The sequence below is a fragment of the Esox lucius genome, chromosome 3 (assembly GCF_011004845.1).
Source record: "Esox lucius isolate fEsoLuc1 chromosome 3, fEsoLuc1.pri, whole genome shotgun sequence".
Lineage (NCBI taxonomy): Eukaryota > Metazoa > Chordata > Actinopteri > Esociformes > Esocidae > Esox > Esox lucius.
In genome coordinates, this window is record NC_047571.1 from 9,228,576 (window position 1) to 9,300,664 (window position 72,089).

At 41.7% G+C, this 72,089-nt stretch overlaps 1 protein-coding gene, 1 long non-coding RNA gene and 1 gene segment (V, D, J or C); 2 read left to right on the top strand and 1 right to left on the bottom strand.

Annotated features, from left to right (window-relative positions):
* Positions 1-26,794: 26,794 nt before the first annotated feature.
* Positions 26,795-28,122, bottom strand: LOC106023851. Its single transcript, XR_001197963.2, has 3 exons — positions 28,085-28,122; positions 27,312-27,456; positions 26,795-26,880 (listed from the first exon to the last, which is right to left on the bottom strand). It is a non-coding gene; the product is annotated as an uncharacterized LOC106023851 (long non-coding RNA).
* Positions 28,123-29,247: 1,125 nt separating this feature from the next.
* Positions 29,248-36,515, top strand: LOC114830551. Its single transcript, XM_034291262.1, has 3 exons — positions 29,248-29,511; positions 35,980-36,049; positions 36,166-36,515. The coding sequence occupies exons 1-3, from the start codon at positions 29,248-29,250 to the stop codon at positions 36,513-36,515; spliced, it is 684 nt and encodes a 227-aa protein (XP_034147153.1).
* Positions 36,516-49,510: 12,995 nt separating this feature from the next.
* On the top strand, positions 49,511-50,155 carry LOC105008672. The segment is given in 2 exon segments: positions 49,511-49,556; positions 49,783-50,155. Coding segments are annotated over 2 exon segments (396 nt in total).
* The last annotated feature ends 21,934 nt before the right edge of the window (positions 50,156-72,089 follow it).

Here is a 72,089-nt window from a genome sequence, read left to right on the forward strand (position 1 = left end):
GAACAGAAATGGAAGGGTTCTAGCAGGCGACAGGTGGTGAGCATACGGAACGATTGTTTGGCTATGTGCGCATTCAGATTGCACAAATCCAAGATCGGCCTCACTCCTCCCGTTTTTTTGGGAACCAGGAAGTAACGGGAGTAAAAGCCGTCCTGTTTGAGATCCTCCGGGACCTTGGAAATCGCTCCTTTGATAAAAAATTCCGTCACCTCTGACTATAGAGCGGACGCTCTGTCGGGTGATGACATCACCGTCTCCACTATCCCTTAAAAGGGGGGTGGAGCTGAGCGAAACTGAACCAGATAACCCAGTCTGATCAACGGAGCAGACATAGAGACAGAGAGAGCGCTCACTGAGTCTCTAATAGACAGCCATGGAGGCAAACCAGGGCATGTAAAAGGTACAAGTGACTTAACAGGCTCAGACACTGCCTGAGTCTGCACAAAAGCACAACTTACGCCTGAGTAACGATTAGCCTGTTTATTAAAATGAAAAGATAGTCCGGCCGAATCTGTGACGCCGTCAGACTCTGCCCTTACTCTGTTAATGGAGGAAGAGGCGGGGGCCGTGAGGGAAATGTTGCCACTTGCAGCCCGCTCCACGCCAGTCAGGACAGTCTGGGTTTCTTAGACGGCCATGGAACATCCAATCTGGGAGCTGGTTGTCTGCATCAGGAGCAGAAGCCGCGGCAGTAGGAGGAGGAGGCGCTGAGGCAGTAAAAGAGGTGGCAGCAGAGACTTTGCGGCGCTGGTCGCACTTAGCAGAGGAGCCCGGGCGATGAGTAAAGGATCGTGAGGACGAGTGGGTAGATTGGCTAGATATGGGGAAGGTGATGAGATAATTCCTTTTGTCCCTTGTCTGCCTTCTTGAAAGAAGCTATGGCAGTGTGAACAGCGTCGCCGAATAAGCCCTCCTGGGATAGAGGTGCGTTCAGTAGGGGTGAGAGATCGGCGTCGCTTAGGGAGGTCAAAGACAGCCACAGATGACGGATTCCGACCACGGAAGAAGCCACTGTGCATCCGGCGCAGACCGTCTGGGCCTGGTTAAGGTGGAGGATGGCCTTTAGATTACCCGCTACCTCTTCGACGTCACGTGACGACGGAGTATGAGAACTGTCTAAAATAAGGGAGGCCGCTGACGCGAGGAGAGCAACGTTGTTCGCCGCGGCCAGGGCCTGTGATGCCAGGACGTAAACTTTATCCCATAGCTGCTCCATGTAGCGGTACTTGGTGGATGGCAAGGCAGGCTTCTTCCCTGACCAGCCCAAGGAAGGCAGGAAATGCGCGGCCAGCTCGGGCTCTAAAGGAGGGATGGCCGAGCTGATGTGAGTCTGCCTACCGTAGACGCTGGTGAGGGTGGCACAGGACTTAACGGGAGCTCTGGCGGAAGCTGGAGCGGACCAGGAACCCTCAGCGAAGCCTTTAAAATCAGGGACCTCAGGCGCAGGGGAGTCCACCGGTTTGACACACTCCGCCCAGGAGCCGAAGGACATGTCGTAAGGTTCCTTCGGCGTCAGCAGGGGAGGCAGGGGCAGCTGGATGCGTAGAGCTGCCCTCCCAATCATGCCCGCAAACTCGGAGAGGGGCCAGGCGGAGAGAAACAGCAGAAGAGAGGTCGTCATCCAGTTCTCCCCGGAGAGAGGGAGAAGCACAAGATCCGCCACCACAACCCACGTGGGAAGGGAGCGGGTCTGTCTGCATCAGAGGAGTCGGGGTCGTGCATAGGAGCGTCCTCCTCAGACATCTTGTCATCGTCGCTGGAATCCAACATGGCGGTGACGTCCACCTCCTGTTCGAAAAAGTTTGCCCTCTCAACATGTGTGGAGAGGGACAAAGCAGCACTGGAGGAGCAGGCCAGAGCGTGGGCTGGTCCCAGGCAGGCAACACACGAACGGTGAGGATCCGGAGACAGGTCGGCACTACGGTAAGCGGCGGTGAAAAAACTTCTTCATATTGAGACGTCGAAACTGAAGAATGTCGACGGCAAAAATTCTCAGGCTGAAGCAAAAAACAATCAGTAGAGTAATCAGTAGAAATTCACCAGGCATTTGGTGGACAAAAAGGGACTGCGTTCTCTGGGCTCACAGGTCCTGTATAGGGGCAGGCGTGCCCTGATTGGCTGTCGCATCTTGCATAATGAGTTTTCAGTACGACCGCGGACGCTGCCAGGGTAAATCACTAGGAGCGGTGCTCCATGACATATAACTGGATAATTTGAACCCTCTGATTAGCACACCTGGCTTATGTCTTTGAAACGCTGGTTCAATGCTGAAAGGAAGTTATAAACATGATGCAAAAGTTTGGGCATCAAAGATCACCCCAAGCAACAGAGAAGAACCAGGAAAGTAACACGGCTTGTGACACACGATCTTCTTGAGTTGATTCCTATCAGCATGAATACACTTAAAACAGAGTCAGTAAATATACATTCATCCAGGCTTTTGGAGAATTGTTATCGTTCATGTTTGTCTCTGTCTAAGGACATAATATCTGTTTCTATTATTGAGAACAATTTCAAATTTTTATAAAAATAATCAGCATCTCTACATGTATGGCATTCCATTCCAGTGTCTGTTAAATTCTAACACAGACACACTTTACTTAATGAGGTACTGATTAGGTGATTACCGGAACCAAATCTAATTTAATGAGGAAAAGTATAAAAACCATTGCTGTGATCATCACTATCCTCTTGCAATAGGACCAGAAGACAAAATAGTTGAAAAGAAAAGCTTAAAGTGAGGAAAGAAGGGTTTAATTCTGACTTTACTGGCGTCAGGTTGCTTCCATCCATAAAATTTTAAAGATGGTGGTTCATAAGAACAAGGTCAAGCAACAGACATTGGGGACAACAAAGCTACAGACAGGCAGAGGGCAAAAACTAATTTGAATGTCACTCAACAACCCGTAGGATGACATCAAGTGACCAAAAAAGGAATTTGCAAACAGCAGCTGGGGTGAAGTGAACGGCAAGAACGGTTTAAAACTGGCTCCTAGGGGCAGGGCTGAAGTCGTGCAAAGCTAGAAAAAAGCCCTTCATCAATGAGGAGGAATGAAGAGCCAGGCTGAAGTTTGCAAAAGACCAAAAGGATTTGACCGTAGAGGAAAGGAATAAGGTCATCTCTGACTAGTCAAGTTTTCTGCTTTGCCCAACACCTTGTCGTCTAATGGTTAGACAGAGACCTGGAGAGGCCTACAAGCCACAGTATCTCATTCCCACTGTGAAATTTGGTAGAGGTTCGGTGATGATCTGGGGATGCTTCAGCAAGGGTGGAAACGGGCAGATTTGTCTTTGTGAAGGACGCACGAATCAAGCCAAGTACACGGTTATCCTGGAAGAACACCTGCTTCCTTCTGCTCTGAGAATGTTCCCCAACTCTAAGAATAGTTTTTTCCAGCAAGACACTGCTCCATGCCGCACAGCCAGTTCAATAAAAGTGTGGATGGAGGACCACCAGATCAAGACCCTGTCATGGCCAGCCCAATCTCCAGACCTGAACCCCATTGAAAACCTCTGGAATTCAAGAGGAAGATGGATGGTCACAAGCCATCAAACAAAGCTGAGCTACTTACATTTTTGTGCCAGGAGTGGCGTAAAGTTACCCAACAGTAATGTGAAAGACTGGTAGAGAGCATGCCAAAACGTATGAAAACTGATTAAAAATCAGGGTTTTTCCACAAAATATTGATTTCTGAACAGCCTTCACAAGAAGAGGACCCAGTGTGGTTAAAGCGGAGGGGTTCGAGCTGTGCAGTGCCAGAGTCATTGCGCATATTTTGTTTTCAATATGGCGTATCCGCCAAACCAGACAAACACATTGACCTTTGTACAGCGTGGCATTCTGACAACATCAGAAAAAGGGGATAAGCCACTCCCGCTCACTGTCACTAGAATGATTAACCAGTTTATTAATGCCTTGCCTACAGTATTAATACCTCACCTACATTTATGTCCCAAGTGTTCTCGAAGAACATTCACATTAATGAAATTAGTACAGAATGTTAGATTTAGTACAGCATGTACAGCATGTTGGAGTCCAGTTTTAACATAACCTGCTGGTTGAATGATTGTCAGTCTGCCTTTTCAAAATACGAGTATTTCGTAAGACACATGTACAGAAAACATAAGCATTCTGTTTTGCCCTATGATGATGAAGAATGTGGTTTAAATGAGCTCCCATTGGACGTTGAAAATGGAGATGCCACAACAGACAATGATCCCTCCATGAATGTTGTGAATGCCGCTGCTGAAATGCCTCCCTCCTTGAATTAATCTTTTAGAGAGAAACTTATTAGTTTTATTCTTAAATGTAGAGGGAAGAAAATCATCTTCCACTGTTGGTACAGGAGGAAATCCTTGTTGATGTAAATTTTTACTTTTCTTTTTCTGAAGAGAACTATATGCATTCATATCCTATCACCTTTAACACGTCAGAAAACCCTGAGAAGTTTTACAATCTAAAGATTTTTTTTCAAGAAGATTCAAATGTAATTATATCTAAATTCAAGCTCTAAGAGCATTGCAAGTCAAAGCTTGTTATGACTGAACCAGTTCAATACACATTAAGAGGTTCTTCTGGAACTAGGCAGCTATTCCTATGTTTCTCATAGTCATGTGCTGAAAAATATTGTTCCCATGAGGATGTATGGGAAGAAATAGAGTCTTACAATAACCAACAAAAATATGAAGATGTTTTAAAAGACTACTCCGATGGTGTCTACTTTGCAGAGCATTCATTCGTTATGCATCATCCAAATTCCTTATGACTACATTTTTACGAGGCTGAGTTTGAAGAAGTGAACCCTTTAGGCTTTAAAAGAAACAAACACAAGTTTTGTGACTTTTATTATACAATCGGTAATATGGCTGTGCGGTATCGGTCTCAACTGAAGAAAATTAATTTAGCTTTACTTGTGTATTATTCCCATGTATAACAATGTGGTTGGGATGTCATATTGAAACCAATGCTTGATCATCTCAAAGATCTCGCTACTAATGGGTTCACTGTATGTGTTAGTGAGAGCGAGTATAAATTTAATGCAGCACTAGCAAAACAATTTACAGCAATAATCTGTCTGCTCATATGCTTGGTGGATACATGCCTGTCATTCAACTCTGGAAGGATTTGTATGTATTGCATGGCAACTTATAATGGAATGAAGGAAGGACACCAGGTGTTTACCAATATCACCTTGAATGTATAGAACAAAATCCAGACAGTAAAGAAATATGTACAGAGCAAATGTCCATTTGATGAACTGTCCTATTTTGACACAACTTCTTTTCCCACCAGACATAATGCATAATCTACTTGAGGGAGTAATTCCTTTAGTTCTGAATTTTTTTTTTAACTCAAGCTCATATAGAGAAGCATATCACGATAACAGAAGGAAATGAAGAGTTACAGCAAATCTCAATAGGTCAAAATGACAAAGCAAACTGACCAGTACTGCTGTCTGAAAAGTTGGATCTGCATCACAGAAGTGGTGTCTTTTTAGGTTGCTCCCTTTTTTAGTAGCAAATTGTGTTCCACTAGATTGTAAATATTGGAATGTGTTCCTCCTATGTTGTGAGATTTCAGATATTGTCATGGAATCTACAGTAAAAAAGCTTCTTCCCATGTAAGATTTACTTGTACAGGAGTTGTATGATATATTTGGGATTATACCTGAATGCCATTACATGATACATTACAATCTTCGTTCTCTTAGGTGCATGCGATTTGAAGGGAAGCATCAGAATTTTAAAAATGTTGCCATCAATTGTAGAAACTTCATCCAAATAACTATAACACTAAGTAGCCATCATCAATACAAACAGTGCTGGGAGATTTCCTCCAGAAAACGTTTAAGAACCCCTGCACTAGATGACGTCCATGTACTCTCTTTACCGACCACAGGTTTTCTCATCCGAATCAGTCGCTCCAGTCAAGGCTAAACACGGGAAAATAGACCAGTAACGGGAATCACAGCCCCCTGGGATTTAACCAGGATGTGATATAATTTAAAAGGAAGTCTAAATACAGGAGAGGACTTGCACCAGCTGGCCAGGTGTCATGTGTTGTCTCTTGGTTGACCTTCCTTCGCTTGCTCTGCATACTCATTGTTTCTCTGTTTTTCGTCTCATCTCTCTTGCTGTTAGGGTCGCCAGATTTGTTTGACAGTATAAAACCAATAAAGTCTAAATCTCGCCAACACCATAAAAAAATGATCAAACGCAATTTTTCCTATACAACCGCACCTGGAAATCAACCCAACATATCCCAGATAACTGGAAAACCACCACATCTGGCAACACTGCTCATCGTCCTACCTATGGCAATACAAGCCTATGGCCCGCCCCCACTCTGTTCTTAAAAGTCCATTAGGGTAGAGCCCAGAGTGGTAGGCCACTGTCCAATGAGGAGAGACCAATGAAAGGTAACACTGGCATGTCGCTGGAAGTTAAGTTATCTACATTTCTACACATGCAACTACAAAAACAAAATACATTAAATTGTATTATCAAATGCATAAATACAGTATATTGTCTTTTTAGTGAATGAATTAGACTGACGCAACAAAAACAGTTTCACTCAGAAAAACAATATTTGTGTTTCCACTGTAAAAGCTATGCTATAATAAAATATTGCATATTTGAGAAATTAATGAGTTGGATTAAAATAACAACAAAAGACAGATTGCACTCGGGATTATGCTCTGGATTACACATTATGCTCTGAAAAATTAACACAGCCAACATTTCAGGGGTAAACAGCGGCAACTGTAATAACGTAACAAAATGATGACTATTTAATTTTTCTAATTTGATTTGGGGGGTAGAGTCCGGTGGCCTGTTTTACTTTTCGCAAAGGGCAATCTTTCTCGCTTGTCTTTAATGGGTTTGTCATTAGAAAGCAGTGCACTTTAAACCAAAATGTACTCAAACAAATAACATTGCATTCATGGTTGTTGCGGCGAGTTGGGATTTTGCATATTCAGGTGCTTGGGGTTGGCAAATTGCAAGAACTAAAATGTGATTGCAACATAGTTAGACTGTAGAAATAAGGAACTTTAAGACTGACAGGCATGGCAAATCATGATAACCTGTCACATTTGAATGGGTAGTAGGTTAGGAACAATAAAAAAAAAACAGTACCAGGTTAAAATACAGGACAAAACATGAATTATTCTAAATATATAGGGACACCTGAAAACGGACTGAAATACAGTCCCAGGAAAAACAGGACGTCTGGTCACCCTATGCCTGAAACTGCATCCTAACCTCATTCCTTGACACTTTCAAATGTGTACATGTAACAGCTTTGTATGATTCAACATTGTCAGCAGGGGGAGCCACAGTATGAACTCTGAATTGATTCTGGATCCTCATGGTATGACATGATAATACCAGGAAGGAAACAATCAGTTGATGCTGAGTTTTTGTGAGCAGCTGGTGTTCATTCTTCACATCAAGTCATTTAAAATGTTGGTATTTATACTTTTACCCTTCTTTCAGTTCATTGGTAAGTAATGATATTTTCAATAAATCTAGATAACATTATGTTTAAGTGTATTTATTTTACAAATAAAATATTATAAAGCCAACACAGGATATGTGCATATGTGTTATTCATTGTAAAGTTATTGTTTTGTCAGCATTTGAAACTAAATGTAACTTATTTCAGTTAAATGGTGTTATGTTTTTCAGGTCTCAGTTCTGAACAGGTAATTACACCCTACACTGATGTACAACTGGCTACAGAAAAGGACAGAGTTAAACTTTCTTGCAATTATACCTCTGGAACCACTCCTCAATGGTATCGACAATATCCAAAATCATCACCGGATTTACTGATTAAGGAACATATGCCTGCAAAAACACCAGGGATCACAATAGAACATGATAAGAATGCCAAACGTGTGGATCTGGTTATCTCCTCTGTTGAAGTGACAGACTCTGCTCTGTACTACTGCGCTCTGGAGTCCACAGTGACAGGAAATCCAGAAACACTGCACAAAATCCTGTCAACATACATTTCATGCCAGTTTCAAGAGGGGCTATATGATCACGTTTCATGTGCACTTGAAGCCTAGGTGATATTAATCTTTAGGAAGTATGTAATCTCTGGAAACAACAATAAAAACACATACAGGTTGGAAACAGGTGGTCATAAGAACGGCCTCATCATGGAGGCACATTCCAACATGTTATCGCATGCCAGGTACCCATGGGAAATGATGCCCCATCCCATAGCACCCAAATCTATATATTATTTACCTCTATCACAGGTACCACTTCTCCCCAGATAAAAAAAACAACAAAAAAAACCTGTAACTATACTGATACGCTGGGAGACAAGGGAAGGACTGATCAACTTGCTTGTAAATAGAATGGCACTTTCTACATACAGTGGTACATGCAATATCCCAGATCCAGGCATGACTTTCTACTGGACGTCAGACTAGAGGGGACTACACTGTAATCAAGACTAATTACTCACATCATAACAAATTGAACAAACATTTGGATCTGGAGATTTACTCTGCTATAGTAATATACTCTGCTGTTTACTTCTGTGCCATGGGCCCCACAGTGGCAGAAACTCCAGAGAATGGCCAGTAAAATAAAGGCTAAACACCTCATACTGTTTAACACCTCAACACTCACACAGGACACCCACACTCCTTCACTCCCCACTTTAATATAAACATGGTAGGCACCCCAAGAAGACCCTCTTTCAAAACCGGTCCTGATCCCCTCTGTTAAAACATATACACCCAGAAATTAATGGAGCACCTGAACAATTCCGCAATACTTTAGTTCTGGGTTAATCAAGATTATGCTGTAGTGCTTGTTCCTGAATATTTACAGCTGATCATAAACAGCTACAGACTGATAATATGTTACACGAATGTCCAATGATCTCTTGTATTGAAGATCTCTAATGAAGTGAAAAAAAACTCTGCACATCAGCGGCATGGGCCCCACAGTGGCAGGAACTCCAGACACCTGTCAAGAACCATGCGAAGAAACAGACATCCTGCATGTCTTACATACGTAACCAATCTAAAGTTTGTTAAGGAGGGACTTATGGTAGAGGGTCTGAAAAACTGAGAATTACAAAAAGAGGCACAAAAAAGACTTTCTGTCAGTTTGGCTCAAATCATCAAACATGTTGTTTCTGTATTTAGTGCTGTTCCAAAACCAAATCATGGGTATGTATAAAATACAGACAGGTCATATTTTGATTTAAATCAAATGTCATGTATGTGTCTTGGCATAAAATACTGTTAACTTTGTAATTATAGGAGAACATGTAAGAACTATGGAAGATCAACATCTTGGACTCATGCTCAATAAAGATTCTCCCCTGTGTTAGATAATGTCCATTTTTGATCCATGAACAAAATTAATGCAACCGGAAGTCAGGGGAGAGCCATCTTTATTCAGCATGAGTCTATGATGTTGACCTTCAGGGTGTTGTTACAAGGTTAACACAGTCTTTTATCCTCCAGCACATTCCCTCCAATACCTGGCTGTCTTCCAATCACATATGTGTATACTATAAGCTAATTTGCATCTCAGGCGGCTTTCCACCAGTGGCCCGACTGCGCTACGCTGGCGGCTAGCCACCGAAAAGAGGGCGTGCGCTTTAGTCTGCTGTATCTGCTTGTGTTGCCATTTTCTTCCAGCAGAGATGCTATTGTACCCCTTTTATTCTTGTACTGATTATTTGATTTATTTTAATATTGTTAAATCTTAGTGTACAGAATTTTGGTCAACATTGGTAGTCTATAAATAAAATAGACTGTGACTATTGCACTATTGCTTGTGTAAATGACCTTTGTGTAGACATGTACAGTAAACACATCTCGCCATTGCTTACCATAATTTTTTCCAGAACGAATGGCCATTTTCCACTGCATGGTATCGGCTCAACTACTCATCTATAACTTCGACTTTAATGGTTCATGGGGGACAGTTCTTTACTGTGTTTAAACATTGCCGTGTCCGTAGATGGCGCTATAGCGAATTGCACATGTGTAGTACCGTGAAAACTAGAAGGAACATTCATTTTAGCAACTTGGTTCTCTTGTCAACTCTTGTTCAAAGTGTGAAAGGTATAAGCTATATGCTCTGAATCGCACAATACAACATGTGGATTATCACATTGTTTTACCACAATTTAATGAACTCCTGAAACAAACGAAGATCAAGGATCTATTCTCGGGCTGGACATCAGACTGAAAATTGTTGAATGCGGAGTCACCTACATAGCTATGGTGAGTTCTGTTCTATTATAAATAACTAGCGTTAAGTGTTGTTAGGATATTGAGTAAGAACGTAATGACCGTTTTGTATTAAACAATGACTGTTTGCAATATTCTATTAACATTCAAATTATTTAGTCAAGTCACTGGTAGCTGAACGCAAGTTCTAAACCATTGGCGGGAAAACAAGTTACAGAAACTGAGCTTGAAAAAAACTGCGTTGGCCTGAGATTAAATACCTACAGTAAACCTTGTTTCTTCGTGTGTCCACAAGTTTGGTTGCTTACTATTTTTTGTTTCTTAGTTTATCATCAAGTTCGGATGTTTTGATCTTCTTCACATATCAATAGTTGAACAAGTATGGTAACATTGTTAGCTAACTTGTCTAAATCGTGTTTCTTAGGGTATTAGCAAGTTAGAATGTTATAATATGTGCTTACTCCTTTGTGTAACGTTATCCACATCATGTGGATAACGTTACTCTTGGCAGTAAATTTAGATAGACTAGCTAAACCTGGACTTGTTGCAATTCCGTTATTGAGGTGTCTTTGTGTATCCACATTGTTCTTAGCTAGCCTGTGTGTGTCTTATGCTGCCGGGTTTTAAAAATCTTTTCTAAACATTGCTTTCAGGTGATGACGTTTTCTATAGTTTTGTTCCCGGAGAAGGATGACTGTGTGGCAGTAGTTCCACGCCTGTGGCTCAAAGGAGCATCACCAGCAGGAAGTCCTTCAGCCACGACAAGTTTGCCAGAACTTGTTCACCACCTGAAGACACCTGGGAGGCTGTCCCTTATAAGCTAATCAGGTATGCAGGTGCATTTGAAAATGTAATAACAATTTGAATCTTGGAATGAAAATATGTTTTGCAGGGTAAATGCTTACAAAACCTTAACTTTTCCTAGACACGTGAGAGACCGGACGTGTGTATCGCCAGAGGAGTGAAATTCGTTCCAGTGTGGGCCCCTACCACCCCAAGGACGTACATCTACACCACAACACCCTGTGCATTGCAGCCCTGGCGGTATGTGAATTACATGTTGATCTCGCAATTGCTGCAATGTTTACGTGGTTTCACCATATTTACCTGTTCACCAACTTTTATTTTTAGGATGGAGCAAGCACAGTACTCCAAGGCACCAGAGAGGTACTCCACGCCACCATGTAGAGGATGGTTACATAGGTAAGTGTGGGTTCATTAACTTGTTATTAAAGCATGTTGCTTCCAAATTTATTCATAAATTTATTTTTAAGGGCAAGCAGGCAGAGGTAGGAGGAAGTTTTAGCTCTGCACATGAAGGTAAGAATTAACATTTTGATGGACACTGCTATTTTATTTCTGATTGTAAAATAATCAGATATTTCGGACTGAATAATTAACTGTCTGTCTTTACTTTTAGAACATTTGGTGAAGATCAAGTGGCTGACTGAAGTGAAGGTTGAGCTGAGGGTACAGTTGGCTCTAGAATCAGGTAAAAACAAGACTATAGTTACGCTAGCATTTTGTTTTAATGAAACTGCATTTGTCTGAACTTGTGCCCTTTGCTAAAATGCAATACTGTACAGCCTTTCTGAAATGACATGTATATGGCAGTTTTGTTTATTTCACTATTAATAACCTGTCAGGGAGAGGGCAAAATTTTCCCAATTTCTCAATTTCCGCCTAAAATGATGTACCCAAATCTAAATGCTTGTAGCTCATGACCTGAATATAATAGAAATACAATATCGGTACCATTTCAAAGGAGACACTCTGTAGTTTGCAGGAATTATAAATTAATGCAGGATAGTATAACACAATGGCTCTAAACAAACCAAAAACATCTCATGTCCTCATCTTCATCATGTTTGAGTTGCAGTGGGGAAGGCCAAACATGGATTAGTAACCTGGAGGAACTTTCCACTTGATCTACTAGATGTCAGCAGGATCTGGGTAAAGTTTCATGGCCATTTGATATAAAATTCAATGATCTACTTAGTCATTTGTAAAGCAAGCCCAAAGTGTCCTTTCCAGATTGGCCACTTTGTGCCAAATTGGACACTTTGGACACATTATGAATATTCAAGTTCATACGTACACAGAACATACAACAGTGAAAAAGTGATTCATATAAGGGTTACACACTCCCAGGAATGTTAAACATGATTGCTTTCCTTCATAAAGGTACTAACAGGAGGCGCTACAAGGAGGCAGGTCCAATGATCTAACATGTGTGGTGTTTGCATCATGTGGTGATCTAACATATGTGGTTTTTGCATCATATTTGATCTACCATCATATGTGGTGTTTGTATCATATGTTAGATCACCACATATGATGTAAGATCATATCTGGTATCTATGCCTCCTTACACACATAGATAGTAAGCAAACAGTTGACAGGAGTATAAAGGAAAAGAGTAGAAGGGAATAGGAGAAAGAAGGGGGAGACTTATCGACTTCTGGGAAATCTCTGAAATGGCCAGTCAGATGATGGCGTCACAGTGGGGGTCAAGAGCCAGAGGGACATCCTGAATCACTGTTGGGGATTCAGGGAGAAATATGGGGATGAATAGGCCATAAGAAACAGTCAAAACATGTTATAGCCAGATCACATAGACAATCGGTTACATATAAGGACATTATGAACTGAAATCTACTATGATTTCGTGACCCAATTGGCAGTAAATGCTCAGAAACGATATGACATAGCCTAACATAGCATAACATAGCCTAACATAGCCTAATATGCTAATGGTTATACACTGTATGTCTTGGGTAATCTATCTTATTATGCTCACCAAGTTGCTTGACAAAAATCTGGTCGAAATTGGTATCCTATGTTGCTTACTTAGGAGTAGCCATTTAAACTTTAAATGCCGGGTCGTGAGCAGCGACAGCTGTGCGTCTTGTGCAATAGTCAAGTTTGGTTGAAGATTTGTGGGAGTGGTGCGCACTGTTGGTGTGTCCTGTGTGTGCATCTGACGATGATCATTCGAAATTTGCCGTGAAGTGTGGCTCGTGTGCTCCAATTCTAGCGAGTTTCAAATCCATTGGTCGTCATTTGAGGGAGTTACATGCTACCAAAGACATGCGCTCGTGCGTAACCGGTCCCAGACTGCATGTCTGTGCTTACGTGGTACGAAGCATATAGGCAACGCAGAAGGGTAAATTATGACTTGTTAAATGCTAGAGACTCCGTTCTTTTCAGGAATATCAATTACTTCTGTGTTGAAATCTAGGAAGGTTTGAATATCATGAATAGTTTTGCTCCCCCGAGTTGGATTTTGTTGTACAACGCTGTGGAGAACATGAATCGTTTTGGATTATAAAAACAGAATTTATAAAACAAAACAATGCTTGGTTATATCTCTGGGACCATCAAGATAAGAAATCAGTAGAAGACGGCTCATTGTAAGTACACAATTTACCAACTAGCTACCCTGGTGCCATTTTTGTGAATGTTGATTATACTCAAACACTTGCATAGGAGTTTGTCGCCGTAATAGCTACTTTAAAATGTGTACTGCAGTTAGATTAACAAGATTCTAAGCTTTCTGCACATATATAATATGCCTATAAAAATATATATATATATTTACAACACTTTGCACACTTTGTGGCATAAACGTTTGGTGTCCCGGCGCCGGGACGGTTGCAGCTCAGTGGAGGCAACAGCTATTGACATTTCATTGTGCTTTTTAGCTTCTGATAAACGTCTGACTGAAAAGAATGTCAAGCCAAGGGCACAGCTGGTTCTACAATCAGGTAAAAACATAGACTATAGTTGCACTAGCATGTTGTCTTCATGAAACATTTAATTTGTCTTGAATGTCATGCAATTCTCAAAATCATATCAGAACATTTAAGTACAATATCTGATTACCGTATTACAGGAGCCATAAGGAAGAATCCTTCCAACCGGGACACCACTCATGAGGCTGTCCAGAACCAGGTCCGCAGGTACCAGAAAGGGGCAGCCGACCGTGCAGGTGGTAGAAGATCCCGCGGCGGTACAAGGGGCCTGCCGTGAATATGACTGACATCTCTAGCACAACCAATATTGCTGCTAAGCTGCAGCTCTGTGTGAATGTTCTTAATTCTGACTGTAGTTGTAATGTTATGCCACCATTTATTGCACTGATGTATCTATAATATTCAATAACTATTGATTGCTGCTAGGTCATACTTATGTATATTACTGCCATTCTAGCCCTTGTTTATTTTGTATTGTATTATGTTTATTTTGTACTTTCACATTCAAAAACAAGTAGCTAACTATGAGACTATTTATTTGTAGATCATAACTTTTGGTGGTTTGGCATTATAAGTGTGAAAATATATTTAGAAAAGTTCATGGATAACATTTGCATAATGTTTTCTGTTAGAGAGAGGAGAGGAATGAGAGGAAGACTGGACAGGAATAAGATTGGAAATGGAGGAGGGATGGTAAACATATGATTACAGAGCCTGACAATTTATTATTCCAAACAATGTTTTGAGATAAAATGCAAGAATTAGGCAAGCGATGGGATCTGTTAACCAAAGTATTTTATCTAATAGTGTGCTATTTATTATTAAAGATTTGAGAGGAAGGAGAAGAGAGTGAATAAATAATGTGGAAAGGTAAAGAGAAGAAAATAATAAATAATGGAGGGGAAAAAGTTAAGAGAGTAAGAAGGGTGACAAGCAATCCTGAAGAAAATACCTTGTTCTGAGAATTACACAGATTTGGTTAGTATATGTATATTATGTAGTTACCAATCTCATCGTCTTTTTTGTATGTTATCTGTAGTGTTTCTGTAACATAGTTGTTTTCTATCTCTTTCACAGTGTGCCTGTTAGACTAAATACATTTAGTATTTCATAGGTAATGACATTGGAAGTGGCAACCATGGCATCCATGACAGAGACAATGAAAGATGCACAGATTCTTGAAGTTTTGAACACTTATGTGATCTGTAGTGAAAAGACGGTGTTGTCAATAGACTGAATGCAAACAACAAAACTCTACTATTTGCTTGCTAGCTACAAATAATTCTTATGTCTCTTTTCAGAAAGTTGTCAGAAAGTGGTTTGCATTGATAGTTACAGTAGCTAGCTATAGGTTCTGCTGTTATTTGTTGACGTTAGCTTGCTAGGTAACGTTAACTTCCCTGTTTGTGAACATTTCCTGGTTTCTAGCTAGATTGCTTGTTCTGTTTGATTCCTAGATCCTTTCAAATTGAGATGAATCGTCTTTGTATGATTCAACATTGTCAGCAGGTGGAGCCAGAGTATAACACTTTAAATCAATTCTGAATCCTCATGATATGACATGATACTACCAAGACGTAAATAATCAGTTGATGTCGAGCAGCTGGTGGTCATGCTACACATACTGTCATCTACAATGTTGTTCTGTTCACTTTTACTCTATTTTGAGTTCATAGGTAAGTAATGACATTGTCACTGAAAAAAATAAGATGTGTTAAGAAGTGTTTGCCTTTTGAAAATATTAAAATACAATATTCTAAAAGTAATGCAAGACATGAGGATTTGTGTCATTCATTGAAAACATATTGTCTCATCTGCCTTTGAAATTAATTCAGTTTTGGTGTTTTATTTTACAGGTCTCAGTTCAGAACAGGATATTACACCCTACACTGATGTACAACTGGCTACAGAAAAGGACAGTGTTAAACTTTCTTGCAATTATACCTCTGGAACCACTTTTCAATGGTATCGACAATATCCTAAATCGTCACCAGATTTATTGGTTATGGAACATATGCCTGCAACAACATCAGGGATCTCCATAGAACTTGATAAAAATGCCAAACGTGTGGATCTGTATATTTCCTCTGTTGAAGTGACAGACTCTGCTCTGTACTACTGTGCTTTGGAGCCCACAGTGACAGGAAACCCAGAAACACTGAACAAAAACCTGTCAACATACATATCATGTCAGTTTCAAGAGGGGCTGTACAATCAAGTTCCAAGTTCCAAATCTATAAAAATGATTTAATTTCTTATGGCCAAAAAGTGAACAGTCTACATACATTTAAATGGTGGATCTGTCTTGAACCAATTGCTTATATGAGACACGGAACAGCATCATTTCTGGTACCTTGGCTTGTTTTGATTTTTGGAAAGTGAGGGGAGATTTGGTCAATAAACATTGTGATAATTTTTAGCACCTTGTTCTGTTGCCTGGACCAAACTGAAAACAAATCTGGACCATGTTATATCATCCACAGCATAAATGGAGATTTAATTACATAATTACAAAAAACATATACCGGTTGGAGAAAGGTGGCCGTGGGAAAGGCTTCACCATGGAGACACCAATTCCAACATGGAACACAGGAGACTTCTGCACAGCACCCAAATATAAACCTTTCCCCTCTATTACAGGTTCAGCTTCTCACCTGTATACAGGACAGAGGGAGGAGACATATGGAACAAAACAATGACACAATTAAATCGTATTCTCCCATTCATATAAATACTCAAGCAAAATAGATCAGGGAATGAGGAATAAAACTTTTAAGTTAAAGAAATATAAATCATGATACTGGGCAGTAAAATTAAGGCTAAACACCTCATACTGTTTAACACCTCAACACTCACACTGGACACCCACACTCCTTCACTCCCCACTTTAATATAAACACGGTAGGCACCCCAAGAAGACCCTCTTTCAAAACCGGTCCTGATCCCCTCTGTTAAAACATATCCAACCCAGAAATTAAAGGAGCACCTGAACAATTGCGCAATACTTTAGTTCTGGGTTCATCAAGATTATGCAGCAGTGCTTGTTCCTGAATATTTACAGCTGACCATTAGCTGACCATTAACAGCTACAGACTGACGGTTACTAATAATATGTTACACGAATGTCCAATGATCTCTTGTATTGAAGATCTCTAATGAAGTGAAAAAAAACTCTGCACATCAGCGGCATGGGCCCCACAGTGGCAGGAATTCCAGACACCTGTCAAGAACCATGCGAAGAAACAGACATCCTGCATGTCTTACATACGTAACCAATCTAAAGTTTGTTAAGGAGGGACTTATGGTAGAGGGTCTGAAAAACTGAGAATTACAAAAAGAGGCACAAAAAAGACTTTCTGTCAGTTTGGCTCAGATCATCAAACATGTTGTTTCTGTATTTAGTGCTGTTCCAAAACCAAATCATGGGTATGTATAAATTACAGACAGGTCATATTTTGATTTAAATCAAATGTCATGTATGTGTCTTGGCATAAAATACTGTTAACTTTGTAATTATTGGAGAACATGTAAGAACTATGGAAGATCAACATCTTGGACTCATGCTCAATAAAGATTCTCCCCTGTGTTAGATTCTGTCCATTTTTTATCCATGAACAAAATTAATGCAACCGGAAGTCAGGGGAGAGCCATCTTTATTCAGCATGAGTCTATGATGTTGACCTTCAGGGTGTTGTTACAAGGTTAACACAGTCTTTTATCCTCCAGCACATTCCCTCCAATACCTGGCTGTCTTCCAATCACATATGTGTATACTATATCCTAACCTTACATGGCCTGGTAGTGTCCCCCATTGAGTTTCTTGGCTCCACAGATTATCAGGTAGTGTGGGGCCCCTCAGTAGCAGATACCAACTGCTTGCGATACAGTACCTCATATAGCACAAGATAACGAACCACTCTTCTAACAAGAGAATATAACTAAAAGACATGCGTATGCATGCATCAGGCAAAGACAGGCTTCCTCACAATGGTATGTGCCAACCTATGGTCCATGGGTCTATTCATAGTCTATGACAGTAACATGGATAATTCCTATCAGGAGTTATGGACAGGATGTGTGGAACCCATCAGTAATGGGGCATCACATTTCCTACCCAGTGTCCTTAGTACAGAGATCGTTAATACTCTCATACATTGTGTCAAGCTTAATTCCGTTACTTTTACATGCCCAGTATCTATCACCTGATTACTGCTTGCATTAATTTTGTTCGTCGATCAAAGATTGACAGAATCTAACACACTTCTCTTGTCCATGGTGGGTGACAAGAGAAGCCTTGCATGCATTCATCCTGCATTACAATGCCTTCCAACAATACCCTGATCAGCGACTCACCAGTGGCCTGACAGCGGCTAGCTGCTTTTTTGCACTAAACCCTGCAGGATGCCTCATGCCCCAATATTAGGTTTTATTTAAAGTACTCCGATTTTGGTCATCCCAAACAACAATGAACTGAATTAAATCAAAAAAAAATTCAAATAGTGCAAGATGCTTACAAAAAAAACAGGTGCATTATACAGCAAGCATACAAAATGAACATGTGCAAATAATTTATTTAAATAAAAAAATCATAACATGTGCAATATACATCTGTCCAGCAAAATATATAAAAAAATCACTATTTGAATGTGAAAAAGCACAAAATAAACATAATACAACACAAAATAAGCTTGGGCTGGAATCCAAGCGTTGTGGTTTCGTGCTGGAGGTGTGTCATTCATAATCACAGCATATTCCCTTGTAAATCCAACATCTTCTACCACCTGCACGGTCAGCTGCCCCTTTCATGTACCTGGTGATTTGGTTCTGGACGGCCTTATCAGTGGCGTCAGACATTTGGGTAATATTACTTTGGAGTTAATTAAATGCTGTTTTTTGTGAGAACATTCAAGCATGTTTAAAGTATATATATATAACAGATTCTTGAATCAGCAGAATTATAAATGTGTTAATTAAGCAATACTTTTGGAGTGTAACACATAAGTTCTTGAACATCAGGACATATCAACAAGAAATAATACACAGGATTGACAACAGCTATTATTGTTCATGATGGACACAAGAAAAAGCAAGTAAGTAAGCAACAGGTCACTAAGTAACAAGTAAGGTAATGTTCACGAAGGACAAAAGCCTGGCTTCTGTGACTGGACAGTATTCAGCAACAAATGACAGTAGTTGGGGGAAAGGTGTTGTTTGTTAAAGGAATTAGGGTTATTCTATATGTTGCCTTCTAAGAAATGACTTCATTTGAACTGATTATGTTCAATAATAAACGTTTAATTGTTTTTGCTATGATGAAAGACACCAAATCATGGATCTGTAGTTGCATTATATCATCATGAAATCATTTCATGTTTGTTATTGGGCCATTCAACAGTTACCTAGACATATTCATGTGTATTAACACATGCACACCAATGAAAATTTGCATCAATTAAGATTTGGATTGCAATATATGTTTTTTAACATGTCCTTTATTAGTTACCTATTCATTTGGTAACATGTTTATTGACACAATCACACACAGTTCATTTTTTTCCCGATGCATTAATTAACTAGAGTTTACACAATGTTTTAATGTATTAGTTAATGTTTATCGATATGTGTTCCAACAGTTAACTAATAATTAGTTAATATGTTTACGAACACATGCACACATAATCAAGGCTTTATAAATGCATTAATAAGTCATTAATCCATGTCAATTAATGCATTTAATAATGATTATGACTGTATCCTTATTGTAAAGTGTTACCCAGGGGGCTTACAAAGTAATTCCTCTCCCCCACCTTGTTCAATCTGACTGTCACTATTCCTACTTCCCTCATTCCTCTCCCCTAACTATTTACCCCTAATTAAACATGTGAAACCTCAGTGAGGACAGTCAAACCAGTGAGCAATCAATGGCGGTGCACCGTCTTTTGGACTGAATAATTTCATTATAATACTGTTCGTCTTTACTTTCTGAACATTTGGAGAAAATCTAGTGGCTGACTGAACAGAATGTCAAGCTGAGGGCACAGCTGGCTCTACAATCAAGTAAAGACAAGTCTATAGTTACGCTAGCATCTTGTCTTCATAAAACATTTAATTTGTCTGAATTTATGCCCTTGTGCAATACTTTACAGCCTGAAATTACATGCATAAGGCAGTTAGTTATCTTTATGTCACTATTAAACTGAAGACATTTATTTGTGCTTTTTAGCTTCAGGTAAGCAGCTGACTGAAGAGTTTTAAACATCTTTTCTAAACATTGCTTTCAGGTGATGACGTTTTCTGTAGTTTTGTTCCCGGAGGAGGATGACTGTGTGGCAGTAGTTCCATGCCTGTGGCTCAAAGGAGCATCACCAGCAGGAAGTCCTTCAGCCACGACAAGTTTGCCAGAACTTGTTCACCACCTGAAGACACCTGGGAGGCTGTCCCTTATAAGCTAATCAGGCATGCAGGTGAATTTGAAAATGTAATAACAATTTGAAACTTGGAATGAAAATATGTTTTGCAGGGTAAATGCTTACAAAACCTTAACTTTTCCTAGACACGTGAGAGACCGGACGTGTGTATCGTCAGAGTAGTGAAATTCGTTCCAGTGTGGGCCCCTACCACCCCAAGGACGTACATCTACACCACAACACCCTGTGGATTGCAGCCCTGGCGGTATGTGAATTACATGTTGATCTCGTAATTGCTGCAATGTTTACGTGGTTTCACCATATTTACCTGTTCACCAACTTTTATTTTTATTTTTAGGATGGAGCAAGCACAGTACTCCAAGGCACCAGAGAGGTACTCCACGCCACCATGTAGAGGATGGTTACATAGGTAAGTGTGGGTTCATTAACTTGTTATTAAAGCATGTTGCTTCCAATTTTATTTGTCAAATTCAATTTATTTTTAAGGGCAAGCAGGCAGAGGTAGGAGGAAGTTTTAGCTCTGCACATGAAGGTAAGAATTATCATTTTGATGGACACTGCTATTTTATTTCTGATTGTAAAATAATCAGATATTTAGGACTGAATAATTAACTGTCTGTCTTTACTTTTAGAACATTTGGTGAAGATCAAGTGGCTGACTGAAGTGAAGGTTGAGCTGAGGGTACAGTTTGCTCTAGAATCAGGTAAAAACAAGACTATAGTTACGCTAGCATTTTGTTTTAATGAAACTGCATTTGTCTGAACTTGTGCCCTTTGCTAAAATGCAATACTGTACAGCCTTTCTGAAATGACATGTATATGGCAGTTTTGTTTATTTCACTGTTAATAACCTGTCAGGGAGAGGGCAAAAAAACTCAATTCCTGCCTAAAATCTAAATGCTTGTAGCTCATGACCTGAATATAATAGAAATACAATGTTGGTACCATTTGAAAGGAGACACTCTATAGTTTGCAGGAATTATAAATTAATGCAGGAAAGTATAACACAATGGCTCTAAACAAACCAAAAACATCTCATGTCCTCATCCTCATCATGTTTGAGTTGCAGTGGGGAAGGCCAAACATGGATTAGTAACCTGGAGGAACTTTCCACTTGATCTACTAGATGTCAGCAGGATCTGGGTAAAGTTTCATGGCCATTTGATATCAAATTCAATGACCTACTTAGTCATTTGTAAAGCAAGCCCAAAGTGTCCTTTCCAGATTGGCCACTTTGTGCCAAATTGGACACTTTGTGCCAAATTGGACACTTTGGACACATTATGAATTTTCAAGTTCATACGTACACAGAACATACAACAGTGAAAAAGTGATTAATATAAGGGTTACACACTCCCAGGAATGTTACACATGATGGAAAATTTGCTTTCCTTCATAAAGGTACTAACAGGAGGCGCTACAAGGAGGCGGGTCCAATGATCTAACATGTGTGGTGTTTGCATCATGTGGTGATCTAACATATGTGGTTTTTGCATCATATTTGATCTACCATCATATGTGGTGTTTGTATCATATGTTAGATCACCACATATGATGTAAGATCATATCTGGTATCTATGCCATCTTACACACATAGATAGTAAGCAAACAGTTGACAGGAGTAGAAAGGAAAAGAGTAGAAGGGAATAGGAGAAAGAAGGGGGAGACTTATCGACTTCTGGGAAATCTCTGAAATGGCCAGTCAGATGATGGCATCACAGTGTAGGTCAAGAGCCAGAGGGACATCCTGAATCACTGTCGGGGATTCAGGGAGAAATATGGGGATAAGAAACAGCCAAAACATGTTATAGCCAGATCACATAGACAATCGGTTACATATAAAGACATTATGAACTAAAATCTACTATGATTACGTGACCCATTTGGCAGTAAATGCTCAGAAACGATATGACACAGCCTAACATAGCATAACATAGCCTAACATAGCCTAATATGCTAATGGTAATACACTGTATGTCTTGGGTAATCTATCTTATTATGCTCACCAAGTTGCTTGACTCACAGTCCATGATTTCTTCCAAAAATCTGGTCGAAATTGGTATCCTATGTTGCTTATAAACCACTTAGGAGTAGCCATTTAAACTTTAAATGCAGAGTATAGTTTCGTGAGCAGCGACAGCTGTGCGTCTTGCGCAATAGTCAAGTTTGGTTGAAGATTTGTGGGAGTGGTGCGCACTGTTGGTGTGTCCTGTGTGTGCATCTGACGATGATCGTTCGAAATTTGCCGTGAAGTGTGGCTCGTGTGCTCCAAACCTAGCGAGTTTCAAATCCATTGGTCGTCATTTGAGGGAGTTACATGCTACCAAAGACATGCGCTTGTGCGTAACCGGTCCCAGACTGCATGTCTGTGCTTACGTGGTGCGAAGCATATAGGCAACGCAGAAGGATAAACTATGACTTGTTCAATGCTAGACACTCTGTTCTTTTCAGGAATACCAATTATTTCTGTCTTAAAACCTAGGAAGGTTTGAATATCATGAATAGTTTTGCTCCGAGTTGGATTTTGTTGTACAACGCTGTGGAGAACATGAATCGTTTTGGATTATAAAAACAGAATTTATCAAACAAAACAATGCTTGGTTATATCTCTGGGACCATCAAGATAAGAAATCAGTAGAAGACGGCTCATTGTAAGTACACAATTTACCAACTAGCTACCCTGGTGCCATTTTTGTGAATGTTGATTATACTCAAACGCTTGCATAGGAGTTTGTCGCCGTAATAGCTACTTTAAAATGTGTACTGCAGTTAGATTAACAAGATTCTAAGCTTTCTGCACATATATAATATGCCTATAAAAATATATATATATATTTACAACACTTTGCACACTTTGTGGCATAAACGTTTGGTGTCCCGGCGCCGGGACGGTTGCAGCTCAGTGGAGGCAACAGCTATTGACATTTCATTGTGCTTTTTAGCTTCTGATAAACGTCTGACTGAAAAGAATGTCAAGCCAAGGGCACAGCTGGTTCTACAATCAGGTAAAAACATAGACTATAGTTGCACTAGCATGTTGTCTTCATGAAACATTTAATTTGTCTTGAATGTCATGCAATTCTCAAAATCATATCAGAACATTTAAGTACAATATCTGATTACCGTATTACAGGAGCCATAAGGAAGAATCCTTCCAACCGGGACGCCACTCATGAGGCTGTCCAGAACCAGGTCCCCAGGTACCAGAAAAGGGCAGCCGACCGTGCAGGTGGTAGAACATGTCGCGGCGGTACAAGGGGCCTGCCGTGAATATGAATGACATCTCCAGCACAACCAATATTGCTGCTAAGCTGCAGCTCTGTGTGAATGTTCTTAATTCTGACTGTAGTTGTAATGTTATGCCACCATTTATTGCACTGATGTATCTATAATATTCAATAACTATTGATTGCTGCTAGGTCATACTTATGTATATTACTGCCATTCTAGCCCTTGTTTATTTTGTATTGTATTAGGTTTATTTTGTACTTTCACATTCAAAAACAAGTAGCTAACTATGAGACTATTTATTTGTAGATCATAACTTTTGGTGGTTTGGCATTATAAGTGTGAAAATATATTTAGAAAAGTTCATGGATAACATTTGCATAATGTTTTCTGTTAGAGAGAGGAGAGGAATGAGAGGAAGACTGGACAGGAATAAGATTGGAAATGGAGGAGGGATGGTAAACATATGATTACAGAGCCTGACAATTTATTATTCCAAACAATGTTTTTGAGATAAAATACAAGAATTAGGCAAGCGATGGGATCTGTTAACCAAAGTATTTTATCTAATAGTGTGCTATTTATTATTAAAGATTTGAGAGGAAGGAGAAGAGAGTGAATAAATAATGTGGAAAGGTAAAGAGAAGAAAATAATAAATAATGGAGGGGAAAAAGTTAAGAGAGTAAGAAGGGTGACACAAGCAATCCTGAAGAAAATACCTTGTTCTGAGAAATACACAGATTTGGTTAGTATATGTATATTATGTAGTTACCAATCTCATCGTCTTTTTTGTATGTTGTTATCTGTAGTGTTTCTGTAACATAGTTGTTTTCTCTCTTTCACAGTGTGCCTGTTAGACTAAATACATTTTGTATTTCATAGGTAATGACATTGGAAGTGGCAACCATGGCATCCATGACAGAGACAATGAAAGATGCACAGATTCTTGAAGTATTGAACACTTGAATGTGATCTGTAGTGAAAAGACAGTGTTGTCAATAGACTGAATGCAAACAACAAAGGACTTTGTACAAGTCTACTATTTGCTTGCTAGCTACAAATAATTCTTATGTCTCTTTTCAGAAAGTTGTCAGAAAGTGGTTTGCATTGATAGTTACAGTAGCTAGCTATAGGTTCTGCTGTTATTTGTTGACGTTAGCTAGCTAGGTAACGTTAACTTCCCTGTTTGTGAACATTTCCTGGTTTCTAGCTAGATTGCTTGTTCTGTTTGATTCCTAGATCCTTTCAAATTGAGATGAATCATCTTTGTATGATTCAACATTGTCAGCAGGTGGAGCCAGAGTATAACACTTCAAATCAATTCTGAATCCTCATGATATGACATGATACTACCAAGAAGTAAATAATCACTTGATGTTGAGCAGCTGGTGGTCATGCTACACATACTGTCATCTACAATGTTGTTCTGTTCACTTTTATTCTATTTTGAGTTCATAGGTAAGTAATGACATTGTCACTGAAAAAAATAAGATGTGTTAAGAAGTGTTTGCCTTTTGAAAATATTAAAATACAATATTCTAAAAGTAATGCAAGACATGAGGATTTGTGTCATTCATTGAAAACATATTGTCTCATCTGCCTTTGAAATTAATTCAGTTTTGGTGTTTTGTTTTACAGGTCTCAGTTCAGAACAGGATATTACACCCTACACTGATGTACAACTGGCTACAGAAAAGGACAGAGTTAAACTTTCTTGCAATTATACCTCTGGAAACACTTTTCAATGGTATCGACAATATCCTAAATCGTCACCAGATTTATTGGTTATGGAACATATGCCTGCAACAACATCAGGGATCACCATAGAACTTGATAAAAATGCCAAACGTATGGATCTGATGATCTCCTCTGTTGAAGTGACAGACTCTGCTCTGTACTACTGTGCTTTGCAGCCCACAGTGACAGAAAACCCAGACACACTGTACAAAAAGCTGTCAACATACATATCATGTCAGTTTCAAGAGGGGCTGTACAATCAAGTTCCAAGTTAAGCCTAGGCGATGTTACTCTATAAAAATGATTTAATTTCTTATGGCCAAAAAGTGAACAGTCTACATACATTTAAATGGTGGATCTGTCTTGAACCAATTGCTTATATGAGACACGGAACAGCATCATTTCTGGTACCTTGGCTTGTTTTGATTTTTGGAAAGTGAGGGGAGATTTGGTCAATAAACATTGTGATAATTTTTAGCACCTTGTTCTGTTGCCTGGACCAAACTGAAAACAAATCTGGACAATGTTATATCATCCACAGCATGAATGGAGATTGAATTATATAATTACAAAAAACATATACTGGTTGGAGAAAGGTGGCCGTGGGAAAGGCTTCACCATGGAGACACCAATTCCAACATGGAACACAGGAGACTTCTGCACCCAAATATAAACCTTTCCCCTCTATTACAGGTTCAGCTTCTCACCTATATACAGGACAGAGGGAGGAGACATTTGGAACAAAACAATAACACAAGGAAATCATATTCTCCCATTCATATAAATACTCCAGCAAAATAGATCAGGGAATGAGGAATAAAACTCTTAAGTTAAAGAAATATGAATCATGATACTGGCCAGTAAAATAAAGGCTAAACACCTCATACTGTTTAACACCTCAACACGCACACTGGACACCCACACTCCTTCACTCCCCAGCCAACATGTCCATGTGGGCCCCATGTGGGCTTTTGATGGGCTGTAACTTGGGCCCTGCATGGGCCACCCAAATGGGGCCCAGATAAATTTGTCCATCGGCTCCACATGGGCCCCATGTGTGTTAGCCCATATGGGTTAATGATGGGTACACAGTGGGCTCCAAGTTGGGCCCACATAGAAGTTCATTTTATGGGCCCACTTGGGTCCCAAATTATATAATATCAATGGGCCCAAAGTGGGTCCCATACATCACCCTTATGGGGCCCTTATGGGTGATCTCATAAGGACCACTGGGCCCCATGTTAGGTGAATGTGCTATACTACTAAATTAACTTTCAAATCACTTTGTTACTGTTTTGTTAACCAGTACCTGCTCAAACCAAACATGCATCAATTTGTGTAACTTTAACATTTTAATATCTAAGAAATTACAAAATATTTGAATTGCAGGGGGAAAAAATGACCAATTCAGAATGTCAATCAAGGATTCTTTTATTGAAATGAATGTCAAAAAAACTCAAATAAAGTCCTGTTACTGTAAAGAATCCTCAGCTTCAAACCTAAAGAGTAAAGAAAAAAGAAGAAAAATAAATACTTTAAAAATCCTAGCAGAACAGCAGAATCAGTTTGACATGAACATTTATTGAAGAAATGCATGAGTATATTCTAAATTATAATCATGATTCACGCTCATACCCTCCAAAATAATCTGAGCAAATACAATAGATATTCTAGATTAACCCCTAATAAGAAAATTGGACTATTAAGACGATTAATAACAATAAGAACACTACCAAAATTAATAGGTGCCTCAATGATTGGTCCTTAAACACAATAAGGGTCTTCCTTTGCAGTTTAACCCTTAAAAATCAGTGCAGTTGAATATTTGATTCTGATTGGTTAACTTTACAGATGTAAAAAATTACTACTAATTGAATAATAAAAAAAAAAATTAGCTTTCCCTTTATTTGTTATAAATTGTGTAACTTACACCTCTGACTGTGCTGCTCTCCTCGGCTGGGCTCTCAAGGCACGGTTGCCATCTCTATCGCGAGCATTTGTAAACCATTTTCCGAGGGCTGTCTCCACCTCTTTCTTGCTGACGTTACTCAAGGAAGTGTTCCGTTTCAGGCTACCTGTGAACCAAAATAATGAATTAATTTGAATTAAAGGGTGCTACTGCAGCAATACACCACCATATTGAGAGCAATACAGCTAATATATGAAAAGTTCAAGACCGATAAAACTATTTTTTTCTATTGATTTTCAGAATTATTTCATATTTTCATAATTGTATTTTTCCGCATCAAATGATTAATGTTTCTTGAACTACGACGAACAATTTCGATTTGTCCCTCAAATAAAACGTTCCTGAATACTTAAACTGAGTCCACGGGTACGATGACTTTAACCTGCAAAGCACAGAAAGGCCTAGAAGCGACATGGCGCATTCTTGCACGATGACGTTATAGCCTAACAGTTAAAGTTACGGCATCGGTCATTATTATGAGACCAAACGATAAATGAAAAATACGGTTAGCCTGTAAAAGTCGGCGCGAACACAACACTTTATTATATAAAATTAGCTTGTTAACCAACTTCATTTAAGTTAGCTTATGTAACGTTAACTTAGTTGTTCGAGCTAGGCTGGCTAACCGTGTTCGTTAAATGTAAGCTCTATAGATTCCGAAATATCTAACGTTAGTTTTATAAATTCTTAAGTAAAACTAAGTTAGTACAAAATAAAACGTATACATATCTTACCTTGGTAGTGTTAAACAGGATATTTGACGCAGGGATGTTCTAGAAAGTTGTCAGGAGAAACGGAGTCGGACTCGGAGACCGTTGGGTTTTTTTTTTTATGAAAAGGCGGGGACTCGGGAGAACTTGTGGGGGATGGGACAGTATGATGCAAGTGCTTTACTATTTAAGAAAATATAGTTAAGCATTTTTTTGCACATATTATACAATACTAAATAAGTTAAATTTACACCAAAAATATTATTTGAAAAACATGATGTGCATTTTGAATTATATCAAATAAAAAAATAAAACGTAGTCAAATATTTTAAAATGTTTTTCATTTTCAAACCACAAATATGGAAGGTACTTTTTAAAACAAACCAAATTTTGTAATAAAAATGAAGTCTAATATAGCCCAATTGGGGCCCAAACAAGACCCGCAAATAAACAAAAATGGGCAGCCTAGCTGGAGCCCACAACCTAAACCAAACTGGGGCCCATAATAACCACATCAAAGTGCCCACACTGAGCCCATGCCCACATGACACCCATATAACCCAGAGAAAACCCATGTGGGGCCCACATGGACATGTTGGCTGGGTCCCCACTTTAATATAAACATGGTAGGCACCCCAAGAAGACCCTCAAAACCGGTTCTGATCCCGTCTGTTAAAACATATCCACCCAGAATTTAAAGGAGCACCTGAACAATTTCACAAGACTTTAGTTCTGGGTTAATCAAGATTATGCAGCAGTGCTTGTTCCTGAATAGTTACAGCTGACCATTAACAGCTACAGACTTACGGTTACTAATAATATGTTACATGAATGTCCAATGATCTCTTGTATTAAAGATCTCTAATGAAGTGAAAAAAAACTCTGCACTTCTGTGGCATGGGCCCCACAGTGGCAGGAACTCCAGACACCTGTCAAGAACCATGCGAAGAAACAGACATCCTGCATGTCTTACATAATTAACCAATCTACAGTTTGTTAAGGAGGGACTTATGGTAGAGGGTCTGAAAAGCTGAGAATTACAAAAACAGGCACAAAAAAGACTTTCTGTCAGTTTGGCTCAAATCATCAAACATGTTGTTTCTATATTTAGTGCTGTTCCAAAACCAAATCATGGGTATGTATAAAATACAGACAGGTCATACTTTAATTTAAATACAATTTAATGTATGTGTATTAACACCATTCTCACTCCACTAAAGAATGAAGAATACTGTTTAGATGGTACCTCTATTACCCTGTCTTACAAGTACTCCAGAACAGCTACTGGTTCTGATTATTTCTATTGGTATCGTCAAGACACAGCACAAAGGCCAGAGTTCCTCCTGTACATCTTAGGTTCAGGTTATACACCAGATTCTATGAACAACAGAATATCTGTTAACCTGAATGAAGATAAAAACCGTATGGATCTGACAATCTTCTCTGCTGAAGTGACAGACTCTGCTCTGTACTACTGTGCTGTGAGGCCCACAGTGACAGGAAACATACACACCCTGTACAAAAACCAGAACAGGGACTACTTCAGCCAGGATTACCAATGTTTTTTCTGTTTTTCAGTGGTTTTTCCAATAAGGGTACATGAACTACCATTAACCAGTATGGTAGTTAACATGGCCAAATGATGAATAAAGACATTAACAAACGGTTAGTAATGATAACCCAATATAGGATAATTCCTCACTTTAATTAAGGTGACACAATTTAATTCCATAATATTGTACCACTGGGTCATTAGTTTATTATGGTTGATAAATGATAACTTTCCTTAAAGGGACAATAAATAATTACCTAATACTAGTTTATATCAGTTATAAATGCTTTATTCCAGCTCAATGTTTAGTCAGCTGGCCAACAGAGTATAATTATTTGGTATTAGTTAGAATACTAGTCATAGCACCAGATCCTCCCTTCAAGAATGATAGGAATACCTAAAGGTGTAGGCTATAAAGACAATTTGTAAAACAACCACTCTGGACACATGAACATGATGAAGGAAGAGATGAGTAATTTCTTTGCAGTGGAAGTGGAAACAGGCAAGTCTTATGCGAGAAATAAACAGTCACATCAATCAATGAATCAAATGTAATTTTGTCAAGCCCATTTTATATCTGAAGTTTTCAAAAAGTTCTCATACTGCAGTTATTTTGTACCTATGTGTAAAATACCTTTAGTGCAGTAAAATATATTAAAAGGATGTGCAAATTACCTTTATGTTAACACAAATAGGACAGGGCTGAGCAAGCAAGCAAAGTGCTAACCGAAACATACAAACAATTGACTGGATCTAGCATACAGCTAACTGAAGCCAGGTAATAACTAGTCTCGCGAGGCAACTCCTCCAATCTTATCTGGCCTCCTTGGAGGTCTGGAAACTTGCCTATTAAAAAAAGATTGTGGATGTTATTTTGCAAATACACCTCCATTCACAGGCTTGGTGAAGGCAGAATTAGTGTGGTTTCACTATCTCTTCAAACTGGAGAACACATTTCCTGAACGTATTTAGTTCTTACAGTGGATATAACACCCCGTCTACACACCCCGGTTAAAATAACAGATGATGTAAAAGAATGAGACAAAGGTAAATTATGTCAGAACCTTTTCCACTTTTAATGTGACCTATAATGTGAACAATTCAGTTGGAAAACAAACCAAACCAAAGCAAGCAAAAGTTAAAGTAATCCCTCACCTATCTTACCTGCCTATGTGCTACTTACAGTGGGGTGAACAAGTATTTGATACACTGCCGATTTTAATGGTTTTCATGTAGAAGTCTGTAATTTTTATCATAGGTACTCTTCAACTGTGAGTGATGGAATCTAAAACAAATATCCAGAAAATCACATTATATGTGATTTTTAAGTAATACATTTGCATTTTTTTGCATGACATAAGTATTTGATACATCAGAAAAGCAGAACTTAATATTTGGTGCAGAAACCTTTGTTTGCAATTACAGAGATCATATGTTTCCTGTAGATCTTGACCAGGTTTGCACACACTGCAGCAGGGATTTTGGCCCACTCCTCCATACAGACCTTCTCCAGATCCTTCAGGTTTCGGGGCTGTCGCTGGGCAATACAGACTTTCAGCTCCCTCCATAGATTTTCTATTGGGTTCAGGTCTGGAGACTGTCTAGGCCACTCCAGGACCTTGAGATGCTTCTTACGGAGCCACTCCTTAGTTGCCCTGGCTGTGTGTTTCGGGTCGTTGTCATGCTGGAAAACCCAGCCACGACCCATCTTCAGTGCTCTTACTGAGGGAAGGAGGTTGTTGGCCAAGATCTCGCGATACATGTCCCCATCCATCCTCCCCTCAATACGGTGCAGTCGTCCTGTCCCCTTTGCAGAAAAGCATCCCCAAAGAATTATGTTTCCATCTCCATGCTTCACGGTTGGAATGGTGTTCTTGGAGTTGTACTCATCCTTCGTCTTCCTCCAAACACGGCCAGTGGAGTTTAGACCAAAAAGCTCTATTTTTGTCTCATCAGACCACATGACCCAGCTCTCTTCAGGTCATTGATCAGGTCCTGCCGTGTATTTCTGGGCTGATCCCTCACCTTCCTCATGATCATTGAAGCCCCACGAGGTGAGATCTTGCATGGAGCCCCAGACCAAGGGAGATTGACCGTCATCTTGAACTTCTTCCATTTTCTAATAATTGCACCAACAGTTGTTGCCTTCTCACCAAGCTGCTTGCCTATTGTCCTGTAGCCCATCCCAGCCTTGTGCAGGTCTACAATTTTGTCCCTTATGTCCTTACACAGCTCTCTGGTCTTGGCCATTGTGGAGAGGTTGGAGTCTGTTTGATTGAGTGTCTGGACAGGTGTCTTTTATACAGGTAATGAGTTCAAACAGGTGCAGTTAATACAGATAATGAGTGGAGAACAGGAGGGCTTCTTAAAGAAAAACTAACAGGTCTGTGAGAGCTGGAATTCTTACTGGTTGGTAGGTGATCAAATACTTATGTCATGCAATAAAATGCAAATTAATTATTTAAAAATCATACAATGTGATTTTCTGGATTGTTTTATTTTATTCCGTCTCTCACATTTGAAGTGTACCTATGATCAGAATTACAGACCTCTACATGCTAGGATAACCTGCATAATAGGCAGTGTATCAAATACTTCTTCTCCCCACTGTATGGATATCAGGGGATGAGTAGTGGCCTTACTAAGGTTGCTACAATATGTAATAAATGCATTTCAACGTTACAGTTAGGTTATCGTTAGGGATCACTGCACTGGGGTTCTGGTTAGAGTTTGGGTTAAGATTAGGTATCACAGCACTGGGGTTATGGTTGTGGTTAGGGTTTGGGTTAGAAAGAAAATCCCGTATAACATATTGATGTTGTAACACCACTGTTCGCCTCCTCTAACAGGTAGTTCCTGTTTGGGGCAGAAGGTAGAGCACCCGGCAACGTCCCTGGTTTGAAACATGGTGTACTGTTTTTTTTTTCTGGATAGTTACTCTAACATTTCTTTACCTACATAATATACACTCACCTAAAGGATTATTAGGAACACCTGTTCAATTTCTCATTAATGCAATTATCTAATCAACCAATCACATGGCAGCTGCTGAAAATGCCTGGTTTGATGAGTCTCGATTTCTGTTGAGACATTCAGATGGTAGAGTCAGAATTTGTCTCTACCATTGTCTTACAACGGTTCACATAGTCCATGGCACAAAGGCGTGGTGGGTCCATGGCGCAGGAGGGGACACAGGAAGAATAGTCAAAAGTCCCATAGTTCCGTTTGCTTGGATCCATAAAAGCTAACTTGGGTCCAGGTATGAAAGTCTTTTCAAGATGCTTGAGTGCTGGGAACAAGGCTAAGGTGGTTTTCAGGAGATGACATGGCACCCCAAACCATCACTGACTGGGGAAACTTTACACTGGACTTCAAGCAACGTGGATTCTGTGCCTCTCCTCTCTTCCTCCAGAATCTGGGACCTTGATTTCCAAAGGTAATGTTAAATTTACGTTAATCAGAGAACAGAACTCAGCAGCAGTCCAGTCCTTTTTGTCTTTAGCCCAGGCGAGATGCTTCTGTCGCTGTGTCTTGTTCAAGAGTGGCTTGACACAAGGAATGTGACAGCTGAAACCCATGTCTTGCATATGTCTGAGCATGGTGGTTCTTAAATCACTGACTCCAACTGCAGTCCACTCTTTGTGAATCTCCCCCACATTTTTGAATGGGTTTTGTTTCACAATCCTCTCCAGGGTGCGGTTTTCCCTATTGCTTGTACACTTTTTTCAACCACATCTTTTACTTCCCTTCGCCTCTCTATTAATGTGCTTGGACACAGAGCTCTCTGAACAGCTAGCCTCTTTAGCTATGACCTTTTGTGTCTTGCCCTCCTTGTGCAAGGTGTCAATGGTCGTCTTTTGGACAGCTGTGAAGTCAGCAGTCTTCCCCATGATTGTGTAGCCTACAGAACTAGACTGAGAGACCATTTAAAGGCGTTTGCAGGTGTTTTGGGTTAGTTAGCTGATTAGAGTGTGGCACCAGGTGTCTTCAATATTAAACCTGTTCACAATATTCTAATTTTCTTAGATACTGAATTTGGGGTTTTCATTAGTTGTCAGTTATAATCATTAAAATTAAAATAAATAAACACTTGAAATACATCAGTCTGTTTTGAATGAATGTATAAATTATACAAGTTTCACATTTTGAATGGAATTATTGAAATAAATCAACTTTTTGATGATATTCAAATATTATGACCAGCACCTGTAGAGCCAACTGTTTACCATGGTTAAGATTCATGACAGATCTTCGTTGCTTATCCTCCATTGCTTTCTCTGCACGATTGCCCCAATTCAGAAAATCTAACCAGGTATCATTTTGTGGCAAAGTGCTCATCTAAATGTCCCTCATTTCGTCATTCAGGTTTGATTGAGCATTATGTAAAATTGCATCATTTTCCAAGTCCGCGGGAGCCCCCATTACATCAATATGATCACGATGGGCAAGCTCAAATCTATCAGCTCACGTGGAAAATTATTCAGTAGGGCTTTGGCACAATGTTGACAGAGCAGAGAAGTTAATAGTGCCAGAAGCAATAATAGACTTAACATCTGATATATCAGTATTACTACATTGATGATCAACTATGTCTTGAGGTTTATTAACATTCAGCACAGTGTGTTGTACTTGGGCAATGTAACCCAGAGGGGCTAGTCCCTCAACAATAGCTACACATTCTGCCATGGCCAAAATGTGGGTGCGAAGGGCAGACCATATACGGTCCCAGGTATTACCGTTGGGGTCGTTTGCTTTGAGGGAAGGGATAGATTAGAGGATAGCGGCTTTCTCCTGAGGGGTGAAAGCATGCCATGTTCCAGTGGTACCAAGAAGTGGATCTCTACCCTATTCAACTCTGTTACCGAGCTGAACCATGAGTAGACGACATTCCACATCCTCATCAGGTGAATGCGGTGTAACAGAAGCAAGTGGCGGGCACAGGGAGGAAGAATGTGCTTTTGACCATATAGCAATGGTGCAGTAAAGACCGGAAAGGCACTATAACCATACATCTTGGAGGATTTGTCCTCATTTACCACATCTAACGCCCCACTACTAAGGCAAGCAGCAAGGACTTTTACTACCAGGACCAGAGTCCGGGTTCTACAGGACTACAGTGTACCCTAGAGGTTCAGTAAATCTCTGTAGGACCTCCAATTGAAGAAGCTGGATTTTGAACCCTTTTTGATTAATTCAAAATAGTCAATAAATTAATGTAACAAATTAATTTAATATCTAAATAGACAGAACAAGTATCAAAGTTCTCCAAAGATTCAAGTTGTTTGCAAGAGCAAAGATGGAGACAGAAGGGAGAAAAGGAGCTTGCCAACATCCCAATATTCAACTCTGAAAGTTCTGACAATTGGTCCAAATGTGAAACGGCTCAGGGTTGGGTCAATTCTCAGCCTAGCTTCCCGCATCGTCATATGAAGCACAATGTTAAAAATGTTATTAGAAATCTATTTTCTTCTTTCCCATCCACCTCCTCTCAGCTGAGCTTACCTGTGGCCCTTTGTATTAATGCCAATGTCCTGATTGATTTACTGTTGAGTAATCATGGTTAAAGGTTTAAAAATGTCCATTGTCAGCCAGGTAATTAATCCATTGTTTCTTCCTGTTCATCATGTTTAGACATGTTCATTCATTCCTCCTATAGACAAACCTCCACTGGTATGTTCTTTCAACATACACTAAAGATACTATACTGTTGTTCCATCTAGTGTTTAAAATTCTTCCCAACAAGGTGAAACACTGAAATTGCTTATATTCTCAAGAGAAGTTACCAGTGACGGGCAGTAGGTGTCAGTGAAGACTTACCATGGATTGCACATTTGGTCAACTACTGTTTTGAATATTTATTTTGGAGGTGATGTAAAAATGAGCAAAGTACTCAGGGCATACTCAATGTAAGCTGATAAAGGCTTGAAAACATTATACAATTTCTAATCCAGGCAAATAATTGGAGGATAAGCCTTGCGTAATATGTCACAAGCAGGACATTAACAAGCTATTTGATATTAAGGTGATTCCAACAAATATTAGCTAGCTAACATTAGCATAGATAGATATTCTTGACTGACTTTGCTAGCTAAAGACATCAATCTTTGTCTGCAATGTGACATAAATGTCTGCAATCACACTGTTTACAACAATATCAAAATATGGATTCATGGGACAGTAGAATATTTTCTATTGCGGAAACAGCATTTACAAACAATTGGAAGGAATGAGATACAATTTCACTGAGGAGAGTCGAACAACTGTACTTTGGGGTGGAGCCTGTTAGCTAAGGAACAGAAACGATCAATTGAAAACCTTGTAGATGACTTTGGTTTGTAGTATTCAGCTCCATTTAATGAGCTATTAGTCAGTCAGTTTTACTGCTAATCTCCCTGCAATGTTTTTCATCTGTTCAATAATTGTCTTCTCAGGAATAGGTATGTTGTATTATTCTCCTGTAAGTAAGTATTGTATTTTTTATTTTCAATTACAAAAGTGAAATGTAATGATAAATAAAACATTGCAGTCAGTGTTGATCTCTTAACATTTGCAGGAGGAAGTTATGAGCAGACAATTGAGCCAAACCAACTTCAAGTGTACGCATATGTAGGTAGTAAGGTTCAATATTCCTGCAAATACTCCTCAGAAGACAGATTACTGTGGTATAAACAGTCTCCAGGATCAGCTCCTCAATATCTTCTGGTCATCCAGCTCTTTACTGGGGATGTGGCGGAAGATGGTTTTCTTGACCCTCGCTTCTCTGCTAAACTGAACAAAGAGAAGACCCGTGTGGATCTGGAGATCTCCTCTGCTGAAGTGACAGACTCTGCTCTGTACTATTGTGCTCTGCAGCCCACAGTGACAGGAAACACAGAAATGCTGTACAAAAACATATACACCTGATATAGTCTTTGACATTTGACAGTGACATCAAGCAGAATGAACATGCACCAGTTATTCTGAGTAAAGTGTAGTGTTACACAAAACATCCTATAAAGGGAACTCATTCAATCAAATAGTGAATGTTCCAGAAGGAACATAATTTCAAAGAATATTGCAGTCTCTAACATCCAGTTTCAAAATACATTTAGCATAACCAAGTGGGTAAAGAATGTACACCGTGTAAACGTACTCACAAAGCATTTTTTATCCTTAATTACGGGTAAGGGATGAAGAGTTAATTACACCAGACAGAGAAGTATTGGATGTAATGGAGAGTAATATTGTTCAATTGTCCTGTAGATACAACAGCTTCTCATTAACCAACAGTCTGTTATGGTACCACCAGCACCCTGGATCCTCTTTACATTTTCTCCTACTGAAATACTCTCAGTTCATAACCAACACTGGTAATACTGTCACACATGACAAAGAGAATAAACCAAAGAGACATAAACCATCCAAGTTGAAGTATGCAACCTTTATGTCTGCCAAAACCCAGAGTTTGGGATGAACTTTAAACTAGTAATTGATAGTAATATTCAGGGGTTAAATTAGAATCGGCCAGCCTGGGCAAAGCCCCAGGAAATTTCTAGCAACAGACAACAACTTCTGCAAACTTTGAATGGCAATAATTGAGATGTGTCCAACTTCGCATGACAGTTCCATAGTCTGGAAGTTGAACACGTAAAGCCCCACCTACCCAAAACGTTCTCCAATTTTGAATGTTAGAGAAAAGCTACCATTGTTATCAGTCCTTTTTTGTTACCCAAGGTCTGGTTACACATACTACAGCCCAATGAAACAGTAAAGTGCAAACATCATACTCGAGAAATTATTACTAAAGGGGCAGGTTTAACTGTGAAAACAACAACTCACCAAGATAATAGCAAGTGTGATTTCCAAATATCAAAGGATATTTGGAAATCCATGGGCATTTACATGCTTTTAGTCATAAATATATTGATTATACTTCATATATGAATGGTGACCTGTGACATTAGTATAGCAAGCTTTCATTCCAATGGTTTTGCTGATTCTGGAAACTGATCTGTATTCACATGGTTAAAAGAAGTGGAATATAATATTTATTGTTTACATGAAACTCACTCAACATTATCTGATATAACTGGGTGGGAAAGGAATTGTGGGGTCATACATCATGTCCTAAGGAATTCAAAAGGGGTGATGATATTGATAAAGCAATATGTTGAACTAAAAATGCCAACTGTCCGTAAGGACGCTCATGGAAGATGGGTCATTTTTATATGAAACACGATCCACAAATAAACACAATCCACAATTTCTTTTAAGTTGTTCAATAATGAAATAGTTAAGCTTTAAGTCCAGCTCTGAAATTCTCTATTATGGTATATCTTAAAACAAAATGTTTTTCAAGCAAGCTAATAAAAGATCCTTATTCAGTGTTTAAAAGGGAGCTTTTTGCCATGATATAGATTAATATGTCTTTTGAAATGGGTAGATGATAGAATGCTGTTTTAAAAAATCTCCCTTTCTGAATGAATCAAAACAGTCACAATACCAGTAATATCCTCCAGAAGACACACATCATATATTACCGCAAACAATATGGCTAAACTCAAAAATCTTAACAGAAAGTAAAGAAATTTTCATATACATTTTTTTTTTATAAGTGTTTGTTTAACACATACCTTACAGGCAGGGTAACTATTTCTTACAAGCAACTTGTTGAGGTTCAAAATTATGATCAGATAATTTCAGCCCTGCCACAAGAATGAAAGCAGAAATTAAAACAACACAGGTTTGGTGATCATACAATATGGTCCACAGATTCTACTTTATTATGACAAAGTCTGGAAAGTGTTGACTGTTCAATTCTTGACACATTGAACATGTTTTTGTTGCAATTATTTTGTACAATAGTTTAAGTTGCATTATTGTGCTGAGGAGATATTGTGTTTTTATGCAACAAATGCAGACTTTCATCTCACTCAAAGGCCTAAACACCGACTCAGCTACAATCACTCAAGTTTCCCCCCAGAGGTCAGTACTTTGTCCCCTACTCTTCATCATCTACATCCTTCCCGTTGGTCAAATCCTCGGCCTCTTCAACCTACATTTCCACTGCTATGCTGATGATACACAAATATATCTAGCCACCAAGTCCCTCACCAACCCACCTGTGACCCATATTGAATCCTGTCTGACTGCAATAAAAGCATGGATGATAAATAAACAGTGACAAAACAGAACTCCTACTCATTGGAACCAAATCCACCCTCACTAAAACGGGCACTTTGAAACTCAGTATCGATGACATCGTTGTTTCTCCATCCCCCCACGCACATAACCTTGGCGTCATTCTGGATGTCAAACAGACTGTAAAATCTTCATTCTTCCATCTTTGCAACATGGCCAAAATATAATATATTATTATTATCATTGCTTACATAGGCAATTGGTATATTACTTGGCAATTGGTAGCTACTGTGTAGCTTTTTATCACTTTCTTTCAATCTTCTTCACTGGTTTCTGGCTAAGGTTTACATTTCTTATTGGCCTATTATTTAATTTTAGATCGACTTTGTCTGGAAATTGCTCAAGTTGTCAGGACTCAAAATTCAAGGACTACAACATTACTAAAAACTAAAGAGGATATTTCTCTCTTTCCTCTGCTTTGTGCTTTATGGAATGTTGAATTTGCCAACTTTTCTGCACTCTGCCCCAAAACAGTTAATAAATCTTATCAGAGAGGCCTTATTGTCCAGTATGGGTATAGGTGGAGACAGGCTAATGCGGAGAAAAGTGGGAATCATTTGGTCCCCTAATCGTAATAATATCAATGTTGTATTATAAGTGAGGGGGCCCAGGCATGTATCTTTTCAGGGGTGCCAGGATTCCTAGTGCCGGCCTTGGGTTGAGTATACCTACAACCAGGGTTGGGTAGGTTACTTTTTAAATGTAATCCGTTACAGTTACCTGTTACCCGTCCAGATTTTAATCAGTAACATAACTTTTTGATTATTTTAGTATTAAGGGGAATTAGAAGACAAATATGAATATCCTATTAACAATTGAACACCTTTTGCAGAGTGAATCAATGTTAGAGCTTACATAGCTGGCCAAAAACTGAATTAGCATTTTACCATTTGCATGGGTGCCTTTGGAAAGGGTTTCTAAACCATTGCTTTCTAGTTCATTATGACTGGGCTACATTTCTACACACACGCTAAAGTTCTGTCAGATATACAGTCATTCCGATTTCCAATTTCTGAACATGACCCAAAATCTAATAATTGTGACAACTGCTCCCTCTGCTGCTTCACCTCCCCCTGCAGCGGACGGGCTCCGGCGTTCGACGTCACCGGCCTTCTGACACTATCTCATCATGCTTTTCACCTGTGTCCTGTTTAGCTCACCTGTTCCTCATCCTCATCATTTCCCCCCAGTATATATGTTCCCTCTGCTCCCCCTGTCTTTGTGTGTAATTGTCTCTATATATAAGAAAGAGCAGTGTACGCTTTGATTCTATTAAAAAACACTGTATAACGATCACTCAATTCTCCTGCTCCTCCTTTATCCACCCCCCGAAGACGTGACAGAATTACACACCTGCGAAATACTCTAAAGGATATGGAGCCTGAAGGAGCCACAGGCGAGGCCGGTGTTGCGGAGGCGGTGAAGATACATTCTACAATGCTGGCCAGCCTAGGCGCCGCAATGGACAATGTGTTAAAAGCGGTACAGCGCCTAGAGCTGAGCCAGCAGAACCCCGCAGCACCGGCCGTCTCTCCGCCTCCCCAAGCTGCGCCGCCCAACATAGGGCCTATGCACCTGCCCCTACCCAGGGACTACGACGGGACGGCGGACCGCTGCCAGGGTTTTCTGTTACAGCTGGACATCGCGCTCCAGGCGATGCACCCTGCGCCGACCGAGGCCCAGAAGATCACTTCACTCGTCTCCTGCCTGTCCGGAAAAGCCCTGGAGTGGGAGAGAGGCGGGTGAACGGCTGTTCCACCTGCGGCAGGGGACGAGGTCGGCGCAGGAGTTCGCCCTGGAGTTCCGGACCCTGGCACCAGGTTCGGGGTGGAACGAGCGGGCTCTCATCGACCACTATCGGTGTAGCCTTCGCGAGGACGTCCGGAGGGAGCTAGCTTGTCGAGACATGTCCCTCTCTATGTGCACTGTCCCTTGCTTTCCCAGTGTAAGGCGCTGGTAGACTCAGGCGCAGCTGGGTATTTCATGGATAGGTCCTTTGCTCTGCGTTCACCCATACCACTTCAGGTCCTCACTACCCCCCTGCCCGTAAGAGCTATGGACAGCCGGCCACTAGGGTTGGGTCTGGTCACTAGATGCACTGTTCCCCTCCTTATGGTTACCGGCGACCGTCACAGCGAAACCCTTTCATTCCATGTCATCTCCTGGTCTAGTCAGAGTATTTCGGGGTGGTCGCGGAAGTGTCAAGGTAGGTGTTTGGGTGTTTCCGTTGGCTCGACCTCGGTGGAAAGTCCAGACAGTGCTCCCGCCGTGCCAATTCCCCCCAAATACAGGTACTTGGCTGCGGTTTTTTCCAAGGCTAAGGCCACTGTGTTGCCGCCACACCGGCCGGGGGATTGTGCGATAGACCTCATTGACGGAGCCGCACTCCCAAAGGGTCACGTGTATCCACTGTCCCGCACCGAAACGGAAACCATGGGCGCGTACGTTACGGAAGCGTTGGAACAGGGCTACATTAGGCCTTCCAAGTCACAGGTCTCCTCGAGTTTCTTTTTTGTGAAAAAGAAGGACGGTGGTTTGCGCCCGTGCATCGATTACCGAGCGCTGAACAAGATCACCATTCCGTTCCGCTACCCTCTCCCTTGGATCTCTGCGGAGGTGGAGAGGATGCACGGGGCCCGCTTTTTCACCAAATTAGACCTCAGGAGCGCCTATAACCTGGTGCGTATCCGGGAAGGGGATGAGTGGAAAACAGCCTTTAGTACCACGTCCGGCCACTATGAATATTTAGTGATGCCGTACGGGTTGATGAATGCTCCTTCAGTCTTTCAGTCCTTCGTCAACGATGTATTCCGAGACATGTTGTGTGAGGGCGTGGTGGTGTATATCGATCACATCTTGATTTACACTGCCACCCGCGCCGAACATGTCTCGTTAGTGCGCAGGGTGCTTGTTAGACTGCTGGAGCATGACCTGTACGTGAAAGCCGAGAAGTGTCTGTTTTTCCAGTCGTCTGTGTCCTTCCTGGGATATCGTTTTCCAGCACAGGTGTGGCTATGGAGGAGCCTCACATTGACGCTGTGCGTAATTGGCCGACCCCGACCACGGTAAAGGACGTGCAACGTTTCTTAGGCTTCTCGAATTATTACAGGAGGTTTATCCGGGGCTTTAGCCAGGTCGCGGCTCCGATCACCTCCCGTTTGTGGAACTGAAACATCGTTTCACCACCGCTCCGGTCCTGGCCCATCCTGACCCGTCGCTCCAGTTCATCGTGGAGGTGGATGCGTCCGACTGTGGGCTCGGTGCCATCCTCTCCCAATGGACGGGGAGTCGTAATACGTTCCGTCCCTGTGCCTTCTTCTCCCAGAAGCTCAGTGCAGCGGAGCGGAACTACGACATAGGGGATTGTGAGCTGCTGGCCGTGGTTCGAGCCTTGTCGGCGTGGCGGCACTGGTTAGAGGGGGCTAAACACCCTTTCCTCGTCTGGACGGACCACCGGAACCTGGAGTACATGCGGGCAGCGAGAAGGCTGACTACTCGCCAGGCAAGGTGGGCTATGTTTTTCACCCGGTTTGTGTTTACTCTTACTTACAGGCCGGGGAGTAAGAACGTCGGGGCTGACGCACTGTCCTGCCAGCATGACACGGAGGAGAGGCCAGTGGATGACGCTCCCGTGCTCCCGGAGTCGTGCATCGAGGCACTGGTGGTATGGGAACTGGACGCGGACATCGCTAGAGCGCAGCGTGACGAGCCCTCTCCGCCCACATGCCCTGAGGGTCGTACGTATGTGCCGGCGTCTGTCCGCGACCGCCTCATCTACTGGGCGCATACATCTCCCTCTTCCGGTCATCCTGGCATCGGGCCAACGGTGCGTGCCCTGGCCGGTAAGTACTGGTGGCCCACTTTAGCCAAGGACGTGAGGGTGTACGTCTCTTCCTGCCGGAAGCTGGCCCCGCGGTTTGTGGGGCCCTTTAAAGTCCTGAGGAGAGTCAACGAGGTAACATATCAGTTATGCCTTCCCCCCGACTACCGTATTAACCCCAAGTTCCATGTGTCTCTCCTCAGGCCGGTGGTGGCTGGTCCCCTTCAGGGGTGTGAGGTGCAGGAGGTTCCCCCTCCCCCTCTGGACATCGAGGGGGCCCCGGCGTACTCCGTCCGCTCCATCATTGACTCGAGGCGCCAGGCGGGGGGCCTCCAGTACCTCGTGGAGTGGGAGGGGTACGGCCCGGAGGAGCGGAGCTGGGTTCCGGTGAAGGACGTCCTGGCTCCCGTCCTCGTCCGCGATTTCCATCGGCGTCATCCAGATCGCCCTGCTCCGTGTCCCCCGGGTCGGCCCCGGGGCCGGTGTCGTCGCGAGAGGGGGGGTACTGTGACAACTGCTCCCTCTGCTGCTTCACCTCCCCCTGCAGCGGACGGGCTCCGGCGTTCGACGTCACCAGCCTTCTGACACCATCGTCCATCTCATCATGCTTTTCACCTGTGTCCTGTTTAGCGCACCTGTTCCTCATCCTCATCATTTCCCCCCAGTATATATGTTCCCTCTGCTCCCCCTGTCTTTGTGTGTAATTGCCTCTATATATAAGAAAGAGCAGTGTACGCTTCGATTCTATTAAAAAACTGTATAACGATCACGCAATTCTCCTGCTCCTCCTTTATCCACCCCCCGAAGACGTGACAATAATGTGTTAACCTATTCTGTTATTTGTGTTTTTATTGCTTCAAAACATTGGTGAGAAATGAACGGCACTTTCTCGAAAAGGGTATTGATATCCTTGTAAATAAAAATCAAGATATCTGATTTTGAGCATACACTAAATCTGAAGTAGTCTGATCTTTTGCTCCACAACCGCCAACATTCTCAATACATTGCAGAAACCCCATGCACGTGAATGCAAGTTCGCAATCATGAACAAACACCTGCACACAAATACACTTCACCCGCACAAACGTAACCTGCAATTATTGCCACCAGCGATGCATTTTCAAAATTAAAGAAATAAACTGTTATTATACACCTGCACAAACAGTGGGGAGAACAAGTATTCGATACACTGTTGATTTTGCAGGTTTTCCCACTTACAAAGCATGTAGAAGTCTGTAATTTTTACGATAGGTACTCTTCAACTGTGAATGACGAAATCTAAAACAAAAATCCAGAAAATCACATTGTATGATTTTTAAGTAATTCCTGCGCTGCAGGATTTTAATCCATGATGGCGTAGTGTATTACTAATGGTTTTCTTTGAGACTGTGGTCCCAGCTCTCTTCAGGTCATTGACCAGGTCCTGCCGTGTAGTTCTGGGCTGATCCTTCACCTTCCTCATGATCATTGATGCCCCACGAGGTGTTATCTTGCATGGTGAGATCCTGGCTGTGTGTTTCGGGTCATTGTCATGCTGGATGACCCAGCCACGGCCCGTCTTCAGTGCTCTTACTGAGGGAAGGAGGTTGTTTGCCAAGATCTCGCGATACATGTCCCCATCCATCCTCCCCTCAATACGGTGCAGTCGTCCTGTCCCCTTTGCAGAAAAGCATCCCCAAAGAATGATGTTTCCACCTCCATGCTTCACGGTTAGAATGGTGTTCTTGGAGTTGTACTCATCCTTCTTCTTCCTCCAAACACGGCGAGTGGAGTTTAGACCAAAAAGCACTATTTTTGTCGCATCAGACCACATGACCTTCTCCCATTCCTCCTCTGGATCATCCAGATAGTCATTGGCAAACTTCAGATGGGCCTAGACATGCGCTGGCTTGAGTAGAGGGACCTTGCGTGCGCTGCAGGATTTTAATCCATGACGCCGTAGTGTGTTACTAATGGTTTTCTTTGAGACTGTAGTCCCAGTTCTCTTCAGGTCATTGATCAGGTCCTGCCGTGTAGTTCTGGGCTGATCCCTCACTGAATTCCTCATGATCATTGAAGCCCCACGAGGTGAGTTTTTGCATGTAGCCCCAGACCGAGGGAGATTGACCGTCATCTTGAACTTCTTCTATTTTCTAATAATTGTGGTAACAGTTGTTGCCTTCTCACCAAGCTGCTTGCCTATTGTCCTGTAGCCCATCCCAGCCTTGTGCAGGTCTACAATTTTATCCCTGATGTCCTTACACAGTTCTCTTGTCTTGGCCATTGTGGAGAGGTTGGAGTCTGTTTGATTGAGTGTGTCGACAGGTGCCTTTTATACAGGTAACGAGTTCAAACAGGTGCAGTTAATACAGGTAATGAGTGGAGAACAGGAGGGCTTCTTAAAGAAAAACTAACAGGTCTGTGAGAGACAGAATTCTTACTGGTTGGTAGGTGATCAAATACTTATGTCATGCAAAAAATGCAAAGTAATTATTTAAAAATCATACAATGTGATTGTCTGGATTTTGTTTTAGATTCCGTCTCTCACAGTTCAAGTGTACCTATGATAAAAATTACAGACCTCTACATGCTTTGTAAGTAGGAAAACCTGCAAAATTGGCAGTGTATCAAATACTTGTTCTCCCCACTGAAGTTTATGGACAATGTTGTCTCTAGTCAATGATAATCAATGAACGCAATTTTCTGAAATGTAAAGAAAGCAGAATCACATGGACTGCCGGTATGGAGTTGAGGTGTCTGCATCAAATACAAATCATCATCCTTTGGCAGAGTGCTACCCAACACATCTTTTCCCCTCAAATATCATGATGAATTCCATTTGTTTTATCTTGAAGGCAGCGCCATGTTACAGCTATCTAACAAATAGTTGCCTAACATTCTAAACAATTCCTGTTTGAGTTTTTCAGTGCAACACTTCTCTGCTTTGTTGTTCGGTACATTTGAGAAATAAACCTTGACACTTGAATTATATAATATAGAACATTTGAACTAATAACACAAGTTAGGGCTGTCGCCTATCATTGGTCTGAGAATGCTGCGCAGAGTAGATAACTAAATCACCTTTAAATGAGTCGGCTAATATTGATACACATTTTTTTCACCAATTAAAGTAGCGCTTCATCAGTCACTAAATTGCTTATGCGCGTCCACGTTTGCGCGTATGATGATCACACACAACAACTGTGGTAAACTAAAAGTTAAGTTACTGATTACAAATATGGACAGGATTACATTTAAAAAGTAACCCACCCAACCCTGTCCATAATCAGCTTTGCAACACCAAGTGTGGATATATTGTATGCTGTTAATGCACTCATGATACCAATATTTAGTCTCAGGCACAAGTGAAGTCATAGAGGACAGAAGAAAGGAGAAGAGAGACTGAGCATTTTCAAAGCAACTGTACTTTGGGGTGGAGATTATTGGCAAAGTAAACAGGAAATGGAATCTTATAACCTTACAGATTAAGTTGGTTTGGAGTATTCAGCTACATTTGTTGAGTCAGTCAGATGATTTACCTCCAACTATGTTGTTCATGTTTTCAATCATTCTGCTGTCAGAAATAAGTTAGTTTAGTCATTCATCCAAATGACTGTCTTTTTTCTATAATATATATTACAATAATGCATTTTAATTTATATAAACTTATTGCTGGAGGCAGTTATGAGCAGTTATTCAACCAAACCAACATGAAGTGTATTCTTTCCTGCAACTACTCCTCACTTTCCTCAGCAGGTAATTTACTGTGGTATCAACTGTCTCCAAGATCCGCTCCCCTTATGCTCTTCCTGGACTCTGGGATTGTGTTGAGAGCTGATTATATTGACTCTCACTTCTCTTATAAACTTAACAAAGAGAAGACCCATGTGGATTTGGATTGTTTCTCTATTGAAGTGACAGACTGTACTCTGTACTACTGTGCTCTGAGGCCCGCAGTGACAGGGTACCCAGAAGCAATGTACAAAAACCTACCATCACGTTAGATAGTAATTCTTCTCTAGTTCCTGCTGTCATTAGACAATAGGGCAATCAAGTAAAAATAAACAGTCACCAATTAAACTGAGTTAAGAGGAGCCTACTGTTACATATAACAGGCAGTAAGGGGAACTGACTCAGCCAAAGAGTGGAAGTTCCAATGAAGGTCATTTTAAATAAACATTTATTCTATGTGAAAATCAGTGACTATGATGCTGCTCTATTCTCTTTTGTTTTTAAGTGAAGAAAGTTGGTAACAAGAAGATGATTATGTCCTAAGAATGTAATCCCCCTTGTCTACTCATAAAACTAATGGAACATTTCTGTCCATACCCTACATCAACACTAATTGTAACTCAAACTCCACATCATCCCTAAGCTTAGCTGTCAGTGTTCCTTCTCATTATTGTATGAAATGTAAAATCTTGTACTTCATAATCAAATCAAGATTTAAGGAATCAATTGTCACGGTAAGGTGAGCAGCAGCGCCACCGTTCCGTGCACCCTCAGTTCCCGTCACATACAAACGCATCCTGGACTTGTTTTGTGTCATGTCCATCTTCATTCACACCAGGTCCCATTTATCTTGTTAGTATGTGTTTAAATGTTTCCCCTCTGCTCCCCCCATTGTGGATCATTGTTGTTGTTACTGGATGTCGTCGTCGGTGTGTGTGTGCGTGTGCGCGTGTGTGTAAGTTCATCATACCTGTTGCCTATGTTCATTTTGCTGCTTAAGTCAGCCCTTTTCTTTCATTGTGTTTTTTGTAGTGCTCGGTGTTTGTTTAATTAAAAGATCAACACCGACTACCTCTTCCTGCGCCTGGTTCCCTTACTCCCGCACCGCATGACAGAATACCTTACTGACATTTTATACGACAATGCTTTTGATTGACTTTCTCAGGGAGATAATCTTCTGTGTGTCAACTTTATAATAGTTGAAAAGATAAATAAAATAATAATTTATTATAGTGAGTAGAATTTCCGTTAGACGAAGCCAAGGGATAGCTATTGTGTAAAACTGTTAATATGTACTACACATCGCTAAGGAGCTGAGCAAACAGGAACACACAATTTCATGGCCAATTACAGGCCAATCTTCAACCACAACTTCCTCTCCATGATGTTGGAGAAAGTGGTTGCTATACAGCTTCAGGACCATCTAAATCAGAACAGCTCATTTGAGAAACTCCAGTCAGGTTTCCAGCAGGCCCACAGCACTGAAACAGCCCTGCTCAGTGTCACCAATGACTTACTGATGGCAGCTGATGCAGGCTCCTTGTGTCTCCTTATCCTCCTAGACCTGAGTGCTGGGTTTGACTTTGTCGACCACCTGATCCTCCTAGAAAATCTCCAGGACACCACAGGACAGTCTGGGCAAGCCCTGAGATGGTTCCACTCATACCTCTCATACAGGACCTCACAAGGTGGGTCTAGGTCCCAGACCTATCACATCTTCTGCGGTGCGCCACAGGTTTCTGTTCTTGGTCCCATCCTGTTTATCCTCTATATGCTCCCTCTTGGTCTGGTCAGTCAGCCAGCAAGGAATCTCAATCCACAGTTACGTTTCCAGGAACTCCAATATATCCAAAACAGCGCTGCCAGGATCCTGATGAGAGAACGGAAACATAACCATATCACCCCCATCATGGTATCTCTGCACTGGCTTTCTTGTCTCATTTCGGATATTAATTCAAAACCCTCCTACTGGCCTACCAGAAGTCTCAAGGAACTGCTTTCCCTCCTTAACCCCACCGCACCATCAGGTTAAGTAATAGTCAGCTCCTCCACGTCTCCAGGACAAAACTCTGCTCCTTGGGGGATCAGGCTTTTAGCTCAACCACCTGAAGTCAACACAGTCTCTGGGCTAATTTAAAACAGGCCTAAATGCAGGATGATATTTTGGATAATCTTTATTGTCCTTACATTTTTCTATTTTTATTAAATGTACTTTGAGATTATTCTAAATAATGAAATGCAGTGAATTATTATGATTTATATACCCAGGCAGGTATGTGAACTTTGACTGTATGGTTGCCATGGCAGCGTAGCATTCCATTATGCTAGGCTAGCACTCTTTTGTTCACACCTTAAACCTACCTTTTTAACATGTTTACTTTATGATAGGACAAGCTACTTGAACAAGGACAAGCTACTTTAGCCGTTTAGGGATAATATATGATCATGATTGTGTCATTGTCATTAGTCTGTGCTTGTAAAACTTGTTCCCATCTAAACGAATACATTGAAGTAACCAACTGTTATCTATGTCTGAAGAAATGTATTTGAAATAGAGTATTTATTTTGGTCCTCCCCATCTTTAATGTGCCATAAATGCATGTTTCAATGACCCTGTTTACAACAACTAGAGCAACATCAAACACGCTGTTACATAGATTTACTGGACAGTATATTTCAGTAGAATTGTACTGCAGACACATAATTCAAAACAGCATTCTGATCTAATATGAGTGTGTCCCTTTATGTTTTCTAACATTCTTCAACAATCAATAGAAGCACACTAGCTGCTTTTAGAGTATACTGACGATTTCAGTACACAAACAGGTCAGTATAGCTACGAGTCTGCTATTTAGGAATCTCAGCATAAAATTCAGGAATACAGGAGTCATGTTACCCAGATTCCATTAGGCCTGGTGTATAAAACAAGCAATGGTTGGAAAACGAGTATGGTGGCTTTGGATTTTAAGTCCTTGCTATTTTAGACATTTGCAGAAAAAGTAAGCGAAAAATTTAATAAGGAGTCCAAAAGGAATTGTAAAAATAAACCATGGAAGAATACTCATATATTCAGGTATCACAAGGGGGCTCTCTTAGCCAACCCTGCTGTAGGACACGTAAAACCACATATATTTACAGAGCATCTGTTCAGCTCTCTCACTTCTCGTTCAGTTGGTCTCTAGTCTTCATCAGGATGTTGCTGGTTATACAGCTGCTTCTCTTTGTGTTTGTCGGTGAGTGTTGAAATACTCTGTTTGATAAATAATAAATGTGCAACATTAAATTAAAGACATTAAATTATTTATGGTATAAATAATCAGGTTTACATGTATATACTCCTATCATTATATTATGAGAGCATTGTATGCAGTCCTTTTTCCTTTACCATTAAACTGAATTTGGAATCAAACATTTTGAAATAAACTATTATGAATAATGGCATTACTTGTACTGTTGTAGGTGATAGTATTGAACAGGCAATAACTCCGCTGAATCCAGAAGTCATTGCTGTTGAGGGAACAGACATCACTCTCTCCTGTAACTACAAGGGCAACATTAACAATCTGCAATGGTACCGTCAATACTCTGGATCTAGACCAGAATGTCTTCTTCTGATCCTCGAAGGCAGCATGTTTGTACAGAATACATCCATAACAACTGCCAGACACACTGTTAAACTGAAAGATAAGACCCGTGTGGATCTGGAGATCTCCCCTGCTGAAGTGACAGACTCTGCTCTGTACTACTGTGCCCTGGAGCCCACTGTGACAGGAAAACCAGAAGCACTGTACAAAAACCTTAAGTCAATTGAGTAATCCTACTCTAGTCAATCCTACCCATATGTCATTTGTCAAAAGTCCCATCAAGTAGAATGAACTGTCACCATTTATTCTGAGTTCATAGGAGATGCCAAATGTTATACATTACAGTCAATAAGTAAACCTGATTCAGCCAAAGTGGAAGTTCCTAGAGAAGATCATTTAAAAAAAGAAGTGGACTCAGTGACTGAAACAGTGACTATGTTGGTGTTCTATTTAAGTGTACTTCTTGGTAAGAATATGACATAAAATGCAATCACAGAATGTAAACGGTTAAGTTCTTATTATAATATTATCATTATAATACTAGAGTACCATGTCGAAATGTAATCATTGTCCATCTTTTATTACTCTAGACAGAGAGTAATATTGTTAAACTGTCCTGTATATACAACAGCTCCTCATTAATCAACACAGTGTTCTGGTACCACCAGCACCCTGGATCCTCTCCACAGTCCTAATTACTCTGAGTTAATAACTAACACTGGTAATACCAAATCTACTCACACATGATAAAGGCAACAAACCTGTGAATCTTAGATCTTCTCAGCTGAAATAACAGACTCTGCTCTGTACCATTTCACTCTGCAGGCCAGTGTGACATGAAACCCAGACACACTACCTATGGAAGTATGAAGTCACTATCTGTTGTGGTACCATGACATATCCAGATTCAGACATTTTCCTGTACTTGACACCAGTAGGGGGCAATAATTAACACCACTCCCCGAAGTCTCCATCTTTACTGTTACCATTAACAAAGTAAACAAATGTACAGCTGCACCCTTGTGCCCACAGTGACAGGAAGTCCTAAACCTGTATCTGAGATTCCTAAAATCTCACTGGGCAAAAACAGAAAACCTGTTGTTAAAAACATTAAGAGCCTATAAACTTGCTATATCCTGGCCGGTCTGTAATGTACATTCTCCTACATTCCACAACAGTATTTTTATTTATTACTTGTTTCTTTTCAGGACGGATTACTGGGGATCAGATTACTCCTGTAGATGTTGACATGATCAGTACAGAGGGACAAACTGTGACTTTGAGCTACAATTATGAAGTAATTAGTAGTAATTATCCATGGCTTCACTGGTACCGTCATTATCTTAACCAGGCACCTCAGTTTATACTGTATAAAGGTGCTAAAAGGGAGAGCTCTACTAATCATATTCCTGATGACAGATATTAATCCACAACATCTGGTACATCAACTGATCTGATCATTCAACAACTAACCCTGTCAGACACAGCTCTTTACTACTGTGCTTTGTTGTGGTGTGGATAAAAAATAAACATCAAATCACAAATTGATATCATATGTCAGAGGTTTTGAGGTCACCTGTACTGTGTTCACATCACATACCAGGAACTATTTTATTTCTTGCTCTTCTGTGGTGGATATTTCTTGTCAAAGAAGAAATGAAAGAGAATGTTTCTGAAATGTTTCTACCCTTCACATAGGATATAAATCACCCACCATGCATTAATGTAGACCAAAAAACACATGTACAGTCACTCAAATAACAGGAAACATCTCTTTTTGCTTACACATACAGATTGGAAATTGAATACTGTATTTCTGCTTGTCTATGATGTCCATAACCAAAAAAGCACAGTTCAAATACTCACGTACATGTTGCTGACAGAATAAGAAAGAGTTTTATTACCAAGTTAGAACAGTGGACTGAGCATAAAAATAATAGACTGCATAAAAAACTAAAAATAACAAGAAAGTATGTATAAGGTTCAGGATTTTGTCCAGGTGAGGGTTGTTTACTATGTGTTTGTAGAGAGGTGTAGTAGATGTGTCCAGTTGAAGGTTGTGTGTGTATGTGGGAGAGGGTTATAGATTTGTCTGTGTATTTTGGGAGAGGGCTATATTCAATTTGGGTTATCAATATCAATGAGTTCCCTAGGAAACCATGTCAGGATATTTTTGTGATGGTAATTCCATCGATCGAGTAAGAAACAGAGACAAAGTTCTCTTGGCACATTCTAACAGTTTTATTAACCATTATGCAAATATGAGAGACACGTCAAACGCTTACATACATAATCATCTGAGGAGTCTCTAACTCCATACATGAACAATCCGTATTTATTACATCGAAAAGGGATGTGGTAAGATCATCTGTCTTGTCATATAAGAGTTTACCCAAAGGGGTCTGTCCCCCCACCTTATCCTTCTCAACTCCTGAGGAGACAAAATGTCTGGATAATCAACAGAGACATTAAAGTGTTATACAGATTTACGAGTACCCCTCTAATCCACCCGTGTCGGTCAAGGATGCCTCCTATTTAAACACCAGACCTCTCTCGGTATCTTTAACTAGTAACTCATTCATACATGTATAGGACGACAAAGAATACATCCTTCTTCAAGGCAGGAGGACATGGCCCAAATACCTAATAATCCTTTGATATTATACAGACATGTGTGTCACAATCAAAGTACAGATTTACATACCAGCCAATAGAAAGACAGACATTTCTCAAATGCACCTTAGTTCAAAATTTCCATAACAATTTTCCAACACACTTCCTTTATTTACTGTGACAAATATTTATTTTCTTCAACTCTATAAAGGTAGGTACAGTTTAAACCCCCAAAAAAATTATAAAGAAAATTCCCATAACTTGGTGCTGATGGAGTCAACCTGATGGAGGCAACCTTATAAAGCACATACTCCTGAATGAGGAGATACAGAAATTCCATTCAGACAGACACTGTCAACTTCCAGGAAGGGAAGCAGAGCCAGTTGTAGGAAATATGGATGTCCGTATCAGTTGCAGGAAAAATGGATGTCCGTATCAGTTGCAGGAAATATGGATGTCCGTATCAGTTGCAGGAAATATGGATGTTTTATTCAAAACCCAACGAGAATCAAACGAAACGAGAGTCGGGACTTAAAACCTTTCCGAGTCGATGTATGCGTCGACGCGGAGGTAACTAATTTGCCAATATATTAAAAACTATAATGGCTAGAAGAGTATCGTTTTCTTTTAAGAATATCTAGACATCTTAGTGAAGCGTTTGCAATCCCATGGGTATCACAGCCTGAGAGAGTGAAACGCAAAGTTGGACCAAATCTTGATAACATTACGCATTGCATGTAATGGTTCCTTTACCCTATCCTCTTTTTTTACATCGAATCGTGATCGCTTCTACGGCATATCGTCTTGAAACAAGACCAGTGGAAAGCAGGAATGCTGGGAAGGGGGAGGTGGTAATTTGGGGAGGCCATTGTGCAAGGGCTAGTCATAGCTTACATTGCTAAGGATCATTGGGTTTTCTTCAAGACAGCAACATATTTACAAAGAAAAACGTTTTAGAATATATTTTTGAACATAACCAAGAAGCTGAGGAATGGAATTTGTCCAGGACCAGGTAAGGCAAATGACCATTTTGGCTCGGACACGCTAGCGCGACGTGACTCATCTGGATAAGATGGTAAGTAGTTTGCTATTTAGCTATATTTAGCACCTGTAATGATTGGTGCAGTGTTGCGGGTGCAAGGAACCAGGTGCAGGCAGAGGTAGTCGGTGTTGATCTTTTAATTTAAACAAAAGTAACACTGAGCACAAAACAACTAAAGAAAAGGCTGACTTCAGCAGCAAACCGAAAGCAAGCAAAGATATAAGGTACTTACATTAAACAACAACAATGATCCACACTGTGGGGAGCAGAGGGGAAACATTTAAACACATACAAATTAGTAGATAAGGATCTGGTGTGCATGATTAAGACATGTGACGAAACAAATCCGGGATGTGTTCATATGTATTGGGAATTAAGGGTGTATGGAACGGTGGCCCTGCACCGTATTACATCGTTTGCATTATAAAAATTATGTAAAACTGTTGTTCTGTCAACATACTAGAGGGATGTTTATGATTTTTTTGAAAAGATTGTGGTCTCTTATCTTGTTGTTTTCATTACGAGACGTAACTAAAACCTCACTAGCAGTCCTCTGCTGCCAGCTGGTGGGTATTTTGTGTACAAATAGACAAAAAGGGTCCACTAATTGTCTTATCATACTTTTGAAATCATGTTTGATTTCCATCAAAGGTGTAACTGATTTTTTGGGTGGAACCCAAATATTTCACATAGTTCTTTTTATTTTATTCATTTTTTTCCAGCCTAAAATCCATTTATATGTTACTATGTTACTAAAGGCATGGAACTTTCAAAATAAGTGATTGAAAACACGTTTCACAATGTTTACTTTTTTTTTTTATCATACCATATTGCAGAACTGTTCCCCACAGAAACTTGTTTTTGCCATTCAAACAAATGCATTCTCTAAATAGTGTCCCAAAAATATGTTTTTAGGTGTTATTATTGTAGCTGACTGGGTTGTGATTATGTGGATATGCAAAACTTCATGATGCCTGTTACAGAAATGAATGTAGAACTCAAAATGTCCAAGTAGTAAAATCCATCTGAAATCGCCTTAGACCCCAAAATAAATCGATGGGGGGGGGGGGGGGGGGGGGGCTATAACCAGGTTGGATCAATGATAATGAAGGCTACGGTGATGCTAGCTAGAAGGGCGGCGACGCCAACCGCCTGAGCCAGAACGGAACAGGAGGAGGATCTGCAACGGAAGAGGATGTGACAGACACCCCCCCACGGTCTGTTACTGAATACAGTTAGAAACAACATGAAGCATCAACAGTAAGACTGAAGTTGTCAGAGCTCTGAGAATGAGAGATCAGCACTGCTTCTAAACTGTTCTACGACTGACTATTATGAGACAACAGAGACCCTGCATGTTCTGACTGCATGTGAAACAACTCCAACTGTGACATCACTTCCCCCTCAGCATTCCAACTTTCTCTTCTACTGACCACCGGCGTGGAGTGCTAGTCTCTCCCTTCATCCGAATGCAACTCTGTTTGTATCACTCATATCACTGTCCAGAACATACCACTGTCTTGTCTAGCTCATGTGCATTTCATTATCCCCACATTATTAATTGTTTAGACTATGGAAACCGTTGTTGAGGACACGTAAGACTTACGCTGACAATGAAAGATATGTGCTTTATTCCATGAAATAACACAGGAGAAGCCTGTCCTTTTAGACCACTTTTAAAGTGATGAAACCTTCCTCATGTTTAGAAGAGTATCAAGGGACCTGTGTATAATATTTCTACAATTAAAGTTAAAGAAAACTACAGTGTGGTTTAAAAAAATGGGGACTGCAGCCCTGAAGTTGTAATTGAAAGTTGTAGTTGAAAATGGCAAAATCATTGGCTGATGACATCAAAAAGAGCTTGAAAATAAATGACGGTCGCCCAGAAATAATTAAAAAAATATGCCATTGTTCCAGAAGATTGTGCTCAGGGGGTTATGCGTTGCCTGATTTGATAGCCCCACACTTTTTCAAATTCATGCACCCCAAGTGAAATCATAGCCTGTTTGTGTCAACCCCTTGATTGATGTGATTTTTTTGTGTTGATTGACATTCACCCCTCTACTTCTGTTGAATGTTTGATAATGGCTTCCTACCGAATGGTCCTCCAGAATGGTTCCTTCACGAGAATATGGTTGAACTGTTCATGCCTACAGTGGATATAAAAAGTCTACACACCCCTGTTAGAATGCCAGGTTCTTGTGATGTAAAAGAATGAGACAAAGATAAATCATGTCAGAACCCTTTCCACCTTTAATGTGACCTATAATGTGAACAATTCAATGAAAAACATTGATGGTAAAAAAAAAATCCAAAACTCACAATAACCTGGTTGCATAAGTGTGTCACAGCCTTTTGATGTGGGCGACCCTGGTTCAAATCTGGAGATGGCAACACTTTCTATTGCGGGCCGACTGAACTAGGCTTGCCTGTTTTTTTGTTTTTTTAATGAAAACCCACCCAACTAAAGCAGGTTAACTGGAACTATGACGATACACAGAAATGTCACCTTTATGGCAGAGGATATTACAGTATTATACTGCCATAGAGTCAAAATGTTTGTGTATCGCCAACCTTATTTTTAATGAATTAATAAGTCTTCAAAGTTTCGGTTCACCTGTTGTAGTAGGTTTTTTTTTTTCGGGTCTTGCTGCCAGTTTTTCTCTAGGATACTTTGTTGGTGACCCCTGACTACAAACATTGTTGTGTGGTACAGCCCCCATGAGCTGGAGAAATTGATTGGATTTATCATCATTTACAGACTGCAGACATAGTTATACAAGCACGAGACTGTAAGGATTGTAAGATTTCAGTACACTGAAGCACGTGGCTACGCTGTACTGGGTTCCCTTTACACCCTAGGCAGAAAAGTTGACCCCCCAGATTGTCATTGTATAATTGGCATTCTGGATACACCAACTGAAAGAATCAATTGAATATACTATACTGGGCTGAGCTTTCATTCCTACTGTGAAATTATTTATGTGTATTTATGTTGAAAATTGAGACAACAGAGAACATTGTGTTTATTTGTTGTTACAAACATCATAGTGAGACTGGATTGCAACCCTGTGTTGCCGGGTCGTGATTTGGTGTAGGGGTTGTGTGAAACAGGTCCGTTGCAGGGGCACTGGGCATGACAAAGAAAGTTGTTACAGTATTTAGAAAACCTTCAAGTGATGAGAAGTAGCTAAAAATATTTAAAAACAATGTTTTTGGTGATATGGCAAAGAAAATCTGAAAATGAGCCATAGTAAATTGCAGTTTCTCATTTGGTGGAATTTTTCTTAAATAAAATAATTGTGTATAGAAGTTAAATCACAGTATGAACTGCGTTATGTAACTATATTGAAATGCAGAAGCATATTTAATATTGTAACTGAATAATGCAATGCAGAGAAGATATACAGTACCGTCTTAAGGGGTATGAATTTATGTGAAGTAAACAGATTCATTTTGCATGTGTTTGCTTGACCCAAGGGATACCACAGGCTATAACATATACTCCACCCCAACTCATAATACATCATTAACACATTCTGAAATATTTACTGCATGTCTTTGTCTGCAATGACACTGTTTACAACAACAACAAAGAATACTTAGATATGGATTTATGGGACAGTAGAATAGTTTCTATTGCCGAAACAGCATTTACAAACAAGAGGAGGGAATGAGATACAATTTCACAGAGGAGAGTCCGATTGTCTTCAGAACAACTGTACTTTGGGGAGGAGCATGTTAGCTAAGGAACAGAACCGATCAACTGAAAACCATGCAGCTGACTTTTGTTTGTAGTATTCAGCTCCATTTAATGAGCTATTATTCAATCAGTTTTACTCCTAATCTCCAGCCATGTTTTTCATCTCTTCAATAATTTTCTTCTCAGGGATAGGTAAGTTATATTATCCTCCCGAAAGTAAGTATTGTATTATTATTTTTTTATTACAAAAGTAACATGTGATGATAATGTAATGTAATGATCACATTTGCAGGAGGAAGTTATGAGCAGACATTTGAGCCAAACCAACTTCAAGTGTACGCAGATGTAGGTGTAAGGTTCAACATTCCTGCAAATACTCCTCAGAAGACATGTTACTGTGGTATAAACAGTCTCCAGGATCAGCTCCTCAATATCTTCTGGTCATCCAGCTCTTTACTGGGGATGTGGTGAAAGATGGTTTTCTTGACCCTCGCTTCTCTGCTAAACTGAACAAAGAGATGACCCGTGTGGATTTGGAGATCTCCTCTGCTGAAGTGACAGACTCTGCTCTGTACTACTGTGCTCTGCAGACCACAGTGACAGGAAACACAGAAATGCTGTACAAAAACATATTAACCTGATATAGTCTTTCTACTTTAGTTCTTTCTATTATTTGACAGTGACATCAAGCAGAATGAACATGCACCAGTTATTCTAAATAAAGTCTACAAAAATATCTTATAAAGGGAATTCATTCAACCAAACATTGAAATATTTCAATCTTTATGTCTGCCAAAACCCAGGGATTGGGATGAACCTTAACCTTTTCACGCGTGAGTTTCAAATATTCCTTACCAACCCCCCAGCGTGAGTTTTTTTGCACGTGACTTCAGTACTCTGCAGCATTTGAACTCACGCCAGCATTTGAACAGTCACCTTGCTAGGTAAGGAACACTACATCCATTGCATTGCAAGCTTCTGTCGTTGACTCGAATTCTAAGAGCTGCAAAAGTTGGTTGATTTATTACTGTAGCTAGCTAGAAAACGTCAGCTAACCGCTAGCAAACGTCAGCTGCCCGCTAGCTAACAAATCGTGACCAGTTATTCAGTGCAGTGAAAATGAATAAACTATATAAAATGCATACAGCGGGGAACGTAACTTCTAGAAAGTTTTTGCAATGGTTTTGATCGGTAGTAGTCGCTAATATAATTCGTTTTTGTGCATTAGTGTTGGCCGTCTGTTGGTACGTAAGTAACACTTCTTGTCCCGATTTGAATGCTTTCTACCTGGTTAATATCATAGTATGGTCTTGAAACAATTACAATCAGGAAATAAAGTTATAAACACTGTTTGAGCTAAATGTGAGTAAATAATAGCGCGGTTTTACCAGCCATTGTTACGTTACTTGTAGCTAGGTATGCTAATGGTGCGTTCTAAACATGACGTTCTAATCACACCGGTGTGATCGTACGCTCCAGGGACCACTCTAGATTGATCACACTGGTGGGTTAAACTAGTAATTGATAGTAATATTCAGGGGTTAAATAAGAATCAGCCAGCCTGGGCAAAGCTTCAGAAAATCTTTAGCGACAAACTGCAACTTCTGCATTCTTTGAATCACTACAGTTTGAATGGTTACACACAGACGTGTGTCCAACTTCGCATGACAATTCCGTAGTCCGGAAGTTGAACACGTAAAGCCCCACCTAACAAACTTGTGATTTGTTAGACTGACGAGGGCACTCCACAGAATAATTTCTTTCTCCATTTTTGAATGTTTCAGAAAAGCTAACATTGTTACCTGACCTTTTTTGTTACCCAAGGTCTGGTTACACATACTACAGCACATATGGCCCAATTGAGAGACAAGTGAGACTGAGTCCCTGCACAGTTGATTAGAATAGTTCCACTTACATCAATATCAGAAAGATCTAGTGAACTTATCAACAGCTATTATTATTTAAAAGCATTATTTTACTGTATCTTATAAAAAAAAAACAACAGGAAAGTGCAAACATCATACTCAATAAATTATTTATAAGGGGCAGGTTTATCAGCGAAAACAACAACATACCAAGATAATGGCCAGTGTGATCAATGTGGTCAAAGGATATTTGGAAATCCATGGGTCTCTACATGCTTTTAGTCTTAAATACATTGATTATACTTAACAAACTTAATATCTGTATGGTGATCTGTGACATTAGGATAGCAAGCTTTCATTCCAATGGTTGTGCTGAATACGGAAAATGATCTGTATTCACATGATTAAGAGAAGTGGAATATAATATGTATTGTTCACATTACTCTACATTATCTGATATAACTGGGTGGGAAAAGGAATTGTGGGGACATACAGTGGGGAGAACAAGTATTTGATAGACTGCCAATTTTGCAGGTTTTCCTACTTACAAAGCATGTAGAAAAAATCCAGAAAATCACATTGTATGATTTTAAAATAATTTATTTGCATTTTATTGCATGACATAAGTATTTGATCACCTACCAACCAGTCATAATTCCGGCTCTCACAGACCTGTTAGTTTTTCTTTAAGAAGCCCTCCTGTTCTCCACTCATTACCTGTATTAACTGCACCTGTTTGAACTCGTTACCTGTATAAAAGACACCTGTCCACACACTCAATCAAACAGACTCCAACCTCTCCACAATGGCCAAGACCAGAGAGCTGTGTAAGGACATCAGGGATACAATTGTAGACCTGCACAAGGCTGAGATTGGCTACAGGACAACAGGCAAGCAGCTTGGTGAGAAGGTAACAACTCTTAGTGCAATTATTAGAAAATGGAGAAGTTCAAGATGACAGTCAATCTCCCTCGGTCTGGGGCTCCATGCAAGATAACACCTTGTGGGGCATCAATGATCATGAGGAAGGTGAGGGATCAGCCTAGAACTACACGGCAGGACCTGGTCAATGACCTGAAGAGAGCTGGGACTACAGTCTCAAAGAAAACCATTAGTAACACATTACGCCTTCATGCAAGGTCCCCCTGTTCAAGCCAGAGCATGTCCAGGCCCATCTGAAGTTTGCCAATGACTATCTGGATGATCCAGAGGAGGAATGGGAAAAGGTCATGTGGTCTGATGAGACAAAATTAGAGCTTTTTGGTCTAAACTCCACTCGCTGTGTTTGCAGGAAGAAGGAGGATGAGTGCAACCCCAAGAACACCATCCCAACCGTGAAGCATAGAGGTGGAAACATCATTCTTTGGGGATGCTTTTCTGCAAAGGGGACAGGATGACTGCACCGTATTGAAGGGAGGATGGATGGGGCCATGTATCGCGAGATCTTGGCCAACAACCTCCTTCCCTCAGTAAGAGCATTGAAGATGGGTCGTGGCTGGGTCTTCCAGCATGAGGACGACCCGAAACACAGCCAGGGCAACTAAGGAGTGACTCCGTAAGAAGCATTTCAAGGTCTTGGAGTGGCCTAGCCAGTCTCCAGACCTGAACCCAATAGAAAATCTTTGGAAGGAGCTGAAAGTCTGTATTGCCCAGCAACAGCCCCCAAACCTGAAGGATCTGGAGAAGGTCTGTAAATGATGGCAGGTGTGTAATGACTTCCATTTAACATGAGTTTGAATTTGATTGGTTAATTGAGAACACAGGCACATCCCCAGTTACAAGAGGGTGTGCACACTTATGCAACCAGGTTATTGTGAGATGTTTTCCCCCTCAAAGATTTGAGTTTATTTTTCAATTGAATTGTTCACATTATAGGTCACATTAAAGGTATAAAATGTTCTGACATGATTTCTTTGTCTCATTATTTTACATCACAAAAACCTGCCATCTTAACCGGTGTGTGTAGACTTTTTATATCCACTGTAAATGGATTGTGTCATAAACATTAAATCCCTGTACTTCAACCATAACCCTAACCTTGAAGGAACTGTTCCTTCTTGAATCTGTATACTATCATTTGAATGTAGTCAATTTCTTATAAACTATTATTGAAAGAATTCTACAATGTGAGATTAAATATCTCCCACAGAAACCAGTGTGGTTTTTTACAACCCTGTGACTATGACAGTACATGTGGGTGGAGCTGCAGCCTTTCTCCAATCAGGAAGATTGAAATATTGCTGCAGAAAAGTATTCAGCAATGCTTGTTTAGTGTCAGTGTTTTTGTTAATATATCCAGCTATGTGGATGCTTTATTAATTTTCTCATTCCTTGTTAGTTCTGTATTTAATTTCCCAGTTTAAATCCAAGAAGCATAACACAAACATTGAACATAGCATGAACTTTGCCTAGAAGACCTGCATCCCGGAGTCGCCTCTTTACTGTTGATGTTTAGATTGCTGTTTTGAGGGTATTATTTAATGAAGCTGGCATTTGAAGACCTGAGATGCGTCTGCTTCTCTAACTAGACACGTTGATATATTTGTCCTCTTGGTCAGTTTTGAACCAGGGCCTCCCACTGCTCTTTCTATTCTGGTTAGAAACAGTTAGCGCTGTTCTGTGAAGGCAGTGGTATACATCATTGTATGAGATCTTACATTTCTTGGCCATTTTCACATGTAATAGCCTTCATTTCTCAGAACGAGAAGAAAGTTCTTTGTTTCTGTAAGCGAAACCACAAACACTGATGCTGAAAATACTGAACTAGTCTAAAGAAGGAAATTTGTATATCTTCTATAATCAGCACTAAAGTTTTTTGTTGTGTGAACATATTTGCAAAAAGGTTTTTCTAATGATCAAGTAGCCTTTTAAAATTATATATTTGGATTAGCAAACACAATTTTGGAACACAACATTGGATGGTTGCTCATAATGGGCCTCTGTATGCCTGTTTGTAGACATTCCATTGGATATCGAGCCTTTACATATTCAACTGTCATTTACAACATTAATAATGTCTTCACTATTTCTGATCAATTTGATGTCATTTGAACTGACAAAACGTTTTTTTCTTTCTGAAAACAAGAACATTTCAAAGTGACCCCAAACCTCTTAAAAAGATACAATGTCATAATATGTGAACCTCTTGTGCAATTATGTATATTTCTTATGTTCACCATGAACACTTTTTTTAATCAGTCTATTTTATCTGACATAATAGGTTTATAGTTACCAATTCAATGTATTGGTTTAGAGGAATCATAGTTGTAGTAGAAAAACAAAATGTAAATATTATTAGTGTAGGAGTAGAAAAAACACTGGACCTTCAAGCAAATCTGCCAAATAATGGCTCAGGAGAATGAAAATTTGTGTTTTTGATTGGCCATGTCAAAGCCTTGACCATAATCCAATGTTGATGCTGTGGCAGGACATGTTGAGGGAAGTACATGCCAGACCCCCCTAAAACCTCACTCAATTGGCTGAGTTCTGTAATAAGCAGTGGGCAAAAATCCCTCAAATGTCATAGGTTGATTAGTGGCAATGAGAGACGTTTACTCCAAGTTATCGCTAAGGGGTTTACACATTATAGAAATCTGAATATTTGTTAAGTAAACCACAAACGTGGTTTCAAAACACGTTATCAAAACCAGAAAGTTTTTTACAGACCATATAACCACTAAACAATTGAAATGAGCAAGATATACCTTATAACTAACTCCATTTCTTCTGTACACAGCCTAACCTCGGTATAACACAAAATTCTCATCCACTACAGAAGATGAGCAGGTGTGTCCTCCTCTTAAAGGAGGCCGTAGTTTCATAAAGGGAGTTGACAAACAAAACATGTCCCACATTGTTAGTTCACAGCCTGAATATCACATAACACAGTCCACTGTATATCAGACAGATAAACCCTCTGTCCAGGCTGTATCCTGTCACAGACACCATGATATTGATCACTTTACTCATACTATTTTCAACACTGGTTGGTAAGTAAGGTTTTATACACTGTATTTGTATGTATATGTATACAAAAAAATATATAACTTTCTACAACAGCATATAGCTCTAATAGTTAGTTATTTTTGGTGTTGTTTCTTTTCAGGCCTGACTGCTGGGGATAGTATTACATCTGTAAATAATCAAGTGATTGGTACAGAAGGAGAATATGTGACTCTGAACTGCACATATGAAACAAGTAGTGATTATCCATGGCTTTACTGGTACCGTCAATATCCTAACCAAGCACCTCAGTTTATACTGTATAAAGGTGCCAAGTCAGCTAGTGATAATGAAGAAATTCCTGATAAGAGATATAAATCCACAACATCTGCTACATCAACAGAACTTATCATCCAACAACTAACCCTGTCAGACACAGCTCTCTACTACTGTGCTCTCTGGGATCACAGTGATACAAAGTCTATAAGAGGCTGTACAAAAACCTACAGACCAAAATTATTTTCTGTGGTGTAGATCAAACTTAAATGTCAAGTGACTCAAAATCAAACCACAATTTGATATCTTATGTCAGAGGTTTAGAGCTGAGAACTGTGGTCACACCTGTACTGTGTTCACATCACATACCAGGAAGTTAAGTATTTTTCTGTCTTTATGTACTGTGAGAACAATTCTCCAGTTCATGTAAAAGGTCTCACAGTGTACTAGAGTCCTAGGTGGTCATTACACTATTGGTCTACTTATTTACATGCCAGCACAACCACAATGTAGCGGAACAGCATGCGCTTATCCTGAGAAGGAAGTTCAACAAGAACCCGTTGTGTCATACAGAGGTTTCTCCATTTATGAGTGACAACATTGACAAGGTATGGTACATACCACATTTTGGGTGTATCATCCAACAAAGAAAATAATCTGGTTGGTATTCGATTGTGGGGCTTTCAGGTCCTGGCTGGGGCTTCTAGGCATCTCTGTGTTACTGTTTTCTTTTCTCCGCAGCTGCACCTTGTTGTTATTTCAATTCTATGCTTTTTTCCTCAGTTTGTTGGTCATTGTTTGCACCAGCTGTGTCTGTTTTGTGTGCTGCAACAGTTCCAGTTTGTATCACATTTTGTTGTCTTTTATGGTTTGATGTTATTAAAAGGATGAATTTCAGCTCTGCACCTCATGTCCTGCCTACCCAACACTGTGACAAGGGACTTATTCTAAGGTACAACATTGTCAGATACCACAATTATATTGGATAGTGGAGTCTATTCTCTAATTGGTACAGGGACAGGATCTAACCAATACCCTGATAAATGTGATCACTAAGTTCAGTCAAGACCTAGTAGCTTCCGTGGCTGATGTGGAAGCCATGTTGTACCAAGTCAAGGTGCCTGTCAAAGATTCCGACCTTCTCAGATTTCTCTGGTGGCCAGACAGAGTCAGCAGTTATACCATCAAGTAGTACATGTTAGTGGTACACATATTTGGGAAATGAATGCCCTAGGGAAAGTGCATTGAGAGTACAGTGCTGGGTCCTATTGGACAACTTCAAGTTCAGAGTTGTCATCCATGACAAGCCTCTTATCAGAAGGGGAGTTCTTTCAGTAGTGACCCGGAGGGGATTGTGGTGCTTCTGCCAGGTTCGAATAATCTGACATCATACCAGATCAGATTATTCATTTTCATTTATACAGGGAAACCAATTGAGACCGAGGTTCATTTTCAATAGAAGTTACAACCGCAGCAAAAAACACATACAAAAACATAGATTTGAAAGGTAAAAATACACATTAAGCAAACCCTGTTCATTGTAAAATATTAACCCAACAACTGTTTAAAACAAAAAAGCTTCAAGACAGGTAAAAATTTACTTTATCTTCTGCGCTCCCCTGTCTTAGAGTGCACCTGAGGCTATGGTGCAATATCTATATCTTATTTGCAATGTGAGTTATATTAACCCAACAACTGTTTAAAACAAAAAAGCTTCAAGACAGGTAAAAATTTACTTTATCTTCTGCGCTCCCCTGTCTTAGAGTGCACCTGAGGCTATGGTGCAATATCTCCATCTTATTTGCAATGTGAGATAGGTTTCTGCAGGATGGCTTTATAAACAAACAGTGACCAATGACAAATGTATACTGGGTAGTTGTCAGTAAGGTATGGTGTTGCGGGAGTAAGGAACCAGGCGCAGGCAGAGGTAGTCGGTGTTGATCTTTTAATTAAACAAACACCGAGCACAAAAACAACAAAAGGGCTGACTTCAGCAGCAAAACTAATACAAGCAATGGTATAAGGTACTTAAATTAAACAGCAACTCACACGACATCAAACACGAAAACAACAATGATCTACGATGTGGGGAGCAGAGGGGAAACATTTAAACACATACTAATGAGTAGATAGTGGTGCATGATTTTGACGCGACAAAACAAGTCCAGGATGTGTTCATATGTGATGGGAGTGTATGGAACGGTGGCGCTGCTGCTCCCTGTAACGTGACAGTACCCCCCACCCCAAAGGGAACCCCGGCCACCGAACGGGCCAACACGAACCCCAAGGGAGGGGGGGGCGGGTCAGCGCAGATCTCCCACTGGCATAAACCCGCCGAGGGGGCGGAACAGCCGAGACTAACCAGGGCGGCGGAGCCGTCGGGACAGGCCGGGGAGGTGGAGCCGGCGGAGGGTTAGGAACAAGGAGAACCGACGGAGGGCCAGGAGCCGGGAGAGCCGATGGAGGGGACACACAGGGACAGGCCGGGGAGGCGGAATGGCCAGGCCAGTAGAGGGCACCGGGGCGGCCAGACATTTAAACACATACTAATGAGTAGATAGGGTCCTGGTGTGCATGTGACAAAACATGTCCAGGATGTGTTCATATGTGATGGGAAGTGAGAGTGTACGGAACGGTGGTGCTGATGCTCACCGTACCATGACAGTAGTATAAAATATTATGAAAAAAATATCTATCCAGCACATTATAGGCTTTAAGTTTCATTCCAAATGAATGCCTGGAATATGTTTTTTATACTACCCAGTATACATTTTCCCAATATACATTTTTCATTGCTTTTGTCCACCATCAGCACTCCAAGTGCAGCTGCATTAGTTTTCATATTAGCAACATCAGGTGTATCCAGGGGGTATTCCATCAAAGCAGATAAAGGAAAATCCAGGCTTATTTCGATAAGTCTGGATAATTTAAGTGAGAGTTCCGTTCCATCAGGAATGGGAGGTTCGATATTGGCCTATAATTCTTTAATAATATATTAAGAAGAGACTTAATTTCCGATACTTTTAGTGACTTTGGTACACATCCGGAGGAAAGGGAGCAAATTATTATGTTCAACATTGGCAGACCTAGCACAGGAAATAGCTCCTTAAGTAATTTTGTTGGAATCGGGTCTAGCTGACAATTTGTGGGTTTAGAACTCATTACAAATTTTGTGAATGTGTGGAGTGATACGGTTTTAAAACATTCAAGTGTCCCCATTGACACCTGGTCAGGGAGGTTCAGGACATTCTCAGGACAACTAAGATTTTGGTGACTATAACTATTTCAGGAGGAGTCAGTTATTTGTTTTCTAATGGTTATGATCTTTTCATCCAAGTAGTTCATGTATTCATTACAGCTAAAGTGAAAACCCACTTCACTTGTTGAGCGTTGTTTTTTTGTTAACTTTGCAACTGTATCGAAGAGACATTTTGGATTGTTTTTGTTCGCCTCAATCAGGTTGGTGAAATAAGCTGATCGAGCAGACCTGAGTAATTTTCGGGTATTGTAGTGTACTGTCACGGCTTAGGTTGAGGAAGCAAAGGAGGAACCGGAGAAGGCGTGGCGGATGAAGGTTTTTATATATATGAATAGAACAAAATAAACAGAACGAGCGTCTTAACAAGCGCATACAGCTCTGACTGTGGCAGAGAACAATCACACACAAAGACAGGGGGAGCAGGATGATGATGAACAGGTGCACGAAACGAGACACAGGTGAAATGCATGATGAGACGGTGGTGTTAGAAAGCCGGTGACGTTGACCGCCGGGGCCCGCCCGCTGCAGGGGGAGGTGAACCAGCAGAGGTCGTAGTCGTCACAGTACCCCCAGCCGCGCGACGACACCGGCCTCGGGGCCGACCCGGGGGGCGCGGAGCAGGGCGATCCGGCCGACGCTGGTGGAAGTCGCGGACAAGGACGGGAGCCAGGACGTCCTTCACCGGAACCCAGCTCCGCTCCTCCGGGCCGTACCCCTCCCACTCCACGAGGTACTGGAGGCCCCCCGCCCGGCGCCTCGAGTCGATGATGGAGCGGACAGAGTACGCCGGGGCCCCCTCGACGTCCAGAGGGGGAGGGGGTACCTCCCGCACCTCACACCCCTGAAGGGGACCATCCACCACCGGCCTGAGGAGAGACACATGGAACGAGGGGTTAATACGGTAGTCAGGGGGAAGGCGTAACCGATATGTTACCTCGTTGACTCTCCTCAGGACTTTAAAGGGCCCCACAAACCGCGGGGCCAGCTTTCGGCAGGGCAGGCGGAGGGGCAGGTCCCTGGACGAGAGCCAGACCCGGTCGCCCGGCCGATACACCGGGGCCTCCCCGCGGGGGCGGTCCGCAGAGGCCTTCTGACGGCGGACAGCGAGCCGGATGCGGGATTGTACTGCCTCCCATGTGCCCGCTGCCCGCCGGAACCAGTCGTCCACCGCAGGGGTACCGGTCTGGCTCGGCGTCCAGGGCGCCAGGACCGGCTGGTAGCCCAGGACGCACTGGAAAGGCGTCACGCCCGTGGAGGAGTGGTGCAGAGAATTCAGTGCATATTCTGCCCATGGCAAAAACTCTGCCCACTCCCCTGGCCGGTCCTGGCAGTAGGACCGGAGGAACCTACCCACTTCTTGGTTCCCCGTTCCACCTGCCCGTTGGATTGGGGATGGTAGCCCGAGGTCAGGCTGACCGAGATCCCCAGGTGCTGCATAAATGCTTTCCACACCCTAGACGTGAATTGGGGACCCCGGTCAGACACGATGTCCTCGGGCACCCCACAGTGCCGGAAGACGTGTGTAAACAGGGCCTCCGCGGTCTGTAGGGCAGTAGGAAGGCCGGGCAGAGGCAAGAGGCGGCAGGACTTCGAGAACCGATCCACAACGACCAGGATGGTGGTATGGCCCTGGGAAGGGGGGAGATCCGTCAAAAAATCAACAGAGATGTGGGACCATGGTCGTTGTGGAATGGGCAAGGGGTGCAACTTGCCCACAGGTAGGTGCCGGGGTGCCTTACTCTGGGCGCACACCGAGCAGGAAGAGACGTATACCGTCACGTCCTTGGATAAAATGGGCCACCAGTACTTACCGGCCAGGGCGCGCACTGTTGGCCCGATGCCATGATGACCGGAGGAGGGAGATGTATGCGCCCAGTAGATGAGGCGGTCGCGGACAGACGCCGGCACATACGTACGGCCCTCAGGGTATGTGGGCGGAGAGGGCTCGTCGCGCTGTGCTCCGGCGATGTCCGCGTCCAGTTCCCATACCACCGGTGCCACGATGCATGACTCCGGGAGCACGGGAGCATCATCCACTGGCCTCTCCTCCGTGTCATGCTGGCGGGACAGCGCGTCAGCCCCGACGTTCTTACTCCCCGGCCTGTAGGTAAGAGTAAACACAAACCGGGTGAAGAACATAGCCCACCTTGCCTGGCGAGGGGTCAGCCTCCTCGCTGCCCGCATGTACTCCAGGTTCCGGTGGTCAGTCCAGACGAGGAAAGGGTGTTTAGCCCCCTCTAACCAGTGCCTCCACGCCAACAGGGCTCGAACCACGGCCAGCAGCTCACGATCACCTATGTCGTAGTTCCGCTCCGCCGCACTGAGCTTCTGGGAGAAGAAGGCACAGGGACGGAGCGTATTACGACACCCTGTCCGTTGGGAGAGGATGGCACCGAGCCCACAATCGGACGCGTCCACCTCCACGATGAACTGGAGCGACGGGTCGGGATGGGCCAGGACCGCTCCGCCTCCACGGTCCACCGCAACCGGGTCGCCCCCCCCCTTCAGAAGGGAGGTGATCGGAGCCGCGACCTGGCTAAAGCCCCGGATAAACCTCCTGTAGTAATTAGAGAAGCCTAAGAAACGTTGCACGTCCTTAACCGTGGTTGGGGTCGGCCAATTACGCACAGCATCAATGTGAGGCTCCTCCATAGCCACACCTGTGCTGGAAAAGCGATATCCCAGGAAGGACACAGACGACTGGAAAAACAGACACTTCTCGGCTTTCACGTACAGGTCATGCTCCAGCAGTCGAGCCAGCACTCTGCGCACTAACGAGACATGTTTAGCGCAGGTGGCAGTGAATATCAAGATGTCATCAATATACACTACCACTCCTTCGCACAACAAGTCCCAGAATACGTTGTTTACGAAGGACTGGAAGACTGAAGGAGCATTCATCAACCCATACGGCATCACTAAATACTCGTAATGGCCGGACGTGGTACTAAAGGCAGTTTTCCACTCGTCTCCTTCCCGGATACGCACCAGGTTGTAGGCACTCCTGAGGTCTAATTTAGTGAAAAAGCGGGCCCCGTGCATCCTCTCCACCTCCGCAGAGATCAAAGGGAGAGGGTAGCGGAACGGAATGGTGATTTTGTTCAGCCCCCGGTAATCGATGCACGGGCGCAAACCACCGTCCTTCTTTTTCACAAAAAAGAAACTCGAGGAGACCTGTGACTTGGAGGGCCTAATGTAGCCCTGTTCCAACGCTTCCGTAACGTAGGCATTCATAGTCTCCGTTTCGGTGCGGGACAGTGGATACACGTGACCCTTCGGGAGTGCGGCTCCATCAATGAGGTCTATCGCACAATCCCCCAGCCGGTGTGGTGGCAACACAGCAGCCTTGGCCTTGGAGAAAACCGTAGCCAAGTCCCTGTATTCGGGGGGAATGGGCACGGCAGGCGCACTGTCTGGACTCTCCACCGAGGTCAAGCCAACGGAAACACCCAAACACCTACCCTGACACTTCCGCGACCACCCCGACAGACGTCGACTAGACCAAGAGATGACAGGGTCATGTAGGGACAACCAGGGGAAACCTAAAACGACTGGGAACGTGGGTGAGTCGATCACGTGAAATGAAATGGTTTCACTGTGTCGGTTGTCGGTAACCAGGAGGAGAGGAACAGTGCAACTAGTGACCAGCCCTGACCCTAGTGGCCGGCTGTCTAGAGCTCTCACGGGCAGGGGGGTGTCGAGGGCCTGGAGGGGTATGTGCGACCGTAGGGCAAAAGACCTATCCATGAAATTCCCGGCTGCGCCTGAGTCTACCAGCGCCTTACACCGGGCAAGCAGCGGAAATCCGGGGAACCTAACAGGGACAGTGCACATAGAGAGGGAAGAGGTTAGTGGCGAATGTGCATGTGCTACCTGGGGTGATGCGGAAGTGCCCTGCCTGTCGCCTCTTGACTCAGGGAGGGAGGTGCGGTGTGGTGCAGTAAGACGGCCTCGTTGCCCCCTGGAGGCACTCCGCACCTGTCCTCCCCGACGTCTGCCCGGCAGTGCAGCCGCCCCCAATTCCATGGGGACGGCGGTGTCGGGTTGGTAGGGTTGGTAGGGTGGAACGGACGGGCCTCTTCCAGGACGTCCTCGGGCAGCCAGCAGGTTGTCGAGACGGATGGACATGTCAACCAGCTGGTCGAGGGAGAGGGACACGTCTCGACAAGCTAGCTCCCTCCGGACGTCCTCGCGAAGGCTACAGCGGTAGTGGTCGATCAGAGCCCGTTCGTTCCACCCCGATCCTGCTGCCAGGGTCCGGAACTCCAGTGCGAACTCCTGCGCCGACCTCGTCCCCTGCCGAAGGTGGAACAGCCGTTCACCCGCCTCTCTTCCTTCGTGCGGGTGGTCAAACACGGCTCGGAAGCGGCGGGTGAACTCGGCGTAGCTGCCCTGGGTGGGCTGCTCGGTGTTCCAGACGGCGGTGGCCCACTCCAGGGCTTTTCCGGAAAGGCAGGAGACGAGCGAGGTGATCTTCTGTGCCTCGGTCGGCGCAGGGTGCATCACCTGGAGCGCGATGTCCAGTTGCAATAGGAATCCCTGGCAGCAGTCCGCCGCCCCGTTGTAATCCCTAGGCAAGGGGAGATGCAACGGCCCCATGGCTGGTGGCGAGGCTGGGGCAGGCGGAGAGACGGCCGGTGTTGCGGGGTGCTGCTGACTCAGCTCTAGGCGCTGCACCGCTTTCAGAACATTGTCCATCGCGGCGCCTAGGCTGGCCAGCATTGTTGAATGCACCTGGACCGCCTCCGCAACACCGACCTCGCCTGTGGCTCCTTCGGGCTCCATATCCTTGCTCCATATCCATATCTTGAGGTGTGTGATTCTGTCACGGCTTAGGTTGAGGAAGCAAAGGAGGAACCGGAGAAGGCGTGGCGGATGAAGGTTTTTATATATATGAATAGAACAAAATAAACAGAACGAGCGTCTTAACAAGCGCATACAGCTCTGACTGTGGCAGAGAACAATCACACACAAAGACAGGGGGAGCAGAGGGAACATATATACCGGGGGAAACAGGATGATGATGAACAGGTGCACGAAACGAGACACAGGTGAAATGCATGATGAGACGGTGGTGTTAGAAAGCCGGTGACGTCGACCGCCGGGGCCCGCCCGCTGCAGGGGGAGGTGAACCAGCAGAGGTCGTAGTCGTCACATGTACTGTCTATCAAGGCTAGTCTGAATACTTCCAACTTGGTGGAGCACGTTTTCGCTCCAATTTTCTGGAGACTTGCTTAAGTGCTCTAGTATTGTCTGTGTACCAGGGAGCAAGTTTCTTGTTGCATATTTCTTTTGTTTTTAGTGGTGCAACTGTATCTAATGCATTTCCCAGTGTTGAGTTTAGATCCTCGATTTGATCGTTTACAGATTTATTTACTCTGTCGTTAATGAGCGAACTTGTAGCCCGAGAATTTATAGTACGGCTTTTGAAACTCATTGTTTGCGTAGCAATGTTTATTCATTGTAGATTGGAGGTGGCTGT

What these genes read in the sequence shown, in the direction of transcription:
- LOC114830551 (XM_034291262.1), top strand. Translation starts at nt 29,248, where the DNA reads ATGTGTATTAACACCATTCTCACTCCACTAAAGAATGAAGAATACTGT. An exon ending in TGACAATCTTCTCTGCTGAA is followed by an intron (nt 29,512 to 35,979) that starts GTGACAGACTCT and finishes ATGAGCTATTAG; the next exon opens with TCAGTCAGTTTTACTGCTAA. An exon ending in AATTGTCTTCTCAGGAATAG is followed by an intron (nt 36,050 to 36,165) that starts GTATGTTGTATT and finishes TAACATTTGCAG; the next exon opens with GAGGAAGTTATGAGCAGACA.